At 51.9% G+C, this 66,791-nt stretch overlaps 6 protein-coding genes across 11 annotated transcripts in view; 2 read left to right on the plus strand and 4 right to left on the minus strand.

Annotated features, from left to right (window-relative positions):
* Window positions 1-328: 328 nt before the first annotated feature.
* Window positions 329-10,631, minus strand: LOC118077297 (uncharacterized). Of its 2 annotated transcripts, XM_035100890.3 has the most exons (7): window positions 10,289-10,631; window positions 10,108-10,197; window positions 7,146-7,235; window positions 5,986-6,330; window positions 5,166-5,341; window positions 3,410-3,489; window positions 329-1,264 (listed from the first exon to the last, which is right to left on the minus strand). In XM_035100890.3, the coding sequence occupies exons 1-7, from the start codon at window positions 10,602-10,604 to the stop codon at window positions 1,135-1,137; spliced, it is 1,227 nt and encodes a 408-aa protein (XP_034956781.2). In that variant the 5' UTR covers window positions 10,605-10,631; the 3' UTR covers window positions 329-1,134. The 2 variants fall into 2 exon arrangements, with proteins under 2 accessions (XP_034956781.2, XP_088508740.1); XM_088652614.1 differs by lacking the exon at window positions 7,146-7,235 and having other exon boundaries at window positions 10,289-10,491.
* Window positions 10,632-12,939: 2,308 nt separating this feature from the next.
* On the minus strand, window positions 12,940-20,715 carry LOC118077237 (B-cell differentiation antigen CD72-like). Of its 3 annotated transcripts, none has more exons than XM_088652875.1 (6): window positions 20,484-20,715; window positions 19,915-20,004; window positions 19,022-19,324; window positions 16,577-16,746; window positions 15,289-15,359; window positions 12,940-14,563 (listed from the first exon to the last, which is right to left on the minus strand). In XM_088652875.1, the coding sequence occupies exons 1-6, from the start codon at window positions 20,551-20,553 to the stop codon at window positions 14,443-14,445; spliced, it is 825 nt and encodes a 274-aa protein (XP_088509001.1). In that variant the 5' UTR covers window positions 20,554-20,715; the 3' UTR covers window positions 12,940-14,442. The 3 variants fall into 3 exon arrangements, with proteins under 3 accessions (XP_088509001.1, XP_034956637.1, XP_088509000.1); XM_035100746.3 differs by having other exon boundaries at window positions 20,325-20,715; XM_088652874.1 differs by lacking the exon at window positions 19,915-20,004 and having other exon boundaries at window positions 20,325-20,715.
* A 3,805-nt stretch (window positions 20,716-24,520) lies between these two features.
* LOC118077307 (uncharacterized) lies at window positions 24,521-36,538 on the plus strand. Of its 3 annotated transcripts, none has more exons than XM_035100907.2 (5): window positions 24,521-24,667; window positions 25,864-26,235; window positions 33,974-34,123; window positions 35,374-35,523; window positions 36,014-36,538. In XM_035100907.2, exons 2-5 carry the CDS (start codon window positions 25,890-25,892, stop codon window positions 36,355-36,357), a joined length of 990 nt encoding a protein of 329 aa, XP_034956798.2. In that variant the 5' UTR covers window positions 24,521-24,667; window positions 25,864-25,889; the 3' UTR covers window positions 36,358-36,538. The 3 variants fall into 3 exon arrangements, with proteins under 3 accessions (XP_034956798.2, XP_088509220.1, XP_088509221.1); XM_088653094.1 differs by having other exon boundaries at window positions 24,535-24,667; window positions 33,974-34,127; XM_088653095.1 differs by lacking the exon at window positions 33,974-34,123 and having other exon boundaries at window positions 24,535-24,667.
* On the minus strand, window positions 36,498-39,240 carry LOC118077255 (beta-1,3-galactosyltransferase 5-like). The gene has a single exon (XM_035100793.3). It carries the CDS (start codon window positions 39,238-39,240, stop codon window positions 38,209-38,211), a length of 1,032 nt encoding a protein of 343 aa, XP_034956684.2. The 3' UTR covers window positions 36,498-38,208.
* A 2,059-nt stretch (window positions 39,241-41,299) lies between these two features.
* On the plus strand, window positions 41,300-52,470 carry LRPAP1 (LDL receptor related protein associated protein 1). The gene is made up of 8 exons (XM_060280427.2): window positions 41,300-41,474; window positions 42,516-42,660; window positions 45,246-45,370; window positions 47,123-47,243; window positions 48,240-48,404; window positions 49,548-49,630; window positions 50,922-51,098; window positions 51,546-52,470. Exons 1-8 carry the CDS (start codon window positions 41,313-41,315, stop codon window positions 51,609-51,611), a joined length of 1,044 nt encoding a protein of 347 aa, XP_060136410.1. The 5' UTR covers window positions 41,300-41,312; the 3' UTR covers window positions 51,612-52,470.
* A 9,956-nt stretch (window positions 52,471-62,426) lies between these two features.
* Window positions 62,427-66,791, minus strand: part of TMEM8B (transmembrane protein 8B) — a 20,595-nt gene continuing 16,230 nt past the window's right edge. Inside the window, exons 11-13 of the mRNA XM_088653096.1 lie at window positions 66,040-66,186; window positions 64,261-64,377; window positions 62,427-62,771 (exon numbers count right to left, since the gene is read on the minus strand). Of these exons, the coding sequence (XP_088509222.1) occupies window positions 62,427-62,771; window positions 64,261-64,377; window positions 66,040-66,186 (609 nt within the window). The remainder of the gene's footprint in view (window positions 62,772-64,260; window positions 64,378-66,039; window positions 66,187-66,791) is intronic.

The raw sequence follows: 66,791 nt of genomic DNA on the forward strand, positions 1-66,791 counted from the left end.
GAATGTCCCGGTCCTCAAACACTCTGCATTTCAATCGGGAGAAAGCCGCACTTGCAGAGCTCAGGCGATGCTGGATTTCGGCATCAGTGTTGGCCCTTGTGGAAAGATAACTGCCCAGGTAGGAGAAGTGATTGACACTTTCCAACTTTACACCATTGAGTTGGATTTGTGCCGCTGCAGAGGGGTTGTTTTGGTCATTCGGGGCTATTCTTTTGAAATTGTAAATACCTTAGTTCCTGAATTCCATTCACCAATTTTATACCCACTGATATACAGAAGATGCTCTGTTGACAGGTCCCCTCTGCTTAACAGATATTTGCCAGACTGGTTTTGCAGACCCCTCCTTTCAAGCAGTTTATTTATTTACAGGATTTACACTGAAATAGAACAATCTGGAAAGTCATTCCCCTCTCCCCAATATACTTCCTGCTTTTGCAGAGAAAGATTTGAGGTCCTTTAAGAGAGTCAGCATGGCTCCGGGATTGCTCTCCTGCACCATTTCAGAATACAGTGGTACCTCTGGTTATGAACGCTTCAGGTTATGAACTCCGCTAACCCTGAAGTAGCTGCTCCTGGTTGCAAATTTCCCCCCAGGATGCAAACAGAAATTGTGTGGCAGGAGACCCCATTAGCGAAAGCGCGGCTCAGGATAAGAACGGTTTCAGCTTAAGAATGGATCTCCGAATGTCTCAACAAGCAAGATTGATGTGTAACAATGGAAAAATTATGAGACACTGCATTACCTTTGTAAACCAAGAAAATCCTCAATAATAATAAAAAAGCAAAATGAAGAAGAAGAAGAAGAAGAAGAAGAAGAAGAAGAAGAAGAAGAAGAAGAAGAAGAAGAAGAAGAAGAAGAAGAAGAATAGATGTCAAGAACAAATTAAGTTCGTAACCAGAGGTACCACTGTATGGTTTCTATGTGTGCCCACATTGTGTATTGATAAACATTGATTTTATTGTTTTGACAATTAGAGGGGAGTGTGCTTTGGTTGTTCTCATGTCATACGCTAGTGGTGATGGCAGGGGGGCGGGCGGGTTCATTGCTGGAAAAAGCCATGCTGGATCCTTCAGAGAAGGCCTTGCCTGTCGGGGGTCTTTGCACATAATTTGGCCCTACTGAGCTCACAATGGTTATGGATATCGAGCTTTCTTCTCACAGATAAATCTTTTTACATCCGAACAGCCACACTGTTCCAGGGCTCCTTGGCTCATTCGAATGCAGTAGCCTCCTCTATAATCACAAGTCCCAAAATTTTCAGTTCTAGAAAGACAAAGACGACTGTCAAGGCAAAAAGCCCAAACCCCTCCTCACCATTCATCATTATCTCAGGTTACAGGTAGGTAGCCGTGTTGGTCTGGGTCGAAGTAAAATAAAAAATTCCTTCAGTAGCACCTTAAAGACCAACTAAGTTTTTATTTTGGTATGAGCTTTCGTGTGCATGCACACTTCTTCAGATACATTGAAATAGGAGTCCCCAGGCGCTTATGTGGAGAAGGGGTGGGGAGGGGGAGGGGAGGGGGGATCACTCAGAAGGGTGGTGGAAGTGGGTGATTGACTGACTGATAGCTGTTGATGACTGAAAACGACTGCAAATGGTTTTGCATGAAAAAGCAAGGGTTGAGATGGCTGAAGATCTCAAAGTAGCTGTCTTACTACAAAAGAATTTCAGAAATAGACTGGAAAGAGAAGTTGCTGAATTACAACTTATCACCAAGCTCAAAACCATGGAGGGACCTGGTTTGAACAGAGACATAGGATTCTTATCTCATTATACATGATAAAGCGGTCTTCAGCCATCTCAACCCTTGCTTTTTCATGCAAAACCATTTGCAGTCGTTTTCAGTCATCAACAGCTATCAGTCAGTCAATCACCCACTTCCACCACCCTTCTGAGTGATCCCCCCACCCCTTCTCTACATAAGTGCCTGGGGACTCCTATTTCAGTGTATCTGAAGAAGTGTGCATGCACACGAAAGCTCATACCAAAATAAAAACTTAGTTGGTCTTTAAGGTGCTACTGAAGGAATTTTTTATCGTTATCTCAGTTCTCCCAGCCACCCCAACGTGAGTCTCTGTGGGGCTGCCCACATTTGCACCAGCCACAATTTTGCAGAATCCGAATGGTCAGTGGTGGTTATAACAACCAGACATGGGCAGTTTAGGAGGAGCCTGATTGGGGGCTGCAAAATATCTTCTGGGAGGCGAATTCAGATCAGTCCAGAGCAGCAAAGTATTGCTCTGCAAAGGTTTCAGCTCCCCCCATCCCTGTCCATTGCCCCTGCTGACTACAGCGGATGGTAGGAGCTGCAGTCCAGCAGCCTTTGCAGGGACCCACATGGTCTGTGCCAGGTTTGGACGTGACATCATGTGACATCATGAAGCAGGAATGGGGCAGGTAAAAACCTGGCTCATCTAAAAGAGGGTTTGCTGCACAGATATTTGAAAGGGGATTCTGAAGATGCGTGCAGCCAAAAAAGGACATCCTGTGACATCACTGTGACATCAGGAGACAGCGGTGGGTACTGGTCAAACCTAGCCTGTGAGCAGGTGGGGAGAGAATGATCCAGTCCATCAGCCTGATCCAGTACACCCACCCAGATGAATCCAGACTAGACAGCAATACACTGCTAGGCTGTTGGTTTGGAGTGAGGTTTGCAGTCAACTTTGGGTGGGGTTGAAAAGGCAGCCCCTTCCCATCATGCATCTCTGGCCCTCAGGCCCAGGGCTCTCCTCGAGCCCCACCCAATCCCCGAGCTTTTCTGCCTGGCTGGACTATGCCTCTTGCTTGCCTGGATGTACAGAGAAGTCTGGCTTTTGCATGGCTTGATGCTGCCTCTTGTACTACAAAGGGAAGTGTCATAGCTGTGACTCTGGCCATGCCCATCCCCATTGGCACATGGCCCCCAAGAAGGTTCCCCATGGGGGAAATAACCCTCAGGCTGCAAAAGCTTCCCCACTTCTGCTGCTCAGTGTGGCTCTCCCCAAAATTGATCTCGGGGAGCAGAGCTTGAAATGAGCAGTTTGTGACAGTGAAGAAATGTTCCTGCTACTGTTAGCCTTAAGCAACCAGCGGTTGGGCTCTCCATGGTCTCATCCAGACTTCCCTTTGGCCCCACACTTTCTAGAGTCTGCACCTTCCCAGTCCATGTCCGAGTGCTTTTCTTTTTTGCCCTGCCGCTTTCCCCAGGAAAATCGGATCTTTACCCGTGAATCACAGCAAATGTCAATTTGGGTTTTCCACAGAATTGTTTTCATTGGTAAAGAGCGGGTTTTCTTGAAGATAAGTCCTATAAGAAGGGGAAATGCTGCAGATTCCAGGGGTGGCTGTAGGAGGAACTCTGCTCTGCTCAGCCCAAGCAAATCTAATTTAATGGGTAGCAAAGGGACCGTCTCTCTTCCACTTACCCTTCAAAGTCAGTACCATCAACCCATTTCCAAGATGTTGGTTGCAAGAATTTTTGAAGTCCAATCCAATATTGATAACTCTAAGAAAAAGAATAAAATGTTAATAGAGAAGACTTCCTTCCCAATGAGACTTTCCTTTCTCACTTTTTAAGAGGCTCATATATAAAACCAATACAGTTAATAAGAGTCTACAGGAAACTAGAGAGTAGCAGGAAAATTACCTTTTTCTCTAGCTGGCTATGGGGCAACTAGATACTCCAAAATCAGATGCCCTGGTTGGCTTCCGGCCTATGGGCACCCCAGCACACACCTTGCTCAGGTGCAGAGTGGTCTGGAGGGAGACCCATGTCCAGAATGCAGAAGGTATGGATTGAGGACTAATTCTGTAAATTAAAATTTAAAACCTTCTATCCCACATGTGTGGGCAAAATAAAAAAAGGAAACAGGATGTGAAGCCCTTTTAGCAGAATAAAACACTGATATGTTTTTGCAGCTTATTGAAGTTTAGGAATAAGGCAGTTATACATTTCTATCCCCTTTTATTTTTGGGTCTGCTGACATTCCCCTTGCTCACCTCTGTTTCAGAGACTGAATTACATGTTTTTAGTAATCTTTTTTAAAAAGATGTTTACTTACATTTCAGTGCAGGCAGCATTTACAGCAAATATAGTATGCTGATAAATACTTCTAAGTTACAGTAAGGCGCAGGTCAATTCTGTATCCAGGGCAGCTGTCTTATCAGCTCCATCTGGTACACAGGCTGAGACCCTACCTGCCTGCGGACTGCCTCGCCAGAGTGGTGCATGCTCTAGTTATCTCTCGCTTGGATTACTGCAATGCGCTCTATGTGGGGCTACCTTTGAAGGTGACCCGGAAACTACAACTAATCCAGAATGCGGCAGCTAGACTGGTGACTGGGAGACCACATAACACCGGTCTTGAAAGGTCTACATTGGCTCCCAGTACGTTTCCGAGCACAATTCAAAGTGTTGGTGCTGACCTTTAAAGCCCAAACGGCCTCAGTCCAGTATACCTGAAGGAGCGTCTCCACCCCCATCATTCTGCCCGGACACTGAGGTCCAGCGCCGAGGGCCTTCTGGCGGTTCCCTCACTGCGAGAAGCAAAGCTACAGGGAACCAGGCAGAGGGCCTTCTCGGTAGTGGCACCCGCCCTGTGGAACACCCTCCCATCAGAGGTCAGAGAGATAAACAACTACAGTACCTGACATTTAGAAGATACCTAAAGGCAGCCTTGTTTAGGGAAGTTTTTAATCTGTGATATTTGATGTATTTTAATGTTCGTTGGAAGCCGCCCAGAGTGGCAGGGGAAGCCCGGCCAGATGGGCGGGGTTAAATAATATATTATTATTATTATTATTATTATTATTATTATTATAAAATAAAAGTTGGTGGTCTTGGCTTGGAGGCAGGGTGGAAAGAGACTCTCATCACGGACAGAAGGAAGTATAAAGGACAGTCTCATTTGTTACAGAGCTCCCACCCAGAGGAGCCAAAGAAGTGGCCACACACCTAGGAAGTTCCTTAACTCTTTGTGTACTAGTCCTGTGTTTTTTAAGCAAAATATTCATTGTTGTTTTGGCTGCAAAACCCTCACAGAATGTGCCCTGGTACCCCTTCCAGTTAGTGGGAGGGGGTTGCATCTCCTGGTGGATATCTCTTCATGCTCTGTTAGACTCGACTTGACTCCCCAGCACCAATCCTTAAAGTCGGAGGCATTTGCACCCCGAAGTTATTACCTTATCAATGAATGTGGCACCCCATAGCTGTTCTGCAGTCCAGGGCTTTAAAACAAGCAGCTGAGATGATTTCTTTTTGCAGGCTTCCTGGCTGTTCCACCAACTCTTCATTTCTGATGGAGGTGAAATCCACAGGCATTTCCACCCGAAGGGATTCCATCCATGGGAAGAGCAGTCTGGAGAAGGCAAGGGAAGGTGTTCAGCTGAAAGCTACCTGGTCTCAGGCCGGCTTAGGGTGGGACCCTCTCCAGTGGGACCCAGATCTGTCTCCCGTCAATGGGCTGAGAGTCTATGAGAGGGAGAGTGGGTGACGTGGATCATGGTGCCCACACCAAAAAGAAGCAAGTCACAGGCTGGATGGGGGAGGGACACTTTCCACGTGTATTTCCAGACAGAAGCAGGGCTTTGGCTAGTGGCCAAGGAGTGTCAGGGCCCCTGCCAGGGAGTCTGTCTTGGGTGCGTCTGTGGGGGCCATCATAGACATAGTACTGCCCGCATAGGAATGCAGTGGAGAGGCTGGAGCAGGGGGCCAAGGCGTTCGAGATCCAAGGTACAACTGAAATGGTGTACAGTACATTAAATAATATTAATTCTATTGTGAACACTTTAATTTACAGTATGGAAATCTAATTCAGTATGTCAAAGTACTCTTGCAGCCCATGTGCTCGGAGAGGTTGGGCCGCCCTGCCCTGCATGATCCCAATCCTCTTTCACCACCTGAGAGGCAGGTGATAGAATACGGTGCGCAGGGAGCCCAGCCAGCCCAGCCAGCCTCTTGATCTGAATGCAAGAGACATACCCTTCTGTTGGCAAGTTATACCTAGCTCTAGTTTTTTCCTCAACTCCTCCAACTGCTGCTGAAGGCTCTCCTTCTCCTCCTGTAGCCTTGCATTGTCCTGTTGATGCTGCTCTTTCTCCTGTTCCAGCTCTTCCTTCTCCTGCTGCGTAAGCATCAGGCTCTCGTTGGCTTGCCTCAGCTTCTCCTGGGTCCTGTTCCCAGCAGCCCAGCAGCTCCAGAGGGTCTTGTTGGTGGAGTGGAGCTCCTCCTTGGCCTCTTCCAGCTGGACCTGGGCCTGGGCCAGGCTGCCCTCCTTGGAGCCAATTCTCCGTGCCAGGGCGCTGCCATCTTCATTCGCCTGCTGCAGTTGCCGTGAGACCTGCCAGTCTGCAGAGCACAAGCAGGGGCGACATGAGAGAGGGACCTTCAGGTGCCAGGCAGGCAGCATGGCAGAGGGGAGCCAGGCACTATTGCGGGTGCCCAAAGGCAGGCTGCTCAGAGATATACGAATAGGGGGTATAGCATGGGCGTAGGCAGGGGGGCAGTTGCCCCCCTAGAAGCAGGGCCGCTGGCCAGCCTGCCCCGCTGCCCGCCACTGCCCGGTGCCGTCTCCCTTCTCCCTGGCTGGCTGTGGGGCGGGTGGAGGGAAAGCCCTAGAGCCGCGCAAAGCATTTGGCTGGCTTTCCCTCCACCTGCCCCGGCGATCGCGGAGGGGAAGGAGGGGATCGGAGTAGCCCGATTTCGGGCTGATACTGGTGCCCCCTTCGCCCCTGCCGGTCGAGGAGGGGGAGGAGTAGCCTGATTTCGGGCTGATCCTGGCGCCCCCTCACCCCTGAACAACCATGTCTTGCCTTGCCCCCCCTCCCCCTAGTTTTCATCCTGGGTAAGCTCACAGGAGACGGTGAGGTACTCTCCCGATGTGAGGCTCCAGCTCCCCTTGAACCCGACCACTGACCATGCAGGTTGGGGCTGGTGGGAACTGGAGTTGAACACTACGTACCTGGAGGGCACCAGGCAGACCCTCTCTGAGCCCAGGCTCCAGGGTAAGCTCTGCATCAAATGCCTGTGACATTTATTATATTTTATTTATTAAATTTATATGCTGCCCTTAACCAAAAGATCTCAGGGTGGTTCACAGACATTTTTCCCCTCCCCCATTTATCAGGTCAATGGACTTGGGCAGGGGGGCACCCCCTACTCACATCGGACCCCCAGTCCTATGGCGGTGGTGAGAAGGAAAAGGCAGGCGGCTACCAGTGCCAGGATGGAGTACCAGGTCCGACGGTCCAACTCTGGAAGAGAAACCCACTGGGGTCAGTTTGCGGTTCTTGTGGGATGGGCTCAACCCTCCAAGGAAGCCTGATCCTAGAGGGAGGGCAGTGTGTCAGGGCCCAGCATGCTTTGCTGCATTCATGGCCAATTCCATGCATAGGCAATTGTGGGGGAAGGAGCAGGCTCCTTGGGGGTCCCCTCTCCTCTCCCTCGGCAGGGCCCCCCTCTCATGCAGAGCCCCAAGATGAGGAGAGAGACTGTCCCAAGTCAGACTGGTGGAATGGCTGCGGAAACCCCAAGATTCCCCCAGATTTATATTCTGCATAGTTGAAAAGGTTCCACTGATAATTTGAGTAAAAAGGTCATGAAATTAAAGCCTCTTTGGGAGCCCTTCTTAAATATGAAAATCTGGAGGTACATAATCTCAGGATGAAAACCATTCTAAACACAGAAAAACCAACGATGGGCCCCCTGTTCATGATCCCAGAACAGTTTGGAGGTGCCTGTTGTCTCCTTTCCGGAAGGCCCTGAACCCTAAAGGCTCCAGAGAAGCGGACACGGAGCAACGGATTCAAACTACAAGAAAGAAAATTCCACCTAAACATTAGGAAGAATTTCCTGACAGTAAGAGCTGTTCGGCAGTGGAATTTGCTGCCAAGGAGTGTGGTGGAGTCTCCTTCTTTGGAGGTCTTTAAGCACAGGCTTGACAGCCATCTGTCAGGAATGCTTTGATGGTGTTTCCTGCTTGGCAGGGGGTTGGACTGGATGGCCCTTGTGGTCTCTTCCAACTCTATGATTCTATGATTCTATGACTCTCCTTAAAACAGGCTAGAATTTCCCCAGCCCTCGAACTGCCTGGTTTGTTGGTGATCGTTATGCAATAAAGGGCTGTAAGTTTTCCTTACTGAGTGCCAACCCGCTTTCAAAAAGGAGAAACCAGGACACACTGAAAGTTGTTGAACTTTTTTTTAGGAAGACCCCGAACTTGTTGAGTTCTACTTTTAACTACGGATCGCTATGGCAACTGTCATTTTGATTGCCCCTACCGCAGCATATGTAGGCTATAGAAGCTATGACCTATTGCTACTGCAATAACAATGCTCTTAACTTTCCACAAGTTTTCTGCTTCCCTTCTAAGTCACATGACTGCCCCCTTTAACTCTAAACTGAGGCTTTGTCCTTCTATCTCTGAACCGAGGGAGTGGGGCCACCCAGTTGCCCTCTGGCATGGAGCTCAGCCCCGTTTCCTTTGTTCTCTTAATAGCTGCTCACCCAGGCGATCCCCTCGGCACAGGAAGCCAGCCTGGCTTATAGTTTAACAGCTGCCTACATCCTTCCTTCCACAAACTCATAACAATACTAAGCAGCAAAAACTGCTTAAGGAGGGCCCCAATCCAACGGGGGGGGGGGGAGAAAGCAAATACTGTATATAATTAGTTGGACAGTTTTATGAGCTTCCTGGGTAGGAAGGGTCACTAGTGCTTTGCACAGCGCCTGCCGAATAGGAGTGGGAAGGAAACGGAGCTCAGGGTCCTTTCAGAAGTAAGGGACCTTTCAGAGAAGCCCCCTGACCACAAGGAAAAGTGGAGGGTGTTCCTGGTAGATCCCAAGGTGGCCAGGATCCACTGGGGAGAGGCATCAGCGGGGGGGGGGGGGGAGAACTGAGCCCAGGCAACTAGATGCTTGGTGGCGCCTGATGTTGGGGGTCAGTAATCTCCCTTCTCAGGTCATGGGGAATGTGGGGTTATGCTCAGAAGACCCTGAGAAGATTCCCCTGCTGGAATCCAGCAGGTAGCGAGGAGGGACCGACTGGGAAATGGCCTTCAGGTGGGAGTTAAGGGACAGACCTTGAGGGCAGGTCGAAACCCTTTCCTTACAGTATATGTTCAAAATGCCTGCTGGCTCCAGCAGTTCTCCTTTTACTCCGGAGGAGAATCCAGGTGGGTTAGGACCTGGCCAGCACTCAAATGATGTGAAGGTACTTTCAAAAATGTACAAATTACTACTAGAATGGTTGACAAAAGATGAAGAAGTTAAGGCAGTGAGGATACACTCAAGAGATTTTGGATATAATATCCAATTTTCATCATGGGAAAAGTTATGGAAAGAGGATTTAAAATTTGCTGCTTGCTGCATGTTGAAGGAAAACGATATGAAAATGACGTACTGTTGGTATTTAACACTGTGTAAAATTGCTAAAATGTATAGAACTAGGTAGTTCAAATTTCTGCTGGAATTGTGAAGGGAAAGAGGGTACCTTCTACCACATGTGGTGGTCCTGTGCAGGGATAAAAAAGCTTCCTGGTATATAATGATATATAATAAGTTAAAGGAAATGTTTAAGAAAACTTTAGTTAAAAAACCAGAACCTTTTTGGTTGGTTGTCTTCTACCAAAAGAAGACAAAAGGCTTTTCATGTACGCAAGGACGGCAGCGAGAATGCTTCTAGCCCAAGAGATGGAAGGAGGGTTGAGGTGCCAACTAGAGAAGAATGACAGACCAAGTTGATGGAATATGTAGAGATGGCAAGATGAATGGGAAAGATCAGAAACCAGGAAGATTAAGTACAGTATTCCTAAAAGACTGGAATAATTTTAACATACTGTACTTAAAAGACCACTGTAAACAGTTAAAATCATTGGCAGGGATGCAATGACACTTAGAATGTGAAACGAACTTTGGAAACTATGAATATGCAACAGATCCAGTAGATAACAGCAAAAGATGCAGAAAAAGAAAAAAAGAAAACATTTTCTTTGGAAATGGAGGGAGGAGAGGAAGTCTAAAGGTTCAAAAGAACCTTTTTATTTTATGTTTTGAAATCATTAAAGTTATAATGCATAAATTTATGTAAAACCAAAATATATAGAAAAGGACCTGGCCGGCACTCACCTTTCCTGCCCTCTGTGGCGGTGGGATTCCTCTCCTCCTGGCAGGGGGGGCCCTGGACGTTCTCATAGGTCAGCTCTCCCTCGCTGGGGTCTGGAAGAGGAGACGAGGGGTGAGGCATGGAGGGGGGGGACCCTGGTGAGGGGATCTGGTGAGGGGATCTGGTCCAGTTGGCTCTATGTACCTTTCCCCTGGCTCTTCTCCAGAGGGGTCCTCACGAACCGCAGGTCAGCGTAGGTCACATCCTGTGACATCCTGGGGTGGGTGGGGTCCCGTCGCACCTGGACTCGTGGCAACGGGAGAGGCTGGGCTGGTTGGGAGCTCCTGTGCTCTCTGGAGAGAAAAAGAGGAAAGTGGTGGTAAATGAAAGAAAGTGAAATGAGAGAGACTTCCTGCAGTGCATGAAAATAAAAGTTCTGCCTGCCTCCCCCCCCCCCCCCCGCAATCCCCTCAAGGGACCCAGGCCAGCTGCATGGCCCCCTCGGGGCACAGCAGAGCATCCGAGCATTGCTTCCTCTTTCCCCTTTGCACCTTCCCGGAATCGTGTCGCAGGCGGAGGGAAGGGGCTTCCCCTGCAGGGCGTGTTGCCCGTCAGCAGAACTTGGATACCCCCTCTGCTGCCCCCCCCCTGCGGATCCAGGCCCTCTCTGCTCCCGGCCCACCCTGTTGCTGCCGGCCCTACCACGGCAGCGGCAGCAGCCTTGCCCTGGGTTGGCAGGTTTCCAGCTGCAGGGGCAAGTGGGGGTTAGGTTGCCTCCCCCCCCCATCAAATGGCTTCACCCTTATTCATGGACGGAGAGGCCTTGGCCTAGGGAGGGACGGTGGTGGCACAGCCTCAACATGGTAGTGGGTGATGGGGTAGATAGAAGTGAATTAGACTGAGGCCCAGAGATGAATCATAGAATCATAGACTTGTAGGCTTGGAAGGGAACCCAATGATCATCTAGTCTGACCCCCAGCAACGCAGGCACCACAGCTAAAGAATCCCCGACAGATGGCCACCCAGTTTCTGTTTAAACCCCTCCTTTCCTGTCATTGGAACCCCTTGCTTCGGGTCCCACCCTCCGGGGAAGCAGGAAACAAGCTTGTTCCCTCTTCCATGTGGCAGTTCTTGAGATATTTCTAGACGGCTCTCGTGTCTCCTCTCAGTCTCCTGTTTTCCAGGCTAAGCAGACCGAGCTCCTTCAACCATTCCTCATCAGGCTTGGTTTCCAGACCCTTGATCCTCTTGGCTGCCCTCCTCTGCACACCTTCCAGCTTGTCCATATTCTCCTTAAACTGGGATGCCCAGGACCAGGGCCGTCTTAAGCGCCCCTGGCGCCGTGGAGCGACGGATCCCTCCGGCGCCCCCCCCCGTTTCCCAGCGCGGTGGGCGGGCGGGCGCAGTGCGCAGCACAGCTGCCACATGCGCTGCTGCGCGGCGGGTGGGCAGGCACAGCACGGTTGCCGTGGGCGCAGCTGCGCGTCGAACCGGCGGACCGGCCGGGCAGCGGGTGAGCGCAGCTCGCGGCGCCCTCCTGGCGGGCGCAGCTCGTGGCGCCCTCCTGGCGGGCCGGCGCCGTGGTGCCCTGCACCACCGGGGGTCTACCTAGAGCCGGCCCTGCCCAGGACTGCAGGCAGGCTCTAACCAAGGGACTGTTGCTTGCTTGGATCAGGGCACAAGACTTCTGGGGATGCAGCCTAGGAGAGCATTAGCCTCCCCCCCCTGCTGCTGCTGCTTCATCATACTGTTGAGGTGTTAGGGAAGGGGCAGTACCTCTGGTGGGGGACACATCCTGCTCCTTCCGGGGTACTTTGTCCACCTTTGGTCCCCACCTTGCACTCTGCTCTCACCTGTGGCTCCTAGAAGCTGGCAGGAGGGAACAGTGGCTACACCCCAGGAATGGCTTCGACTAGCCAGCTAAACAAGGGGAGGGGAGCTGATGGGTCTCAAAGCCATGGGGAGAGAGGGACTTACCCTGCATGTGAGGACAGGCTCTGGCAGACGGAGCGGACGAGAGCAAGAGGGGGTCCAAGGGTCAAGAAGGCCGTTTCTGCCTGTGCTGAAGAGGGAAGTGGGGGAAGATGGGGCTGACCCAGCTGAGAAGGGACCCCATCTAGGAGGAGGAAAACTCTGATTCTAAACCTCTGCTGCCTTGCGGGAGAAGGAAAGGCTCAGGCGTATACCCTACTACACAGAGCCAGACTGGAGTCCCTAAGGTGGTTGGGTGGTGCCGGGTGATGCCTTGTACGCCTCCTTCCGGCAACGCCTGCAGCCGAGCGGGTGCCCAGCGTCTTGCTCTGCCTTCCTCTGGACCATGCCAGTGAGGGCGAGAGAGAAGTCTTCTTGTCTGGGCAGCCCAGGACCCCCAGACCCACCACCCAGGCTTGGGCCCCAGAGAGGTCCCTTGGCTGCTGCTAATGCAGCGGTTTGGCTTCACCCCCAGCGGCACACTCCATTGTCTCTCCAGACAGGCAGGCACCAACCATAATCACACCGGTGACTCAGACCAAGCTTGGGGCCTGCGAACACACCTCCATCCTCATGTGGTTTCTAGGCAGGGCACCAGTGGAAGTGGAGATGAGCCCTTGAAATACAGTAGGAGGCGTAAATCAGTCATGTTCATCAATTTCAATGGGTGCTACCATCCTATTATGGGTCAGTGTTGCATGAAGCATGTACTGCCCTGGACTTCCAGCAAATGAATGTCACTGGGGAGGCCCAAGGTCTGATTGTGTGTGTGTGTGTGTGTGTGTGTGTGTGAGAGAGAGAGAGAGAGAGAGAGGGTGTGTGTGTGTGGGGGGGGGGGGGTTATAGCATTTGTCCAAGGAGAGTGACCAGCCATGAGCTCACACTCACTTCCAATCTTATGTTTATTATTACTATTATTAGCATTGGTTTTATTAACAAGATTATAATCTTCATAATTGTTATACGGTTGCCTGAAAGTAACATTTTCCTGAGTGGTCTTACAAAGCAAAAAGCAGCAACAACAAACCAGAATACAAGTTCAGAAATACAAAATGCAATAATTTGAAGAATGAAATGAAACAAAAAGAACAAGACTTTCCTGAGAGTAGAGAGAGAGAGACTAAAGCCATTTGCAGCTCACCATAAACCACCCTTTTCTTTCGTGTGTTCCAAATCCAATAAATGGATTTGGTAGTGGCCCTCTGAGGGACCCAGGTGGCGCTGTGGTTAAACCACTGAGCCTAGGGCTTGCTGATCAGAAGGTCGGCGGTTCGAATCCCTGTGATGGGGTGAGCTCCCGTTGCTTGGTCCCAGCTCCTGCCAACCTAGCAGTTCGAAAGCACGTCAAAGTGCAAGTAGATAAATAGGAACCGCTATAGCGGGAAGGTAAACGGCGTTTCCATGTGCTGCTCTGATTTGCCAGAAGCGGCTTTGTCATGCTGGCCACATGACCTGGAAGCTATACGCCGGCTCCCTCGGCCAATAATGCGAGATGAGCGCGCAACCCCAGAGTCGGTCACGACTGGACCTAATGGTCAGGGGTCCCTTTACCTTTACCTTTAGTGGCCCTCTAGAGCAGGGGTTCCCATACTTACTGCGCTTTGGGCCGGTGCCCGAAGCGCCGATCACGCGGTGGGCCGGAGGGTGGGGGAGCGCACGCCCATATGCTTGCACCTCCGCTATTTCTGGTGCACTTCTGGGTCGCAGGAGCACTGGAAATAGCTTGTGCGCATGCGCACTGGCCTCCTCCGACCCAAAACTGTGCCAGACTGAATTGTGTATTGTCTTAAGAAACTCACACGACTCTGCAACTAGTTTTCTGCTGTGTAAAGGGGACTGTACTCTGCTAAGTAAAGGAACACGCTAGCGCAAGTTAGGAAGGACATTAATAAACAATATATCCTCTCCTGCCACCCTGAACATTCCCACAGAGAGAAGGAACACCCTGGTGAATCTGCAGCAGCACAACTGGATGCCTTCCTCTGCCTCAGCTGCAACAACACATGTCTCTTCGCTATCGGTCTATGCAGCCACAGCAGGCGCTGCAATCACCCAGGAGTTTGACTTCACCCTAAAGGCAAAAGGCGGACTCCTCCATGATCTCCTGAGACAGATGGATGCCAGCACAGTTGGGAACTGTAGCTCTGTGCAGAGAGTCTCTCCACCCTCTTAACAAACTATGGTTCCCAGGATTCTTGGATAGGGCAACCATGGCTGTTACAAGTAGCACAAGACAGACATTCAGTGTAAGTAGTAGAAAAGTTAGGCGTGGTGGCCGGGAGGGGGCTCATTGCTGGAAGAAGCCATGCTGGCTCCTCCAGAGAAGGCCTTGCCTGTCGGGGGTCTTTGCACGTACTTTGGCCCTACTGAGCTCACACTGGCTGTGGCTATTGAGCGTTCTTCTCGCAGATGTATCTGGCTTTTGTTGAACAGCCACACCATTGCAGGGCTCTGTTGCTCATTTGAACGCAGTTGCCCCTAGATCGACATGTCCCAATATTTTCAGTTCTAGAAAGACAAAGATGACAGTCAAGGCAAGAAGCCCCAATCCCTCCTCACCATTCAGCGTTATCTGAGCTTCTCCCACCAACCTTGTCCATCATCCATGCTGACTGAGGATGATGGGAGTACAGCCAAAAAAGGTCACCATGACATCAGCAGATGGGGGCGGGCACCGGTCAGATTTGGCCTGATCCGATCCATCAGCCAGATCCACTCTCAAACACGCTGCCCGATTTACATGATAGATCAGGGCAAAGCGGGCAAATCGAGGCCAGCATCCTGGTCCCACAGTGGCCAATCAGATGCCTCCAATGGGAAGCTCCAAAGCAGGATTCAAGCACAACAGCAACGCTCCCCTCCTGTGGTTTCCAGCCCCTGGCATTCAGAAGCATTGCTGCCTCCGACCGTGGAGGCCGAGCAGAGCCTTCTGGGACATTTTGACTTATTTTGTATCTGAATTATTGCTTTGCTCCCAAATTATTCTCCTGGAAAGGTTTTGTTTTGAATAGGTTGGGCACACTTTTGGGGGAAAAATAAGACTTTCCAGAAAACCTCAAAAATGGCTCAGTTTCTCCTGGGATAAATATTGTTTGGCACCAGGGATGAGCCCTAACAGAAGGGAAACGGCTGCAGGCTGCGGATTCCGGGGGTGAGGGCTGGTGAGAGGAACTCTGCTCTGTTCAGCCCAAGCAAATCTGACTTGATGGGTAGCAAATCGCTCTTCCACTTACCCTTCATAGTTCGTACCATCAACCCATTTCTTGTACCATTTCCCCTCAAGTCCAATCCAGTATTGAGTTCTCTAGGAGAAAGAATAAAATGTTAACAGGGAAAGACCTCCTTCCGAATGGATCTTTCCTTCCTCCCTTTTTAAGAGGCTCATATATATAGAACCAATACAGCTTCTGGGACCCGTCCCAGAAACTCCCACAACAACCCTTCCCTGTATTGTTGTAATATTCAATTGGGAGCCACCCAGAGTGGCTGGGGAGACTCAGCCAGATGGGTGGGGTATAAATAAATTGTTGTTGTTGTTGTTGTTGCTGTTGCTGCTGCTGCTGTTGTTGTTGTTGTTATTATTATTATTATTATTATTATTATTATTATTATTATTCCCAGCTCTTTGTCTGGGACTGGAGAGCTGGCTGATCTTATCTCCAGCCAAGGTATACTGTTGCATCTCTGAGCGGTATACTGTTGCATCTCTGAGCGGTGCGAGATCCCAAGGGTTCCAGGCGCTCACCCAGGCTTTGTGTTTCCTTTTGGAAATGAGGCACAGAGGAGACTAGGGTGTCTTTATGATATATGGTTTATTTTCAGTGCACATTTACGCAACCTGAGCCTGTGATGGAGGGGTTCACAGCATCCATACCCCCAAAGGGTCTTGTTTCTCACCACAGCTGCCTTGGATTCCACCGTGCTCGGCTTCTCTGACTTTCTATCCAGATTCCCCCCCCTTTGCTTTTTTAATGACTCATCACCTCTTCTTCATTCTCTTAGTAGCCCAGCACCCCAGGCGAGGCTTAAAACCAACCTAGGGTTTAAGCCTTGCTGGTTCCAGGGCTTCAGGAGGCTTGATTAAATTCTAACACTTCCTGGATCCAGGAATTTAGAAGAGTCTGACATTCCCTGGTCAGTCTACAAAGTCTCCCAAAAAATATACCTTCCCTTCCCCCAGAAGTTCAGAAGTATGAAATCTACACCCTCCTGGGCTTCTTGTGGCTTGAGAACGTACAAAATTCAGTCCAGAATGGTCCGTTCCCCAAGGCCCACTGGACGTTATGTATCTTGACCAGAAATGCTCACAGTTCCTTCATCAGGAGCAGATCCTGTGAACATTCTCCTTTTCAAAGTGACCCACTGTATCCCCACCAGTTCTATGGTGTTTCTTTTGCAAGAGCACTGAGAAATCAAGGGGTTCTATCCTTCCCTTTGCTCTCTTTCCTGGTGGATATTCTTCATGATCTGTAATGGTTAGTCTCCTTAAAGTCTGAGGCATTTGCACCCCAAAGTTGTTACCTTATCAATGAATGTGGCACCCCATAGCTGTTTTGCACTCCAGGGCTTTAAAACAAGCAGCTGAGATGATTCCCTTTTGCAGGCTGCCCAGCTATCACCCCAACTCTTTGTGTTGTTTGAAATCCACAGGCATTTCCACCTGAAGAGATTCCATCCATGGGGACAACAGCCTAAGGAAGACAAGAGAAGGTCAAGGGAAGGCGTTCAGCTGAAAGCCACGTGGTCTCAGGCCAGCTTAGGGTGGGACCCACTCCAGTGGGACCCAGATCTGTCCCCAGCCCATGGGCTGAGAGTCTAGGAGGGAGAGAGGGTGTATGTTGCCAATCCAGAGGCAAGGACTTTCTGAAAAGCATCTCTGTTGGGCCCAGTTCAGTCCGCGTGGCAGACCGTGTCAGCCGCTGAGCAGAGACAGAGAGGATGGAGCTGAGTGCAGGCAGATGCACACAAGGAAAGTTGCCCACTTCAAACATTCTTTCCACCTGTGGATGGCGTGAATCACGGTATCCACACAGGATGGGCTATGGGGACAGATAAGATAAGATATCTTTATTGTCATTGTCCCCTTGCGGGAACAACGAAATTACTCGGTTGCTACATCCACAGGTAAAAAGGTAAAGGCAAAGGACCCCTGGATGGTTACGGTAGGTCCAGCCAAAGGCAACTAAGCGTTGCTGTGATTATCTTGCTTTTCAGGCCCTTCCTACGTGGGGCTACCTTTGAAGGTGACTTGGAAACTACAACTAATCCAGAATGCAGCAGCTAGACTGGTGACTAGAAGTGGCCACCGAGACCACATAACACCGGTCCTGAAAGACCTACATTGGCTCCCAGTACGTTTCCGAGCACAATTCAAAGTGTTGGTGCTGACCTTTAAAGCCCTAAACGGCCTCGGTCCGGTATACCTGAAGGAGCGTCTCCACCCCCATTGTTCTGCCCGGACACTGAGGTCCAACTCCGAGGGCCTTCGGGAGGTTCCCTCATTGCGAGAAGCCACGTTGCAGGCAGAGGGCCTTCTTGGTGGTGGCGCCCGCCCTGTGGAACGCTCTCCCAACAGATGTCAAAGAGGAAAACAACTACCAGACTTTTAGAAGACATCTGAACAGGGAGGCTTTTTAATGTTTAATAGATTACTGTGTTTTATTTTTCTGTTGGAAGCCACCCAGAGTGGCTGGGGAAACCCAGCCAGATGGGCGGGGTATAAATAATAAATTATTATTATTATTATTATTATTATTATTATTATTATTATTATTATTCCTTTAACTCGGAGGAAGCATTGGGACTTGCATTCTTCTGTACATAATGGAGTTGCAGTCAAAGCCTATAGAGAGGAGCCTGATTCTCCTCATGTGCTAGTGAGATTTTTTTTAACCCTGCCCTTCTTGGAAGGAACTCAAGGCTGTGCCATGAGGGCACAGCCCTGGGCACAGCCAAGGTGGGGAAGCTTCTCCCCTAGATCAAGTAAAACAATAGAAATACTTAACTAGCAGACCAATCAGGTCGGTTCCGCCCACTAACAAAAGCCCTGCCTATGCCCACGTCCCTGCAGCTCTCTTTACTCTGAATCGGGCTTAGAATCATAGAATCATAGAATCATAGAATCATAGAGTTGGAAGAGACCACAAGGGCCATCCAGTCCAACCCCCTGCCAAGCAGGAAACACCATCAAAGCATTCCTGACAGATGGCTGTCAAGCCTCTGCTTAAAGACCTCCAAAGAAGGAGACTCCACCACACTCCTTGGCAGCAAATTCCACTGCCGAACAGCTCTTACTGTCAGGAAGTTCTTCCTAATGTTTAGGTGGAATTTTCTTTCTTGTAGTTTGAATCCGTTGCTCCGTGTCCGCTTCTCTGGAGCAGCAGAAAACAACCTTTCTCCCTCCTTTATATGACATCCTTTTATATATTTGAACATGGTTATCATATCACCCCTTAACCTTCTCTTCTCCAGGCTAAACATACCCAGCTCCCTAAGCCGTTCCTCATAAGGCATCGTTTCCAGGCCTTTGACCATTTTGGTTGCCCTCTTCTGGACACGTTCCAGCTTGTCAGTATCCTTCTTGAACTGTGGTGCCCAGAACTGGACACAGTACTCCAGGTGAGGTCTGACCAGAGCAGAATACAGTGGTACTATTACTTCCCTTGATCTAGATGCTATACTCCTATTGATGCAGCTTTATCGTGTTCAACAGAGCAAGTGTGCAAAGGATTGCAGCTGGAATTTAGGAAAGGCATGGATGGCAAATTCATCTACTATCATTAAAGGAAAAATGGATGGAGAAGGATGATGAAAGTAAAATGTAGGCCAGACTTTGAGCTCTTGCCAAACGGGGCACTTATGAGCTTCTCAGCCAAGTCCACCACTGCAGGGGCAGGTGATGCGATAGGACACAAGGGGTGCCCTGCCAGCCTTGCTACCCTCCTGAGCAGAGTGCAATGGACATACCAATCTCTTGGCAAGATTTGGCTTCCTCCAAACTCTTCATGGTCTGGTCCAGCTGCTGCTGCAGCTTCTCCTTCTCCTGCTGCGTGAGCATCAGGCTCTCATTGGCTTGCCTCAGCTTCTCCTGGGTCCTGTTCCCAGCAGCCCAGCAGCTCCGGAGGGTCTCGTTGGTGGAGTGGAGCTCCTCCTTGGCCTCTTCCAGCTGGACCTGGGCCTGGGCCAGGCTGCCCTCCTTGGAGCCAATTCTCCGTGCCAGGGCGCTGCCATCTTCATTCGCCTGCTGCAGCTGCCGTGAGACCTGCCAGTCTGCAGAGCACAAGCGGGGGCGACATGAGAGAGGGACCTTCAGGTGCCAGGCAGGCAGCGTGGCAGAGAGGAGCCAGCCTCTGTTGGATGGGGGCACACACAGGCTGGCTCGGCCCAACGGAACTGCTGCTCAGAGATATGCAAACCCAAGCCATGCATGTCTTATGTATTATACAAACGTTTCCTACATCAGGGGCTGATGATGAGGTGTGCTCCTGATGTTGTGGGGCTCCAGCTCCCCTTGACCCTGACCACTGGCCATGCTGATGGGAATTGGAGTCAATAATAATAATAATAATAATAATAATAATAATAATAATAATATTTTATTTACACCCCTAAACAGGGCTGCCTTCAGATGTCTTCCTAAAGTCAGAAAGTTGTTTATTTCCTTGACCTCTGATGGGAGGGCGTTCCACAGGGAGGGCACCACCACCAAGAAGGTCCTCTGCCTGGAGGGTGCCAGGCTGTCTGTCTCTGAGCCCAGGCTCCAGGGAAAGCTCTGCATCAAATGCCTGCAACATCCAAAGGTTCTTCCCCCCCCCCATTTGTCAGCTCAATGGGCTTGGGCAGGGGCACCCGCTACTCACATTGGACCCCCAGTCCTATGGCGGTGGTGAGAAGGCAGAGGCAGGCGGCCAACAATGCCAGATTGGCGTACCAAGTCCGACGGTCTGACTCTGGAAGAGAAACTCGCTGGGGTTAGTGTGCGGTTCCTGTGGGATGGGGTCAACTCTCAAAGGAAGCCTGATCCTAGAGGGAGGGCTGAGTGGAGATAGGGAACAGCCCCCAATTCCCTGTTAGGGCCCCAGCTTCTTTGCTGCATTCGTGGCCGAGCAGCAGGCGCCTTTCCCCCTGTGGGTGGCCCCTCCTCTGCAGAGAAAAGTAATGGGCCCAAATGCCCCCATATCCTCCTCCTCCTCCTCCTCCTCCTCCTCCTCCTCCTCCTCCTCATTGCAGGTGGAGGATCCAGGTGGGTTAGGACCTGGCCGACACTCACCTTTCCTGCCCTCTGTGGCGGTGGGAGTCCTCTCCTCCTGGCCAGGGGGGCCCTGGACGTTCTCATAGGTCAGCTCTCCCTCGCTGGGGTCTGGAAGAGGAGCCGAGGGGTGAGGCACGGAGGGGGGCATCTGGATCTGGTCCAGTTGGTTCCACGTACCTTTCTCCTGGCTTCTCTCCGGAGGGGTCCTCACGAAGCGCAGGTCAGCATAGGTTACACCCTGTGACATCCTGGGGTGGGTGGGGAGGCCCTGCTGGCCCTGAAATGATGGCAAAGGGTGAGGGAGATGCCTGGCTGGCTGGCTGAGAGCTCCTGCGCTGGCTGAAAAAAGATGAAGTTGATGGCAAGCGAGAAACCTGATAGGGTCCCTCAACCAACCACAAGTACTAGACTTCCTACAGCACATGGTGTCTCTTTGGCATGCAAAGTCAAAGTCTCACCTCTCCCTCCCTTCCTCCCTCCCTCCCTCCCTCTTCCTGCAAGCCCTTCAAGCGACCCAAGGCAGATGCATTGCAGAGAATGTGAGGCTGGCTTCCTCTTTCTCAGCTGTTTCCTTCCCCAACTTGGTTGAACTTGTGGGTGCTTTTGTACAGAACAAGATTTCAGACATTGGGCATCTCTCAGGGATGCTTTAGGTGCAATTCCTACATGGCTCTTGGGGTCCCTTCCAATTCTGCAATTCTATGAGTCCCAGGAGGAGGAGGAGGAGGAGGAGGAGGAGGAGGAGGAGGAGGAGGAGGATTTCTTCTTTATACCCCGCCCATCCAACTGGGTTTCCCCAGCCACTCTGGGCAGCTCCCATCAAAAGATTAAAAATACATTAAAACATCAGTCATTAAAAACTTCCCTAAACAGGGCTTCCTTCAGATGTCTTCTAAATGTCAGATAGTTGTTTATTTCTTTGACATCTGATGGGAGGGCGTTCCACAGGGAGGGCACCACTATGATAGTTGTTGTTGTTTATTCGTTTAGTCGTGTCCGACTCTTCATGACCCCATGGACCATAGCACGCCTTGCACTCCTGTCTTGCACTGCCTCCCACAGCTTGGTCAAACTCACGTTGGTAGCTTCGAGAACACTGCTATATAGTATTATTATTAATTCAACTTATTAGTTGTTAAAGGAACTTATAAAATTAAATGCAACAAGCATGATTTTTTTAAAAAATAACCGATATGATTTTGAAACCATGCCTGCATTCCATCCCCCCATCGAAGGCTTGGCCACTTATGGAATGGATGCCCCCCCCCCACATATAGCCCCCTGCAAGCCCTAGGGAAGGGAAATGTTGTTAGCTCCCTCCTGGGGTGTTTGTTTGCCTTTCCTTTTTCAGTTACAGGTGGGTAGCCATGTTGGTCTGAGTCGAAGCAAAATAAAAAAATTCCTTCAGTAGCACCTTAAAGACCAACTAAGTTTTTATTTTGGTATGAGCTTTCGTGTGCACGCACACTTCGTCAGATACTTCAGATTCTTTTTTATTTTCCTTTTTCACTTTCTCTCATTCCTACCCCCCCCCTTTCAACACGGAGCCCAAGGCAATGCAGATGTGGCTCCCAGGCAGGTGCTGCCATAAACAAATCTGAAAATAAGAAGAGCCTGATGCTGGATCAGGCCAACACCCCATCCTGCCCCCACAGTGGCCAAACAGATGCCTCTTATGGGAAACCCACAAGCAGGATTTGGGCACAAGAGCATTTCCCCTTCCTATGGCTTCCAGCAACTGGGATTTCGAAGCGCTGCTGCCCCCAGCTGTGACCATTGCGGCTACGTAGGGGCCATGGGCAGAGCCCTCTCCCCCTCCATGGATTTAGCCCAATTTGGTAGCCATCTCTGCCTCCTGGGGGTTCCATAGTTTAACTGCGCTGCGTGAAGACGGCCTTTCTTTTGTCTGTCCTGAATCTTCCAACGTTCAGCTTCATTGGAGGTCCATCAAGTCTGGTGCCAGAGCTTCGGTTCAGAAAGGTGGTTGCCTCTTTTGCCTTCAGACACCCCCCCCCCCATGATCAAAACATCCCACACCCCCACCTGCAGGGGAAGATAGGGGGATGCCAATGGGTGGAGTGATTCTGATTGCAACAACTGCTGGGCGGATCCTCCCCTGCCCCCAACTTTGCATCTTTGGAAACAGGAAGTTTGCTAGAGGGCTCCTTTTTCACATGCATTGAGGGCGCTTCCTCCAGAATTCGGCTGGGCCTGACGCTCTGCAACCTTTGCTAGCTGCACTTTCACTGAGTGTGCCAGCTGTGATATTGTAAGTCGGGGGAGGGGGCAGAGGTCGAATTGTGCTATGGATGAACACCTGATTTGTGGGTGCCCATAAGGGGTGCTCTGGGACCCAGTTCACTTGTGGGGTGTTGCAGTGCAAGGAGGGTGTCACTATTTAGCTGGAATCGCACTGGCTCGACAAGAGGAATTGCTGGAAGGAAGGCGGGGGCTGGCACCTGGCAGACCTGGTTCTGGGGGCCTGTGTCTCTGGCCTGTGTCTCTGGCGCGCTCCTCAGGTGTGCGCCACTTAATGCACAGCTTCTGCGTTGAGACGGGATTCAGCTGGAACCAAACCCCCAGACGTGGTGACTGTGACAGGGCCCCTGCTAAAGAACCCTCCCCACTGATTCCAGGCCCAAGAACAGGAGCGACAAGATCCCAAAGGGGTTTCGCCAGTCCCAGTGTTCTGAACCGCAGACCCAAAGGAGGACTCATGGCTGGTTGGGTGCAGGGATACCAAAGAAGGATGTCGAAACATTGGAGTGATCAGTTCTAGTGCTTTAGTCAATACAGCTTGTGCAGAGTTACAGCAAATCACCCGGGTCTCCCAGGCTATACAGACGCAGGACGGACACAGAAGCCAGCAGGCGGCTTATCCACACCCAAGTCAATGTGCATGTATTCTTTAGACCAGGCATCCCCAAACTTCGGCCCTCCAGATGTTTTGGACTACAATTCCCATCTTCCCTGACCACTGGTCCTGCTAGCTAGGGATCATGGGAGTTGTAGGCCAAAACATCTGGAGGGCCGCAGTTTGGGGATGCCTGCTTTAGACACAAAGCAGCAGACATCGCTTTGGCCAGGACTTCCCATTGTTTCACCTGACCAGATGAGGGCATACGGTAGGTGCCAAATACCCCAATCCTACAGGTAGCTCCTCTTTCTGGACTCAGAGCCCAGCACCCCAAGCTCACAGAAAAGGCAAAGCCAGCTAATAATGATTAATAATAATATTTCTACCCTGCCCATCTGGCTGGGTTTCCCCAGCCACTCTGGGCGGCTCCCCACAGAATATTAAAAACAAAGAATAGCAAAGCAAATAAATATAAATATAGATGAGCTCATTGCTGCAACCACTACCAGTTAGTTGTGGGGCTATCTTGACTACCAAGATGGTGTTTGCAGAGCTTCTGGAACAGTCTGCCTTGGGTTCAACACACCTGCAGCCTTGTCAGAGCTGGTGCCAGGTGAGCTGCAGGGAGCCGAAAAGGCCCTCTCCCTTCTTGCCACCCAACAGCCTAAGGCGCTGAAGGATGAGTCTGCAGCTGGATCAGGCCAGTGGCCCCTCTAGTCCAGCCTCCTGTTCTGTCCACCCAGTGGCCAGTCAAATGCCCCCAAGGGAAGCCCACAAGCAGCACCCGAGGGCAAGATCGCCGGCCCTCCCCTTTGGTTTCCAGCTGTCTCTGGCCCGGGAGGCAGAGCAGAGCACGGCCATTGTGGCTCGCAGCCCAAGACAGCCTCCTCCTCCTCCAGGGATGCCCCAGTCCAGGTCGGTGGCCACCGTTGCCTCCCACGGGAGCAGAGAAGGACCCTCTCCAAGCTTCCTTCGAAGGGGGGCGGCACAGGCAGGGCTGCCTCCGGGGGCGGCCTCGGGGAGGTCCAGGTAGGTTGGCATGGGAGGAAAAGGGGGGCTTCTTCACTCAGGGTTGGGGTCCAGCCAGAAGCCGAGGAGTGGCTGGAGCGGGCGGAGGGTTGGGGTCCAGGGTGGGCGTGTGTGTTGCGCAGTTGGGAGAGGAGGGAGACTTCCGTGGGTGGCCCTGGCAGGGGGTCCCCTGGCTGCACCCCGAAGGGGTCCCCCCGGCCGGACTTCCCCCTGCAAAGGGTCCAGTCGCGCGTGCTTGCTGGCAGAGGCGCGGCTGCGGGTGCAGCCCCCCGACAGGCCGGGCGGGGTCGTTGCTGCTGCTGCTGCTGCTGCTGCTGCTGCCGGCGCCGCCGCGCGCGCCCTGGTCCTGCGCAGCCTCGCCCGGCCCGGCCATGCGGAGCCCCGAGCCAGCCTCGTCGCCGCGGGCGAGGGACCGGGCGCGGCCGGGCATCCGCAGAGCAGTCGCTGGCCAGCCGGACCCCGAGCGGAGCGGCAGGTAAGGCGAGCCGGAGCCGGGAATCGGGAATCGGGAGAGGCGGCCGAGGGGCGGGCGGGCACGCTGGCGCTCCCTTCCCCGCCGGACGCGCGCCTGCCTGCCTGCCTGCCTGCCTGCCTGCCTTGCGCTTGGCCGGGAAGCTCAGCTGCTGCAGCCCCGACGGGGAAGGAGGATGGGCGGGCGAGGGGAGCCCGGGAGGGAGCCGCCCGTGGTCCTGCTGCTGCCCCGGCGGCGGCGCCACGCTCGCTTGCACAAGACAGGGGGGCCTCTGAGCTTGTGCAGAGCGGCGCTCGCCCGCCCGCCCTCTGGAAAAACAAAGGGCTGCAGGAAGCGGCCTGGGGCCTTCAGTCCCTTCGGGGGCCAATAAGTGGGGCAAGGAGGCCTGGCCGGGGGCCGGGGGGGGCAGGAAAGGTGGCCCTAGACTGCCGCTCGCCAAGCCTAGCCTAGAGAGAGTCGCAGGGGAAAATCTCCTCCGCAATTGCAGGCGCCGCTCTCCATGGACTGCGATTCCCCCGCGCACCTAGGCAGGGCTTATTGCTCTGCTCGCGGGAACAGAGGAAGCCGCCTCCCTCCTGGTCCATCCAGCTCAGAAGGAGGCCTTCTGCATGCCAGGCAGCTGCCCTTCCCTCCAGACGCACGGGGGGGGGGGCATACGAGGCTGCCCGCCTTGTGCTGAGTAGTCAGAGCGCTGGGCCGTGCAGCTGAGCATTCTTGACCCTGGCTGGCAGAGGCAGGCTCTCTCCCAGCCAGCAGACCCTCCGCATCCATGCCAGGCAAGGGCTCCCCCTCTGAGCTGGGGCCCTACGTGGGAAATGGCCATAGGGCCAGTCACCCCGGGGGGAGGCTGTCACCCCGGGGGGGGGGGGAGGCAAGTGAGCAGGATCTGCTGCTGGGAAACTGGGAGTTGTGAGGTGGGGGAGGGGAGAGGGAGGCAGGCAGGCAGGCTGCCAGAGGAGGGAGCTGTCTGGGGTCAAGGGGCACCCGAGGGCCAAGGCAGGAGGTCTTGTAGCTGACTGGGGTCTCATCCTTGTCTGCATGAGGGAGCCTGATGGCAGCAGCAAAGGGGGGGCCAGGTTCAACCCCCCCAGCAGAGCCCCCTGCTTTCCAGCTGACCCTAGGACTCCCCCCTCAATATCTGGCTCGTTCCTGGTGCCCGCCCTGGTCCTGTGAGCCTCTTCCTTCCGTCTTCCCTGCAGGTGCCCGCCCCAGGGAGCCGCCCTGAATGATGCCCAGGGGCCATGCCTGGACCCAGCGGGAGATTGCCTGCCTCCTGGAGTTCATCGGAGGCTGCCGGCAGGTGACGCTGCTGATGGCCTCCACCTCGCGCCCCAACGAGGCCCTCTGGCGAGAAATCTCCCGCCGGCTGGCCCTGGCCGGCTACAGCCGCAACGTGGCCCAGTGCCGCTCCAAGTGGAAGGCCCTCAAGCAGGCCTTCTACTCCGAGTGGGAGACCCGGAGGCAGCAGGGAGGGGGGCCACCCGCCTCACGGGCACCCCCCCACTACAAGACCATGAAGAGGATCTGGGAGGCTGCGGGGCGACCTGTCTTCGGAGAGAGGCGCCTGCCAGGTAAGGGAGCCTCCTCTACCCCCTGCCCCTGGGGGGGGGCTTCAGGTGAGCCCTGGTCTTCTCTGCACCCCCCCCCCCCAGGATTTGGGGGACGTGAACAGGTACTGTGGCAAAAAGAGGCAGGTGGTGGAAGAGGAGGGCAGTTTCTGATGGGAGAGGGGGAGGGAGCAGCGTCAGAGGCAAATCCCCCCGCCTCCCTATTCTTGCCCCCCGGGGTACTTTTCAGACAGGAACAGGAAGGAACACACCCTTCTAGTTTGAGCAGGTGCCGTCACTGGTACAGGTTTGAACATTTTATCCACAAGAATTGTGGGATGCAAAGGGTTAAGTGCAGTCAAGTCACAACAATCCCTAGATAGTCCACTTGGAGGACTGAGGAGGAGGATATGACTAAGCGTAGTTTCCTCTTCCTTCACATGCAAATGAGTTGAGGAAGTGGCAGATAAATCCTGAAGGAAACAGCCATTTTCCCTCTCTTGGACCAGACCTCTTGGACTACACACATCTTAGTGAGTCTCTCCCTCAAGGCCTCCAGCCTAGAGAGAGAGATGAGATGGAGTCTCACTTCTTATAAGTGAACTTCACAATGTATATATTACCTTTTAACTAAGCAAGTCTACCTCTTGAGTGTGCTGTACCTCGAGATGCTTGTAAGTAAACATCTTTTATACTTTTAAGAGCATTGTGTTGTGTCTTTTCTTTTAAGAGGGAAAAAGGGGAAATACCAGGAAAATACACTTTATTTTAGTGGCTTAAATCAAGCCTGCGCAAACGTTCTTCTGCTGTGTATTTTGCAAAAGGGGAATGTTTTACTCTGCTAAAGTTTTGTGCTTGCTAGCGCAAGCGGGGATAGGATATATTAAACAATATCTCCTCATCCACATTCCTGAACATTCCCACAAAGGGTTATTGCGGCCCAGAGTTGCGTATTTTGTGTATTTTTGAAGGATTGATTTGGATTGTGATTTTGAACTCTGTAGGATTTTTCCAGTTAGGATTTCCTGGTTGAGCACATGGTCTCTTTGTTCTGCAGTGTGCTTGGGGGATTAACTACCCCTCCCCTCCCTCAGAGTTTACAGCACTGAGAAAGCTCAGAGGTAGTGAAGATATTTTTGAGATTTTGAATTTGATTTTTGAAAGATTTTTGAATTTTGGAAATTTTTGAAGTTTTAAGATGGCAAGCTCCAGTTTTGATAGTGAGGCAAGACCAAGTTTTATGCTGCTGGATGACAATAATTTTGTGCAGTGGAAGCAGCGCGTTTTAGTTTATCTTGCTGCTAGGCGTGTTCTGCAGGCCATTAAGGAAGAAAAGCCTACAGGAACCGATGCAGAAGCTTTAGCTAAGATAGAAGCTTGGAGTATTAAAAATGATGAAGCCAAGCACATAATTTTGAGCAGTTTGAGGAATGAGCATCTATCAATGATAAATTTTGAAGATGATGCATCTAAGATCCTAGAGGACATTGAACGCATTTATGCACAATCTACAGAGAGTTCCTATAGATACTTGTTGGATAAGTTACTCAAGTTGAAGATGAATTCTAGAGAAGAGTTTACAGAGCATTTTAAGAATTTTTCTGAGATTGTTCAAAGAATTGCCCTTACTCCCAGAGCCTTTGATGATGTGACTAAAGTAACGTTTATGCTTGCATCATTGGGACCTACGTTTGCTCCATTTAAAAGTATAATGGATCACACAAAGGATTTAACTTTTAATGAGCTTATCAACCATTTAAGAGAGGAATGCAGAGATAGCCTTGATTCTCAAGAAAGGAATCCAAGGAGGAAGGATAGCAGCTATGCATCCAAGCATTTTGGAAAGTCCAGACAGACATCTAGAGAAATAATTTGTTTTAAATGCAATGGGAAAAAACCACATAGCAAGGAACTGCAAGAGTCAAAATGGGGATAAAGTTGAATCCCACCCCTCAAAACCACAAGGTGTTAAGAAGGGGAGTCATGAGCAAACCATGTTGATGCAGGAGAGGAGTTTAGCTGTCCAGGATTGTGAAAATAAGCGCAATAAGTGGATTCTTGACAGTGGAGCGAGTTCTCATTTCTGTTATGAAAAGGAGTATTTTAATGAGATTAATGGGGATGAAACCTCTGAAATTGAGATTGCTGATGGCAACATTGTAAAGGCAATTGGTTCAGGAACTGTGAATTTGAAATTCAACGTAGATCATGAAACAATTAATACTAAGATAACTGAAGTTAAGTTTGCACCAAAGCTTAATTGCAACTTACTCAGCGTGTCCAGTTTGGACAGGAAAGGTTTTAAAATTACATTTGAAAAAGGACAATGTATTGTGACTAAGCATGATGAAGTTTATGTTCAAGGCACACTAAAGGATGGTGTATATGAGCTTAATGTTTCAGAGAACCAGCAGAACCAGTCTGCAAAGGTGGCGCAACCAAGTCAAAAGGATGAAGGAAGTCTGGAACTCTGGCACAAGAGACTTGGACACAGAGACACCAACGTTATTCTGGAACTACAGAAAGGTGATCTTGTGAGAGGTCTGCAGGTAAAGCAAAGCAACACAAATACACCAACATCAAAATGTATAACTTGTGTTAGTGAGAAAGCAACTAAACCTTCTTTCCCACGTTGTGCAGAGAAGAGAAGCACTAAAGTATTGGACATTGTCCATACAGATCTATGTGGACCAATGAATGTGTCTTCTCTAGGAGGTAATAAATATATTTTGATATTTTTGGACGATTTCTCGAGATTCTGCGTAGCCTACTTTATCAAGGAGAAGAGTGAGACAGTGGAATTGTTCAGGGACTATCTTAACATGGTCAAGAACAAGTTCCAGCGAGCCCCTTCCATTTTAATGTCCGATAATGGTGGGGAATTTTGTTCACATGAGATGCAGGCCGTCATGGCTAGAGAAGGCATATCACACGTGACCACAGTTGCCTACACACCCCAACAAAACTCAATTGCAGAGAGGAAATTTAGATCCATTTTGGAAATGACAAGGTGCATGCTAAAGGAAGCTAACTTGTCACACAGGCTGTGGGGTGAAGCGGCTCGTTGCTCAGTCTATCTTCAGAACAGACTGCCCACAAAAGGCGCAGAGCGCACACCATTTGAACTTTGGCATGGAAAAGCCCCAAATTTGTCACATATACGTGTATTTGGAAGTTTGTGCTACTATCATGTGCCCAAGGAGCACAGACACAAACTTGATTCCAGAGCGAAGGCAGGGATCCTAGTTGGGTACGCTTCTGGAGGAAAAGGATATAGAGTCTTGGATCCGCAAACTGGCAAGACAAGTTCGCAGCATGTAATTTACTTCGATGAGCAAGGCAAAGTTGATACAAAGGACACTGCCATTGATTGTTCCAAGGAGCCACAGGATGAGGAATTTGTGATTTTTCCTTTTGAACCAATACAAAGTACTAATCCAACTTCTAGTGTCGTAGCACCCCCTATAGGTGACACCCGAGAAGACGTGGAGGTCCAGGCCCCTGGCAGCACCAGAGACGAAGATGATGACGAGCAGCTGTATGGGGATATGCCACTGCTGGAGGAGGATGAGGAAGCTGATGCGGTCGAAAGACCAGAGGTCAGACGCTCATCCAGAACCAACAGAGGTGTTCCACCATTACGGCTGTCCTACCTTACAAGGTCGGCGTCTCCACAGGAACCTTCCAAATGGGAAGAGATAGAGAGGATGCCACCAGATGAAGCCAGTCTCTGGAGGAAAGCTGCTCAGGAGGAGATAGATGCACTTCATCGGAACAGGACCTGGACACTCACAGAACTACCTCCTGGTAAGGAAGCAATTGGAAGTAAATGGGTGTTCAAGGTTAAAAAGGGTTCAGAAGGGGAGGTGCAACGCTACAAAGCTAGGCTTGTGGCACAAGGTTTTTCCCAGAAGTATGGAGAGGATTACGATCAAGTGTTTGCACCGACAGTTCGATACAGCAGTGTCAGACTACTTTTAAGTATTGCAGCATCTAAGCAAATGTCAGTTTACCATATTGACATTGCGACAGCCTTTCTTCACGGCGAAATTTCTGAGCAGATTTATATGAAGCAGCCCAAAGGTTTCATTAAACCAAATGAGGCACATCTAGTGTGCAAGCTGCAGAAAGGACTTTATGGTTTGAAGCAAGCAGCGAGGGCTTGGAACCAGAAACTCCATGAGATGCTGGTGCAGCTTGGGTACAAGCAAGGGACTGCTGATAAGTGCTTGTACACCAAACAAAGGAATGGACAGTTTTCGTACATTTTAGCCTTTGTTGACGACCTTTTAATTTCTACGTCAAATGAGAAAGACTATAAAGACATAGTCAAACACCTCAACAGGGAAGTAGAGGTCAAGGAACTTGGAAAAGTGAAATACTACTTGGGAATTCAAGTTGAGAGAGAAGAGGATGGATCGTTCTTACTCAGCCAAAGGCAAAAGATAACTGAACTGATTGAAAGCATGCAGATGCAGGACGCACACCCAGTTGCGACACCGATGGCCACAGACTTCTTGAAGAATCAACAAGGTTCGAAGTTGCTGCCAAACAACACGCAATACAGGTCAGCGGTCGGCAAACTTTTGTATTTGGTTACCACATGCAGACCTGACCTGGCAAGTGCAGTGGGGATCCTAAGTAGGAAAGTAAGTTGTCCCACTGAGCATGATTGGGCTGGAGTTAAGAGGGTTGTTCGTTATCTAAAGGGAACCATGGACTGTAAATTAAAACTGCCAGCTGTCAGAGACCCTAAACTGCTTGGGTACACTGATGCGGATTGGGCTGGGGACAATAAGGATTATAAATCCACAAGTGGCTATGTTTTTATGTATGGGGACGGAGCTATTGCATGGGGCAGCTATAAACAGAAATGTGTAGCTTTATCGTCCACAGAATCTGAGTACATTGCGGCTTCGGAAGCTTGCAGAGAGATCCCCTGGCTGGATCAGCTCCTGAAGGACTTTGGCGTGCCAAGAACGGGACCTGTCAGCTTGATGGAGGACAATCAGAGCAGTATGAAGCTGACACAAAGTGAAAAGTTCCTTGCACGCACCAAACACATTGGGGTCAGGTACCACTACATACGCCAGGTGATCGAGGATGGACTTGTTGAAATGTGTTACTGCAACACTGACCAGATGACTGCAGATGTCCTAACAAAGCCCCTGCCAAGAGAGAAGTTCCAGGATCTTCGTGGCAAGCTGGGACTCTTGGGTGGTTGATTAAAGTTATTTATGTATGTTTTTGTGTATGTTGTGAATTGCCTGAGAAGGGGTTTGTGGGATGCAAAGGGTTAAGTGCAGTCAAGTCACAACAATCCCTAGATAGTCCACTTGGAGGACTGAGGAGGAGGATATGACTAAGCGTAGTTTCCTCTTCCTTCACATGCAAATGAGTTGAGGAAGTGGCAGATAAATCCTGAAGGAAACAGCCATTTTCCCTCTCTTGGACCAGACCTCTTGGACTACACACATCTTAGTGAGTCTCTCCCTCAAGGCCTCCAGCCTAGAGAGAGAGATGAGATGGAGTCTCACTTCTTATAAGTGAACTTCACAATGTATATATTACCTTTTAACTAAGCAAGTCTACCTCTTGAGTGTGCTGTACCTCGAGATGCTTGTAAGTAAACATCTTTTATACTTTTAAGAGCATTGTGTTGTGTCTTTTCTTTTAAGAGGGAAAAAGGGGAAATACCAGGAAAATACACTTTATTTTAGTGGCTTAAATCAAGCCTGCGCAAACGTTCTTCTGCTGTGTATTTTGCAAAAGGGGAATGTTTTACTCTGCTAAAGTTTTGTGCTTGCTAGCGCAAGCGGGGATAGGATATATTAAACAATATCTCCTCATCCACATTCCTGAACATTCCCACAAGAATGAGGACTAGACTCATTTTCTAAAGAGAGAGAGAAAGACCAGAAATGGCCTGGATTGGCAGAAGAGGAGGGGGCTGTGGGGCCCCAGCCTCAAGCCTTGACAATTTCTCTACTTACTGGACCCATCTTAAGGTAACTGGGAATGCCAGTGCCTGGGTCCTGGGGAATGGCTTGGCAACACAGGGGTGCACATGGGGTGGGGGGGGGCGTGCCCAGGCCTGATGCTTTTTTAAAAATGGGGATCGAGAGGAGCTGAGAGAGAGAGAGAGAGAGAGAGAGAGAGAGGAGCAGAAGAAAAGGTTAGAATGGATCTGCAGCTGCGACCTGCGTCTGTCTCTGGAAGCTGTGGTGGGATGATTGGCAAGGCAGATCCATTCCAGCCTTTTTCTTCCGCTTGCATCTATCTCTGCCTTGTGGTTCTTCCTCCATCCAAGCACCACTTGCCACCTGGGGTGGAGAGAGAGATCAGTGGGGATGAGGGGCTGCTTTGGTGGCATGCAAGCAAGGAGGAGGAGGGGGCTATTCTGCCCTCAGCCCCCCAAATCTGCCCTGCTTCTGCTTAGCTTGGCATGGGCCTTTTTCTCTCCTGTTTGGCCTCATTGCAGCTCTTTTGCCTCTTTGCTTCTTCCTTGCACTTTTTTTTGTTGGCTTGTCATTCCCCCCTTCCTTCGTTGAAATATGTATTTTTTTAAAATCCCGGAGTGCCCATCCAAATCAAAGGTGCTACTTGCACCTGTGCTTGTCAACTGCTGTCTTGCATGGTTACCTGGTTTTCTCCTATTGTGTTGGACTACAGCTCCCATCAGCTCCGGGCAGCAGAGCTTCGCTGCCACCAGCATCCTATGGCCGTGCCTGATGGGAGTTGTAGTCCAAACCATAAGGAGGACATAGTCAGGAGTCAATGGCTGCCCTATGAGATTTGCCTTACCAGTAGAGATGTGACGGCCCGAAAAAAACCTTTAAAAAATTGGAAAAAACCTGGGTTTTTCCCCTGAAGCCTTTTTTGTCCCCCCCCCCCAAAAAAAATGGAAAAATAAAAAATAGATTATGGAATGTTTTATTTTAACATGATGAATAAAATATGTTAAGATAAGGGGTTCAAATATTTTATAACTCATTTCTTTAAAAATATGTATGGTATCGGATTCTTCTAATTTCTGTGAGGACAAGCAAGTCCTAGGTTACAAACTGAACTCTCCAATGCAAGAACAAGATACATTTCTTCCTTTAGGAGATGCTGTTGTCACCAGAAAAGAAAAAGGTTTCAGTTTTGTTTTTGCATGCGTGTGGTATGCATTGGTTCTGGCCTCAAAGCACTGGAAGAAAATCTAGAGCAACAAAAGGGCCTTCAAGTATATGTGTTGTTGTGGCAATCAGAGAAGTGTTATGAAAGAAAAAAAGAAATGAAAATATTTTAAACATTAAATGCTGTAAAACAGTCTTTAAAAAGTGAAATAAACTAATTTTAAGCATATAGTAGTAGCTAAAGTGGTTGACAGACCACACACATCAGTGTGAGGAAATGCATAAGGTCTCATGGGCAAAACATGGGAGGTGGAGGAAGCATGTTGCATAGCAAACAGTGATGAAGGACAAGTTAAATTCAGTTCCTGTTTGGATACACTATATTTTTAATATGCTAGCTGTGATAATTTTATGCCCATTAAAATTATCCATAGTTATATTTTATGTTTCTAAAGTAACAGAATGACTTTCAATCTGGAAAAGAAAAAAGAAGTGCTAATGTAGCAATTTTTTTCAATTTTTCCAAAAATTTCCATTTCCCCCCGAAAAAAACTGGGGGGGGGGGGGGAAACAGGTTTTTTCCGAGCTTCAAAATTTCCAGAAATTTTACACCTCTACTTACGAGTCCATTTTCCTTTCAGATCTAGGGAAGCTGCCTTCCCACAAGGACAGGGGCGACCCAGAGGCCAAGCCACCTCCATCCTTGCCACAAGGGACGGCAGGCAGCAAAACCCAGGATCTGTGTGGTGGGAGACGGTTGACTTGCTCAGCTTCTGCGTGTCAGGCTTCTGGTAGGTGTGTAGCTGAAAGCACGGAGGGGGAGGAGAAGACACCAAGGTGTGGGCTTCTCCCAAGGCAGCAGAATCTGCTCCTCTGTTGGAGAGGCTTTAAAAGAGGATGAGACAAACTCATGAAGGAGGAGAGGGCGATCAGTGGCTACTAAGCCGTGACGGCTCTGCTCTGCCTCCAAGGTCAGAGGCTGCAATGCTTCTGAATACTGTCTCTGGAATACCCTTGGTTCTCAGACTTAATCCATTCCGGAAGTCCGTTCCAAAACCAAGTTGCGCTTCCCCATACAAAGTAATGAAAAATTGATTTATCCGTTCCAGACTTTTAAAAACAATCCCCCAAAGAGCAATTTAACATGCATTTTACTACCTAACGAGACCGTTGATCCATAAAATGAAAGCAATAAACAATGTACTGCAGTCACACAATTAATCAATCAGCAGCTGAACTGGGTTTCACACAGTCACACACACACACACACAGTCACAAAACCGCAAAGTAAAGAGCAAAAACAGACAGCGTAACACCCAAAACGGAAGTGTGGCACTCAATCAGAAGCGTAACACTCAAAATGGAGCACGTTCGATTTCTGAAAAAAGTTCGCAAACTGGAACCCTTACTTCTGGGTTTGCAGTGTTTGGGTTCCAAGTTGTTTGAGAACCAAGGTATTTGAGAACCAAGGTGTTTGAGAACCAAGGTACCACTGTCCCATTTGCTGGAAGGGAGAGTTGCTGCTATGCTCAGGTGCTGATTCTGGGTTTCCCAGTGGGGCAGCTGGCTGCTGGACTAGGTGGGCCACTGGCCTGATCCAGCAGGCTCTTCTTATGCTCTTAAGGCAGGGGTCCCCAGACTACGGCCCCCGGGCCGGATGCGACCCAATTGGCCTCCCAATCCGGCCCGCAACGACCCCCGCTGCCGCCGCCCGCTCTTGCGGCGCGCTCTGCGGCGGCACACTTCCAGATGTGAAAAAATCGCCGAAAATCGTTTCTGCGCATGCGTATGGGCCTCTCCCGACCCAGAAGAGGTCATTTCTGGTGCACTTCCGGGCCAGGAGAGGTGCACTTCCGGGTCGGGGGAGGCCCATACGCATGCGCACAATTTTCGGCGATTTTTCCGGCCTGGAAGCGCGCCAGCGCGCCAGTAAATGGGTGTGTGCATGCGCACTCCCCTGCCCTCCGGCCCGAAGGCGGGTAAGTTTGGGGACCCCTGTCTTAAGGAGTTGAATCACAAGCCCTTTTGCCGAATCTTGCAGATTCCCCCTCTGCCTGCAAGGGCTCCTCGAGGCCCTTGCCAGGCAGCCCGGACCGGCCAGCCTGCGCTGCAGAGAAGGACTCGCCCGAGACTGCGGGAGAGGAACAGGTGGCAGCGGACGATGGGCAGCCCTCTGGGCCAGACAGTCAAGGTGAGCGTCCCTTCCTTGGATTGAGTACTCCAAACACAGGGGGGGGGGGGTTGAAAGCACCCCAACACCACTGAACAACTCATAACCTTTTTGTGTTCGTCTTCTGCAACTCAACATTCTCCCAATATCCCTCGACCGTGGCAAGGGGTGATTTGACATGGGGCATTTCAGCCCCATCTAGGGAAAAGTTTATGTTGTCATTTTTACAGATCTTGGGGTCCTATTGGAGGGAATGAGAAAAATGAAGTAGTCATGTACACAAACTGCCTGGGGCCCAAGTGACCCCGCAGATGCTCAGCTCAGAACCTCTGAGGATGCATTCATGACAAGGCCATTTGCTCGCCTTCCCTGGTGTGCATTTACAAAGGCATAGGACCCCCCAGGCTTACAAATCTGCTTCTGAAATCTACAGAAAATGTGTCCGTTCTCTCCGGTGTTTTTGGAGAGGTCCCCCTTGGGTGATGCAGCTGCCTCTTCTCTCCCCTCGCAGAGCCCAGCATCGTCAGCCTCCTGCAGAGCATGCAGCAGATCCTGGTGCAGATCCTGCGCACGTCGCGGCAGCAGCAGCTCCTCCTGGAAAGCCTGGCCAGCGACACAGTCTCCCACCTGCACGTCATCTCGGACAACCTGGTGCAGGTGGGCGAGACTCTGCACGAGCTGCTGCTCCACAGCCACGCGCCCTCGGCCGATCCGTACGGCATCCGCACCCCTCTCCACGGAGGCCCTTCCCAGCCTTGTTCCCCAGGGGCCCCACCTGCCTCTCCCCTTCTCAAGGAAGAAGCTTGGCTGCTACCTGCCGCCGGCTTCCTCCCTCACGGCTTGGCTCCACCTTGAGCCACCTTCCTCCCTCTCCCAAGTTTTTGAGACTCCATCAGAGTTGGGCAAGGGCAATACGAGGGACTCTATTTGCCCCTCTGTGCCGAGGGCGGGCAATTTCCAAGGTCAGTGTTTGTATCCTTAGAGAAAAGCCTCCAGACTTTTGCAAAATTTTATTTTTTCAATAAAATGTAAAAACGAGGAAATGTATTGTGCCTCTTTCCTGTGCAGGAACATCAGAGCGGTGTTCAGAAATGGAGGGCTTAGAATGTCCTGGCATGTTTGGGAGGGACATGCTAGTCTACTCTTCTCCCTGACACCCTAGCTTTCAGTGTGCAGGGATTGATTGATTGATTCATTGATTGGCTGGTTGGTTGCTTTTACTTCAGTTTTATGAAGTAGGCTTCTTCCTCATGAGAAGCAGGTCCGCTTCTGAACAGAAGCTGATTGCTGCAAGATTATCCGCCTTGAAGGAGATAAAAGGCAGATAGCTTCCCCCAAAGGAGGAAGCAACCCCCTCTGTCCACCAGAACTCATGACTCTGAGTCTTTTTGATGGCAGTGAAGGGCCAAGGGCTGTGTGCGCTTGCCCTCCAGTCCCCCAGCGTGGGGAGGGGAATATCTTGCCCCATTCATTTCCAGCTTGCAGCACCAACAAGCTGAGCTTACTGTTCCAGGATTGGGGGGGGGGGGTTCCTCCTCCCCTTCCACCCAAAAAGCACCACTTTACAGATTAGAAACCACAGCTGAGCTATAAAAGGAGCTGAGATGAGTTTCTAGTTGAAATTAGTAATCCCAATGAGTAATATTAGGATGAGTTGTTGATTAGGGTTAGGGTTAGGATGTCTTGTTAATGCCTGTTCGTAGAAACTCAAAATTGTAGTTTGGGAAAGGACTCAAAGCCTCATTTAGTTCAACCTCTGCAATGCAAGAATTGCAGCTAAAATGCAGGAATCGCAGCTATTCAGTGCCTCGCAGCCCCACTCTCACATGCCTGGAGATGAATTTTAACAAGGAGAAATGTAAAATACTACACTTGGGCAGAAAAAATGAAAGGCACAAATACAGGATGGGAGACACCTGGCTTGAGAGCAGTACATGTGAAAAGGATCTAGGAGTCTTGGTAGACCACAAACTTGTCATGAGTCAACAGTGTGATGCAGCAGCTAAAAAAGCCAATGCAATTCTGGGCTGCATCAATAGGAGTATAGCATCTAGATCTAGGGAAGTAATAGTACCACTGTATTCTGCTCTAGTCAGGCCCTTGTGGTCTCTTCCAACTCTATGATTCTATGGAGTTAGGCTGTCCTGAAATAGGTCTGGGAGGGGGCCCTGGGTGGCTCCTGGCAAAACAGCCCCCCCCCCACTCCCTGAAGTGCCACCATCCATGTGAGGGGAGGGCGTTTTGCCCGGTTGGTGCAGAGTTTCCTGCAGGCTTCGCAGTCCTCATCCCGGCTGCTGGAACAGGCACAAAACCCCCAGTGCTGGATCACATCCTCCAGGTATGGGACGCTCCAGGTTCAAGTCCAGTGACGACGCCCTCCCTCTGCCTGGGATGTTGGAGAGCTGCTGCCAGTCAGAGTGGGCCGTGTTGGGTCAGATGGGCCAAGGGCGCCTGGCGCTCTTGAAGGTGGAGCCTTGTTTCCTCCTGGGGCTCCCTTTTTTGCCAAGAGGCTCTTGGCACATCCAGGCTCTGCTGGACCTACAGAATATTGTTTGTTTCCGCCAAAAATGCCAGCAGGACTTGCTTTCTCTAGCAGGAAGTCAGTGTTGGGGGAAGAGCCTGAGGAGGACAGTGCGAGGCTCTTGCTGAGATCCGCACTCGGAGCAGGAGGAGGGCAAGGCTCCACCCCACACTCCCTTCTCCCTCTCACCACCTGGTGACCTCCGGCCTGTCTCTGCAGGCGTGCCGGGCTTCCCGCATTCTCCGTGTGGCCAGCTCCTGCTCCGGCACACTCAGGCTGTGGATCACCATCAGATAGCGGAAGTTGCACACTCGCCACCTGGCGTTCTGCTTGGCAAAGCGGGCGCTGGACTTCGGCTGCAGCCCAGCCTGCTGAGCCAAGATGCCCACATAGGCGTCTTCCACTGGGATGGGGGGGACACACTCTGCCGCCCGCAGGACCCTTGCGGCTGCGTCCCGGGACAAGACGTAGCCAATGCCGCTGGCGTAGGGCGGGTATTCTTCCGGGGGATAGGCTTCCCTTGGCACATACCACTTGCTGGAGGGATGCCGGATGACTTTCCGCTTCTCCCGGGCAAAGACGGAGCCTGCATAGAGGCCGGTCCGGAGGGGGTTTTGCCTGGCCAGGAACTCCGGCAGCCGCTCGGTGTTGACAAAGCAGTCGTCGTCCGTCTTGAGGAGGTAGCTGGGCTGGCAGCGGCCGAGGGCCCACCGGACGCCATGCAGGACCTTCAAGGTGAGGTTGCGGTAGGTGTCCAGGTAACTCCCAAGCAGGATATCCCCAAAGTCCTCCTGCTCTCGCTGGATCTGCCGGGAGGCCCCCTCACCTGCGCTGCGGCCTATCAAGAACACAACCTGCCACGGGTAAGGCTGGGGCTTCTCTCGGGCAGCCCAGGTCCTCCGGATCACCTGCCGGGATTCCGCGTTTCCTGGGGCAGACGTCACAAGGATTAAGAGCACCTGGCCAGGCTCACAGTGTGGCTCCAAGGCAGCTTCTGAAAACAGAGGCCCAAAGTCCACTCCCTGGCAGGCTGCATTTCCGGCTCCCGAGTGGGTCCTCTGGGGGGGCTCCTGCCAGGCAGCAGAGAAAGGGCTGGAGGCCCACCGCAGCGTCTGGGCACCATCTGCCAGGAGCAGGAGGCACCAGACTGGGATGGAGGAGAGGAGGAGACACAGGCAGGCCAGACCCTTTGAGCCCCAGGGGCGCCTTGGGGCCATGGGGAGCCGTACATGGCAGTCCTGGCAGCCTCTGGTCACATCCTGCCGCTTGAGGCAAGGAGACGCAGCTGGGCAGGCAGGAGTGCTGGCCTTTGCTCTCGCCTGTCGGGCCAAAGGGCAGCTGCGAGAGGGAGACGGAGGGGAGGAGACCTGCAGGGGCCGAGGCCAAGCGCCACCCTGCCTCTGACTATGGCAGCCAGGGCCAAAGGGGGATTGGAGCGCCACAGGCAGGGCGAGGGGGGGGCTCTCCAGAATGCCACCTGCAGGCCCTTCATTTCGGCTGCCCAGATGGAGGGCAAACAGGAAGGGCGCTCTGTGGGGGAACCAGGGAGCAGGACCCGGGGACTCTGCTGCCTCTGGCAGATCCGTGGTGGTTATCTATCCTCCCGGCCTTGGCCTGTCCTGCTCCTCTTGCATTTCCTAAGCAAAAGAAAAAAGGCAAATCTCATGAGTGTGCACAGGGAGGAGGGATATGGCTTTGCACAGCGCCTAGTCAAACTATGGAACTCCCTCCTGCAGGAGGGTGGCTTGGAAAGAGGACGGGACAAATTTCTGGAGGAGAAAAGGGAATTCCAGAATTCTTCTGGAAACCCCAGGAGGGAAGGGGGTTGCTCTTGTGCTCGAATCCTGCCTCCGGATTTCCCCATGACTGCATCTCTGCTTGGCCCCTGTGAGAACAGGGTGCTGTACCCGATGGGCCCCCTTTGCCTTGATCCAGAGGGCTCTTCTTACCAGGGCCGGATTGAGGCTGGATGAGGCCATCAGCTCCTGAAGGTATTGGGGCCCTTTCTATGTCCAGCTGTCCTTTGTCAACAACACTGTTTTTTGTGTCGAATATATGCTATGGTAATTGATGGACCTAAGATGTATCTAAAGCCATTCATACATCCCAGAATACGTATTTTATCAGAGTAATTGCTGAACTGAAATACAATTGAGAAGAAGTATATTAATATATCTCATATTTTGGAAATGTACATCCAGTTTTTTCCCTTTTAATTTTTTTGGGGGCCCCCCAAGAGAGTTGAGCCCTAAGCTAGAGCTTGTTTAGCTTAGACGTTGCCCCACGACACCCACAAGAAGGGCCCCCTTCATGCCTGGGGGCCACTTCCTTCCCACCAGACCAAGTTCAGAGGACAGACCCGGCTGTTGGCGGCCCCTGACCTTTGGCTCCCACAGCCTGGGAGGGGAGGGGGCTCTGGGGCTGGGCTCCTGCCTGGGGGCTTCCCCCTGGGGGCACCTGATTGGCCCCTTGGCCCTGACCCAGCAGCTCCCCTTGAGCCTCCAGCTGCAGAGGCAGTCTATCTCGACGCCCAGGGGGGCGGGGCTTGGAGTTCTTACGAGGGAGGGCAGGTGGGCGGGGCCTTTCGGCGGGGGGCGCGTTTGCTCCTCCCCCCGCGCACCTGGTTGCCCCGGCAACGAAAAGGTGGGGCCGCCCACTCGCTTCCGAAGGTAGAGAGAGGCCCGTGGCTGGGCTGGCGCTTTCATCGAGGTCCGGGTCTTTGGCCAATAGCTGCCGCGAGGCTCTTGCGAGAGACCAATCGGGAAGAGGAGAGGGAGGGGCGCTTCGCGGGGATTCCACCCAATCGGAAAGCGGCAGGGAGCAGAGATAAGAATTTTAGAGGTGCAACAGCGCCGGCTACTTGTGAGGCAGTCTCCCTCAAATGTTCACGTTGGAAGAGAGAAAATGAAAGCGGCTGGTCGGGGAGAGGCTACATCCGCGGCCCCTCAAGACTCTCCGGGCGGGAGGCAGACAAGAGGAAGACGCCCCACGCTAAGGCTGCGCGCAGGAAGGAGGCGTCGGCAACAGCTCTCTCTATACTTTTCCTATCTCTATGGGTGACGGCTGGGAAGGGCGGTCCTTTCCTCTCCCCCCCCTCCTTCCCCTTCTTAACCAATCAGCAGGCCGGCCGTGGCCGGCTGTTCGGACGGCCAATCGGGACGGGCGAGAGAAGGCGCGCGCGTCTTTGCTCGTCACGCGAGCGCGTGGTGCATTCCGGGAGGCGTAGTTCTTGCCTCGGCGTCCCTCCGCTCCCCCTTCGGCGCGTCTTCCTTCCCCGTCTGTCTCGGCGATGCTGCTCCGGGCGCGGCTCCTCCGGGCGCTGCTGGCGGCGCTGGCCGTGCAGGCGGCGGCGGGAGGCAAGTACTCGCGGGAGGCCAACGAGGAGAAGGCGGCGGCGGCGGCGGAATTCCGCGTGGTCAAGCTGAGCCAGGTGTGGGCGAAGGCGCAGCGGGTAAGTCGGAAAGGGACCCCCGGGGGTCATCCAGCTCAACCCCCGCCAGGCAGGCATCGGGAAGGAGGAGAGCCCGCCGCCCCCGACGTCACGGGATCCCCCCTAGGCCCAGAGCGTCGGAAAGGATCCCCCCAAGAACCATCTAGTCCAGCCCCTGGAAATGCAGGGGTCCCACCTCTCCTGGGAAACCTCCAAGGAATGGGAGGCCAGCGCCTTCCCACCGTCGAAGGGGGGCGTTGCTTGTGTCTTTCGGGTTGTTGGCCGTTTGGAAGCCGCTCTGGGGTTCATCGGAACGGAAAGCGGCACAGGAATGCAAAATAAATCCAATTTCGTACTCAGAAAGTTACTCCTAACGTGGAGTCGGAGCCTCCAGTCCATTCTCGTAACGAACCATCCCTCCCCACCCCTTCGGAGCAGCGGCCCCTGCTGGCCTCCCTCGGGCCAAAGACCCCCGACGGGGAAGGAGTCGCCCCCCCGCCTGCTGGGAAGGGTGCCGGTAAAGGGGGGGGGGGTCCGGCCACGTCTCCTGGATCCAGGCGGCTGAGGCTGGACGGGTCTGGCGCCCCGCTCAATGGCGGATCGCTGGGCAGCAGGGTTAATCTTTAGCCTGGACGGCGCCCGGAGGGGTTAATCTTCAGCCGCCCCACCAGCTGGTGGTCTCTCCAAGGTGCCGGACTCTGGCCTGGGGGGTGAGGAGGCGCATTACAAGGGGGCGGGAATCCAGTCTGAACAGGCGAGCAATGAGTGGGGTCCCTGCATCTTCCTCGTCCATTTAGGGCAGGTCCGGTTGTGGGGTGATTTTGGCCAAAGGGCTTGTCAATGGGAGGGGGGCAAGGGGGGAGGCAGCCTCAAGGCAGCCTGGCCCCTTCCTCCATCTCCCTGTTTCCCCTCCCCACTGCCCCAGAAAGGACTCTTGTTCATGCTGTTTCTGACCCAAAGAATGGAGGATGCTCTTCATGGAGTAGAATTTGATTCTCAGGGCAACTGATTTAGACCCCCCTCTCCCCCCCCCACCTCCCCCAATACCTTCTGTTTTTGCAGCTCCACCTCTCTGCTGTTAAATTGGCAGAGCTACACAGCGATCTAAAAATTCAGGAGAAGGATGAGCTGAGCTGGAAGAAACTGAAGGCCGAAGGGCTGGATGAAGATGGAGAAAAGGAGGCCAAGCTCAGGCGCAATCTAAATGGTAAGGAATTGCTCCGTTCTGTAGACCCGCCTTTGGGTCACTAAAATAAACCCCAATAAATAGGAAAAGCAGGTCATTTCCCACCCCCACCCCCTTCCCATTAGAAGTCTGCATGCCTTGGCTGTCTAATGCTTTCTAACAGGCTGTGGTGCAGTGATAATTGAGAACTTTGTTGGCTACAAACTCATTGATGCATCTGGTGTCAAGAGATCTAAGAGGCTGTGGGAGTAGCTTTCGTTCATCTGGGTTCTTTGCATGGAAGCCCCCCTCTGTGTTTTGCAATTTAAGTGGCTCCGTGTTCTGCAAAAATTCCTGAGCAAGCATTGGCTCTTGTGGAGCTGGCTGCAAGCTGTGGGCTGCTTCAAGTTCAGCTCTTGCCTGAGCTTCCTTTCTGCTAGGTTTTCCCAGGTGGGGGCAAATGTCCCGTGGTCTGTCTTGCTGGCTGCATCTGGGCACAATGAACTGGCTTCTCAGGCTGCTAGGGGGGCCCATTTGCCTGGGGAGACCTGTTTTGGTGTCTCCACCTGCCGTTACATGGAAGATACTGTTATAAGCAAAAATCTGCCCTTATTCCCTTATGGGGTACACAAGAGCCCTTATTGGGTTCTCCATCGGTCGGAGAATATAAGAGAGGCCAACCGGAGAATTTTGAGAAGCAAAGCCTTTATTTTTGCTGTTGCAACAGGGTCCTTCCCCTCACGCAGGAGAACAAGGAAGGAACCCCAAACAAAGGTGTCCTGCCCTTAAATAGAAATTTGAAGTTCACCCCCCAGAAGCATCACCCATACGTCACAGAAGGGGTGTAGCCCAAGACCGCCCTCCCTAGATTCATCGTAGGTACATCATGAAAGGGGAGGTCTGGTGGCAGAAATCTGAGCATCCTGGACCCTGCCCCCCAAACCTAATCAACAAAAAATAGAATCATAGAATCATAGAATCATAGAGTTGGAAGAGACCACAAGGGCCATCCAGTCCAACCCCCTGCCAAGCAGGAAACACCATCAAAGCATTCCTGACAGATGGCTGTCAAGCCTCTGCTTAAAGACCTCCAAAGAAGGAGACTCCACCACACTCCTTGGCAGCAAATTCCACTGCCGAACAGCTCTTACTGTCAGGAAGTTCTTCCTAATGTTTAGGTGGAATTTCCTTTCTTGTAGTTTGAATCCGTTGCTCCGTGTCCGCTTCTAGAGATATTTACATTTCCCTGTTTCCCAGCCAAATTAATCAGACCCTTTTGTCTGGCACTCAGGTATCAGGATGCCAGGGATTATCACTTTAATTCCTGAGACAATGAGGTGGTTCCCCCCACCCCCCTTCTTCCTTGCAGAGGAACACCTGGTCAGAGAGAGAGAGTCAAAATGGTGTCAGCTAGGCCTGTCTTCCTGTGCTGCTTCTGACATGTGCCTGTACATTCATGTACATGTTTTATGAACAATTATTATATATATATATATGACCTTAAAATTCTTACAACAATGCAAGAGCAGGATGAGAAGCAGGACAGTGTTCTGGGTATAAATATCCTCCACTTTCAAGCATCCCCCTTTGTCCCTCAATATGTTTTGACCTTTCCTAAGCAGGAAGACACCTTCAGGACCCCATAACAGTTGATGCTTGGTGGAAATATGGTCCTAAGCCTCCCCTCTTGGTCCTGGGCAAGCATGCGTTGCTTTGCTGAGTCAGACCGAAGTCCCTTTAATCCAGGATTCCATAATGGGACATTAGATGCCTGTGGGGGCAATGGACTGCCCCTTGGAAAATGACTAGCGGGTCCACTAATTTTGGCTTTGCCCACCCTGGTAAAGTGAACAAACAGGCCCGGCAGATAAGGTCCCTTAGCATTTTTTTGGTCTTGCTTCTGACATACGAAAAAATTGGTGTTGGCCTTTAAAGTCCCAACTCCCCACCAAGGGACCCGGTACACCCCCCCCCCCAAGTTCATTATCAGTCGGAGAAGAATGAATGGAGGCAGGAGCAAGGAAGAAAGCAAGGCAGACCTTTATTTTTCTGTTGCAACAGAGTCCCTCCCCCCCAGAACTTGCAAGGAGGTGAGGACCCAGAACAAAGGTGTGTAGCAACTTTTAAAGGCTTTATAAATTGCCCAGCCCATTAGCCCAAAGAACAGCCCAAAGCGCCATGCACCACAAAAAATGGGTTGCACATGTAACTCGGGCCAAGCTCAGAGCTCAGGTTTCTGCAACACATTTGCAAGTCTGTCACTCAGAGATTTGAACTCAGAGATTTGAACCATACCAGATCCTTGTTTTTCCTGGCTTGCCAGAGCATCTATTGAAATGTTGCATACACAGGTTCAGAATCTGTTGACATAAGATTGGGCCCCATTCCTAACAAGATGATCTTTATCTATTAACAGGACTACAGACTTGCAAATGTAAAGACTGCAGTCTGTGGAGGAATGATTTTAGCACAAACTTCACCTCCTTCTGTCTCACATTTTCCCAGAAAACATTTCTTAAATTGTTGAAGGGTGAAGGATCAGGGGTTGTTGTTTTTTTTTAGGAAGAGGGGTGCCTGCTATGGGTGTGTTCCTTAAAATCCATGCAGCCCTTCTGTTGCCCCTCCAGTGATTCTGGCCAAGTATGGAATGGATGGGAAGAAAGACACGCTGCTGGGAGTCACAAACTACGTCAAAGACAGCCTGGAGAACGATGTGCTTGATGATCCCCGGCTGGAGAAGCTCTGGAACAAGGTCTGTCTTTGAATGTGCTTTCTTTGGCCAGGTGGGGGGTGGTTCTGTTGTGTCCACAATGTCAGCAGGTGTGTGGATCCAGCCCCTGATTTGCTAGTCCAAGAGGAATGCCAGCACAGGGAGAAACAAGCAGCAGTTCGGCTGTAGTGATAGATAGATAGGTAGATAGATAGATAGACAGATAGATATCAAGGGGAACCATCAGTTTTTGGAGCATTCTGCCCTCCCCTAATTCTGCCCTGTTGACACCTCCCAGCCTAAGTCTTTCAAGGGAAATTCATCTCTGACAGATAGTGGCCTTGGGAGGCTCTGCGTCCTTTAAGAAGGGGAGTGGGTCCGTTGAAGGAGCACCCCTTATTTTCTGGTGACCGTTCCACTTCACACATCTTTTTGCTAGCTGGAAGAAGCTTCTTGGCCCTGACGGCTGTGCCGTGTCTCCGCTGCCAGAAGCCCTATGTCCCTGTTATAAGAAAAACTGCTCCCTTTTCCTTACGGGGTATTCCGGAGCCCGTACAGAGTCCTTAAGTGGGTTCCCTATCAGTAGGAGGAAATAACAGAGGCCAGCCAAAGAATACTGAGAAGCAAAGCAGCCAGGAAGCCTGATCTTTATTAAACTGTTGCAACGCAGGAGGGAGGAGAGAACCCAGAACAAAGGTGTGTAAGCTCCTGTATAGACTTCGAAATTGCCTCCCCTGTAGCTCAAGATCACCCCCCCACACATCATCCATACATCACAGAAAGAGGTGGTCCCCAGCAGAAATTGGAGTGTGTTGCTTCTCTCCTGTCTGCCAGGATACCTGATAAGGCCTTATCTGATTGTCTTTTCTGGGTATCCTGGCCATTCCTTGGAGATGGTCAATACTGAATCTCTTACCCATATTTATAGTGTTCTCAGCTTAACAGATATTTGCCAGACTGTATTTGCAGGGAGGTGTAATCCCCTACAATCCAAAGACCATTGGAAAGCTTTTCCCATTTCCTTCCTCCTTGCGGAGGAATATTTGAGGTCCATTTGGGAGAGTCAAAATAGCTTCAGGATTGCTCTCCTGTACTATTTCAGACATGTGGTTTATATACTTATGTATGTGTTTGCCTTGTACATTTATGAACATTTATTATATATATATAAGTCCTTAGAATTCCCATAACACCCCTTAATTTGGGTTGCTGGAAATCCCCTTTGGCCTGATCCTGCAGGCTCCTCCTGTAGTATTACGCCTGGTCTCTCCAAGGGAGGGGTGAGGGGGCATCGTTCCTCCTGCCCTTCTCTTTGGTCCCCAATTCTTCTGCTTCTTGTACCGAGAGCTGCTTCCCTTGAGTCAGGAACCGTGGAAATTCTCGCTTTTAGGAACAGCAGTTGTGATTTTCTGCACTGACTGGGAGGGTTGGACTAAATGACTTTTCAGGTCCCTCCCAACCAGTGGCAACTTTCTGTCCGCAAAGGTGAGAGAGGAAACATTTCCCCTCCATGACGTTCTCTCACCCCAATCAGTTGTGTTCTTCTTGCTGTTGGGTGTTCTGGGGAACTGAAGGCATCTGGCCTGCAATGGCCTCACCCAGAATCAGGTGCCTCAAAACAGGATTTCCAGGGAGAGAAAATTTGTAGGACAAAAGAGCAGGACTCAAAGAAAATTTGTGTGCCCCACGTTGCAATCCAACACCTTCCAAAACAGGATATTCCACAAAATGCTGTTGGCAAAGAGTGGGGTTACCCTCTTGCTACTACTGGTCTTTCTTGGGTCTCTCTTCAAGGCCAAAACTTCAGGGAAGTTCACCGACGAAGAGCTGGACAAGCTGTGGAGGGAGTTCAGGCACCACAAAGAGAAGGTCCGAGACTACAACCTCCTGCTGGAGACCGTCAGTCGGACGGAAGGTATTTGCACCCCTCCTGCCACCCCCTTTTTCCTAAATTATTTTTATTAATTTTTTATTAATACTCCAATTGATAGAATATCATCTCTTGCCACATCATAATACAAATAATAAAGCCAATTATACATTCCAAATTATATATTTCAAAAAGACTTCCCGTGTTCTCGCTGGTCAAGAGAAATTTTTTTATTTCTTGTTCCTGCTTTTTCTCTCTTGTTTATTCCCAATATCATACCAGTAGTTCCGATCTTAATCCTTTATCTTAACAGCCACTGGTGTGAGACTTTCACCTCCTGCCAACCCCTTGACCCCCTTCGGTAATCCCACCCCTCACTTTGGGACAGGGTGGATTTGATTTAAATCACGATTTAAATCACTAGTCAGTAAGACTTGATTTAAATCATTTTTTTACAGAAAGACTCATTCTTGCATATTTACAACCAGATGAATGTTTCATTTTTGGAATAATAAATTTTCAGAGTAGTTTTTACAGTTTTATTGAAAATGACTGATTTGGTTATATTATTAGAAATACATAGACAGAATTATGAAATTATTATGAGGTTTAATAAATTTGGACAACTTTTCTGCTGTACTTCATTGGAAGGAGAAAAATAATCATTTCCTTCATAACAATTTATTTAACTAAAATGGTAACATTATAGCATATGTCTCCATGTTTGTTAACTAATGTGGTTAAACAATTTTTTAAAAAAACAACATACACCTGAGACTGAGTTTTAGCACACATGAAAAACTTAAAACAAATCCTTATTTCCTGGTGAATAGCCTTTGGACTATAATGTAACTTAAACAGAAAATCTTTAGAAAGATTTTTCCTCCAAAAGCATTTTATTTTAAAGATCCGATTTAAATTTTTAATTAATTTTTTAAAAGCCCCATTGATTTTCACCCCCCCTGCTTTGGGAGGCTTCTCCCACCCGCGGCTTCCTCCAGCTGATGCCATTTTCCGTTTTGCTCCTCCCGCCCCTCCCAGACATCCACAAGAACATGATTGCCGGCCTGGAAGAGGAGGAGGTTCCCCGCAAGCACGACCTGCTGCACCAGAAGCACTCTGAGCTCAAGGAGAAGCTGCACAGCATCAACCAGGGCTTTGAGCGGCTGCGCAGGGTCACCCACCAGGGCTATGACGACTCCAGCGGTAGGTCTCTCCCCCCCCCCACTGCTTGCACCTGTGGGTTATATGGCTGGGGCGCTGGTGGGTCTTGGCCAGGGGTCAGCAAACTTTTTCAGCAGGGAGCCGGTCCACTGTCCCTCAGACCCTGTGGGGGAGCCAGACTATATTTTGGAAAACATAATAATAATAATAATAATAATAATTAATAGTAATTTTATTTATACCCCGCCCTTCCCAGTCAAGACCGGGCTCATGGCGGCTAACAACAAAATATCAACGCAAATATAAAAGAAACAATTCAGCTAAAATGCAGATTAATACAATGTTAAAATTCAATTTTAAAATTAAAAATCTACAAGTAAGATAAAACCATTAGAAGATAAAACCTTAGGGGAGGGTAGCCCCGGGGTCAGGCTGCATCAGTCCAAAGGCCAAGCAGAACAGCTGTGTCTTGCAGGCCCACGAAAAGATGACAAATCCCGAATTCCTATGCCCCACAAATAACCCAGAGATGCATTTTAAATAAAAGGACACATTCTTCTCATGTAAAAACACGCTGATTCCCGGACCGTCTGTTGGCCGGATTGAGAAGGTGATTGGGTCGGATCTGGCCCCCGGGCCTTAGTTTGCCTACCCATAGTCTTGGCCAATCCCTCAGCGTTGCCTTCACAAATTCCACAAGTGTCCTCTTGCCTTCGAGAAAGATGTGCTTTGGACCCCACCCCACCCCCAGCTCCTTCCCTGGCAGCCCGGTGTGATTCCTCTGCTGGCGCCTGTGGAGAGTGGCATTTGGGCTGGGAAGGAGGCAGCAGGGAGGGGGTTGTCAAGGCAACGGGGTAGGGAAGCCGATGATGTGCCTGGATGCTGTGGCAGGAAGTCCCAGGAGGGGGGCTTGCAGGGCAGGGGGCTGTGGGGTTGCTGTCTTGCTTGGGGGCACCTGGGTGCCCACTGTAGGAGCCAGCATGCTGGACCATATGGCCCCCCTTGGGCCTGATCCTGAGATTTTCTCTCTCACTCTTTGAACAATTGAAATAAGATGTGCCGAACTCCAGGAGGAGATACTTTCTCTTTTTGTGCGCAAGCATTTCCTTGAGTGCAGTCGAGCCTTTTTGCAATCCAGCTGCTGCTGTTCGAGTTTCCACCCAGAAATCTCCTTTGTCCCTCCAGAATTTGAGGAGCCCCGAGTGATTGACTTGTGGGATCTGGCTAAATCCACCAATTTCACCGAGAAAGAGCTTGAGTCGCTTCGGGTATGTTGGCTTCAACCTCTCTGATTTGGGGGCTTTTGGGGCTTAATTCTGACCGTCCTCTTGGCCGAGACACAAATGCCACAGGGTTAGCTTCTTGCTTTAACCTTTGGAGGGAGCAGGGGGCTTCCGTTGGGCGCCTTGCGCTGCGTTGATCAGAAACGTGTCTGGCATCTGGAAGAGCTGAGTTTGGAAGGGGCCCCCGAGGGATTTGTAACAAATGCTTCTGTCTGAAAAATGCCTCTTGTTCCTTGCAGAAGAGATGGTCCTGGCGCTCTCCGTCCCTCCTTGCTTCTCTCTGGGCGGCTGAGGGTGCAAAGGATCGTGTGTGTGTGTTTGGGGGGCTGCTGTGACATGTGGGGTGTGATCCGTGAGAGGCAGTCAAGTGTGCATGCACACTTCGTGTATCTGACGAAGTGTGCATGCACATGAAAGCTCATACCAAAATAAAAACTTAGTTGGTCTTTAAGGTGCTACTGAAGGATTTTTTTTATTTGTATTATTGTAATTGAAATGCTAGAGAAGACACGCAAGGGAATGTTTGGTCCAGCCAGTCAAAACTTCCTGTTCCTCCTGGCTGGAGCATCTTTTGCATGTGATAGAAGGTGGGCATGAACCAATCTGTCCAGGTAACAAAAGGATGAGTCACGCAGCACCCTTCCCATCTTTTTGACTCCCTTCTTCGTTTGACCAGCTTCTAGCTAGGATTGCTCTGCTAGCTCTCAGCTAGCAGAAGCCCTGGGATTATTCCCCCATATGGGGTAGATCCACATGCACATATTTGTAACCAAGTCTGCCTTCAGGGATCCAGCTATGTACTGATGTAAGTAAATTTCTTCTATTGACTGTGAATAAGACTGTGGCATCTTTATTCTTTTAAGAGGGATTCAGGGGAACTTAACCAGGAACATACAGTTCCATCTGAGACAGACTGAATTGTATAATAGTGAGAGGCTCACACGAGCCTGCAACCAGCTATCTGCTCTACGTGAGAAGGGGAATGTAACTCTGCTAACTAAAGGAACTTGCTAGTGCAAGCTAGGAAGGATTTTAATAAACAATATAGCCTTTCCTGCCACCCTGAACATTCCCACATGACATGGGTGCGCTCTCTTTCCTTGGTTCTCTGGGTAGTTGAGGGTTCAAAGGATTGTGTGTGTGTGTTTGGGGGGGTTGCTGTGACATGGGTGCTGAGGGCATGGGACACCGCTGTGCCCACCTGCGAATTTATCATAAACCCCTTCGAGATCTTTCAGGTACTTATCGAAGGAAATGATATCTCCTGCTTTCCTAGGAAGAGCTCAAACACTTTGAAGCGAAGGTGGAGAAGCACCACCATTACCAGAAGCAGCTGGAGATTTCGCACCAGAAGATGAGGCACATCGAAGGGATGGGAGACGAGGAGCATCTCAGCCGCAACAAGGAGAAGACGGCCATGCTGGAGGAGAAGACCAAGGAGCTGGGCTACAAGGTGCACAGGGGAGCCTCCTGGGGGGGGGAAGAGGGGGTCCAGGAGCCCCCGTTCTTCACCTCCCCTTGCACATTCATCTTGGGGTGCTCTGTGGTCTCAAGGAGCCAGCCTTGTTTTAGGGGAGACAGCGCTGTAGACGGAAGGGGTGTGTGCCTTGTCCACAAATGCGCTGGTCCCAAGGCAGTGTCCTTCCAGCACCCCAAGATCCTAAGAACTGCTCCCCCCAATCCCTCCGACATCTCTGACTGGAAACCAGCTCCTGGGGGTGGGGCTGCCCTCGCTGCTCTTCCTCAGACCCCCTTCCAGAATGGCTTTGGCCTCGCACTGCTTGCACGTCTCCAGGCAGGATTCCTTGGGGCAGCCCTTTTCAAAGTAGCGGGAAGAAGCAGCTCTTTGCTGAGATGCAGCCGTTCCGTTGCGCTGAAATGCACCTGTGTCTTTTCTCAGGTCAAGAAACACCTTCAGGACTTGTCCACCAGAATTTCCAGAGGCCTTCAGCACAATGAACTTTGAAACCTCCTTGTCCTCATAGGATCCTTGTACATTGATCAAAATCAGTATATCCCGAGGTTTATATAATTACCTAAAATCCCGATGCAAATTGTCTTTGGTACAGCCGCCTCCTCCTCCTCCTCGTTTCTCTCCTAATCATTCCGATAACTCTGGGCCCGCAGGCCTCAAAGCAGAGCAGAAGGCTTTGAAGTGAGAGAGAGGGGGGGGTGGAAGGAAAGGGAAGGTTCACTTGACTGCTAGGAAGCGTCTTGGCAGGTGGGGAGATTGCTAAAGATTTTCATGCACGGTGTTAATTTCTCCTCCTGAATAAAGGAGCCTAGAGGAACTGGGATAAGGTGTGCCTTTGCTGTGGCACCTGCAAGGACCAAGCTGTTGTGTGTGTGCAAAGTGTGCGGTGCAAAAGGACCCCGGAGCGAACGGCCAAATAGGCAAAATCTCTTCTCCCCCCCCCTTCCTCATCCTCCTCTTTCCTATAGCCAGCAGAGGAGGAGAGGGGGCCTGTTGCTGCTGAGTCCTCCACCTGCGATTCTCCCCAAGTTGTCTTCTTCTCCCCCCCAGCCTCTGCCCCTCCTCACCTGCCGAGAGCGTTGGGCAGACCTTTCTCTCTGAGTGTGGGGCTGGCTGGCTCCTGGGGAAACCGCGGCTGCCTGTGGGGTGTTTTCCCTTGAGAGCATGTTGGGACCTGGGGGGAGTTCCTTGCTTAAGGACCCTGATGAGGGAGAAGAGAGGCTGCCAGGGAGGGGGGGAGGATTTGTAGGAAGGAAAGCGTTGCACTGCGAGAAATTACACTGAGTGGTTTGGGCACTGTTCTTTCATTCCGTGTTTCTGTTACGTTTTGGGAAATAAATGGTCCAACGAAGGTCTTGGTCTTGTAATGATTGCAGGAGCTGCGCTGTGCTGGAGTGCTTGCCGCTTTCTCTGGTGTTTTCCATCTCACAGTGGCTGGCAGGATGACACAGTGGGGGAAAACAGGAAGGTGACTGGGGGGAGGGAAGGTAAAGGGACCCCTGACCATTAGGTCCAGTCGTGACCGACTCTGGGGTTGCGCGCTCATCTCGCATTATTGGCCGAGGGAGCCGGCGTACAGCTTCCAGGTCATGTGGCCAGCATGACAAAGCTGCTTCTGACGAACCAGAGCAGCGCATGGAAACACCGTTTACCTTCCCGCTGTAGCGGTACCTATTTATCTACTTACATTTTGACGTGCTTTCGAACTGCTGGGTTGGCAGGAGCTGGGACCGAGCAACGGGAGCTCACCCCGTCACAGGGATTCGAACCACCGACCTTCTGATCAGCAAGCCCTAGGCTCTGTGGTTTAACCCACACCACTGATTAATTTGTTTTAGCATCTATGTGGTTTTGATTGCCATATTTTTCTGTGTATAAGACGCCCCCCCATGTATAAGATGCCCCCAATTTTGGGGGACTAAATTTAAAGAAAATGAGGGGAAATGGCCCAAAGTTGTTGAGCTCTTTTTAGGGGGAATTGCACGTGTGCCATCACCCCAGCAGGGCCGTTGCTGGGGGTTGGCAAAGTGCGCAGCCACTCCCCCCATGCCACTGCGGATGGGAAACACTCACCTAGAGTGCACGCCTCCCGCAGCAGCATGGGGGGAGTTGTGCCCCCCCCCCGACGCCACTATCCGTGTATAGTACGACCCCAGTTTTTTGACATGCTTTTTGAGTCAAAAAACCGCGGAAAAATACGGTAGTTGCTCACTGCTGTGAATACACAGAAGGGTATGAAATGGCCACACTCTTGCTGGTTCAAGAGAAGCACATTTCTCTCCCAGCGCAAGGACATTTCACTCTGTCTCCATCACTTGAATAGCAAAGTAGGGAGGGGGGAGCAGAGAAAGGCAGGGACAACAGCAGACCCAGCTCCCCGGGGCCTTTTTTTTTTCCTAGGCTAGCTGCCTTGCAGTGAATGGGAGCTGCTTGACAGTCCCCTCCTTTTGCTTCGTGAGTCAGCCCTGCTTCACGCCTCTGCAGGTGGAGGTGTTGTGGAAGGCAGAAAAAGGAAGCAGGCGAGAGGACACCCTGGGGCACAACCTTCTTGCCGGCTGCTCCTCTGGGCTTCAGTTCTGTTTAGCGTTCTTCAATAATTGAAAACCACCTCCACCTTTCCCTCTTAAGCCTGGCTTCTGGCAGGCTTGCTGCTGTTCCTGCGCTGCATTACAAAGTCAGGATTTGTGTGTGCTGCGTTGAGCAATTGCGGCCAGGCTGGCTCTGAGCCACACGTGTTTTCTTCTCTGCCGTCCTCTTGGCTTGGCCATTATATTTCCCCCCAGTTTAATATATTAATTGTATTTATTTAGGCTATATTTTTAGCCGGATGTTCCATCGTATTGATTTCCAAAGCAGAACACAATTGAATTCCAATAATACAAATGTAATAACAAAGTTAGTTGAATTGCTTGGCCATTTCTGAGTGGGAAGCAGGTTGCCCTGAAGATGCTGAGCTCTGCAGTCTCCCCTGCCCCCCCCCGCATCTCTGCTTGGTGATTGGCGCATCCCTTGGCACGGCACGGAGAGGGTTGGGTGCTTCTCTCAGATCACGCCCTGCTGAGGCCTGCGATGGGCAGGTGATCTTGAGGGAGGAAAGGAGGTTTTATGGTGAAGAGGACCAGCCAGCTCTATGAGAGTGAACTCCAGCTGCCGGGTGGAAAAGGGGGGGGGGGAGGTGGTGCCCCTGGGATTCCCACCCCATCTCCATTTGGAGGACTTTCCTGTCTAGTCTATTTATCCACCTGCCAATCGGTTTAGGACCCCTCTTGCATTTTTATTGCACCTGCAAATTGGCATCACCCTGCGAATGATCATTTGCATTTTCCTCACCAGAAGTGCGTCTTCTTTTTGGTTTGGTTTCTCAAAGGCCCCCAAGCTTGTTCAGACTACCCCCCTCCGACTAGAGCAGGTAACCCCAAACTTCGGCCCTCCAGATGTTTTGGACTACAATTCCCATCATCCCTGACTACTGGTCCTGTTAGCTAGGGATCATGGGAGTTGTAGGCCAAAGCATCTGGAGGGCCACAGTTTGGGGATGCCTGGACTAGAGTCTGGGCCCAGGAGGGAGGCATTGCCTTGGCTTCTCCAGCTGCTCCTCCCTTTCCACAAAGGAGATGCCTTGGGTGAGCGGACCCTGTGCCCTCGTGCCAGGAGAAGAGGAGAAGGGTTTGCTCTGTCTTCAGAAAGCAGCTGCAGGTGGAAGCTGGAGGTGGCAGGGGCCCAGTGGCAGAGGTAGCTTCATGGGCGCCCAGAGTGGCAGACATGCACTGCACCCCGGGGGGGGGGGGGAATCCTGCACTTGCAGCCGCAGAGGGGGCAGCACGATCCTCTGCGGTGGCACGATGGCAGCGGCTTGCGCTGCCACGCCCAGGGGTGATAGGGAGAGTCCTCCGGGGGTGCCTTTTTGTAACCTCCCTCAGAGATGGCACCGTCCCCCCTTCCTCCGCCCGTGCTGGGGCCGCCCTTGATTCAAAGTGATAAGATGCACTTGAGTCCAGAATCCGAGCCTTTCTGAAATATGGGCTTGGGGGTGAGAAACATCACCTGCAAAGATTCACTGCCTCCTCAGGGGGCCTTGGTGGAAAGGGCTGCTTCTGGGATCCCCACCTGCTCAGTCCTCTCCTCTCTGCATTTGGCACAGTCCTGGTTTTCCTGGGTGTGAGCTTCATCCCTGCAGAGGAGGAGGAGGAGGAGGCGGCAGTGGTCAAGGCCGGGTTGTGGGAGCTGCTGGCACCGGCCTCCGAGTCCAAGCTGCCTGGGCCCTTGGCAGGATGCGCAGAACATCTTTAATCACACTCTCTGTGCATTTGCAGCCCTGCAATGACTGCCCAGGGAGCCTCTGGATTCTGGACTGCCATTTAATTCTCTCCTCCTGATTTACGGTCCATGGGCTTCCTGGCGGACTGTTTGCTGGACTGCCAGGAGGAGCTCGCTTGGTTGCAGCGATGGATTGCCCCCCCCCTTCGCTGGGTGGTGTATGCGTCTGTTAGTATGTGTGTGTGAGAGAGAGATGATCTACTGTGCCACAGGGAAGACTGAATTTGCTGCCAGTGCAGGGCCCCAAGAGGTGGAGAGAGAGGCTTGCTGCCGTCGGCACCAGTGCAGCTCCATCTTTCCAAGGAGGAAAAGCATAGACACCATCCGGCCTGTGGGATAATTCTGCCAAAATTTATTTACTAAAATACAGTACTTGTATACTGCTGTGTCAAACCCCAAAGCAGTTTACAGCAATAAAAACATGAAACAATAAACCCATTAAAATGTTAAGCACAGGCTTCAACTCGCCAATTAACCATTAGCCACTTGGGGCCACTTTCCCTCCGAGATCGCCTAACCCCCTTTGTTGCATTTGTAAGAATTTGGCCTTTTAGTATTGACACCAGGCGAGTCCACTTCCTGTACTCTTTTTGGCACCTTCTGTTGTCTGGGGTGGAAGAGCAGTCATTGCAGCAGCCACTTCCAGGGACCTGGTGAGGGCAGAGAGAGAGAGAGAGAGAGAGAGAGAGAGAGAGAGAGAGAGAGAGAGAGAGAAGCTGGGTCTCTGCCACAGCACAGCTGTTTTCTTTCTTTGGTAGAGCAGAGACAAAAGTCCTCCCAGGTGCTGGCTGGGCCCACCATCTCCAATACTGACATAAAGGTAAAGGGACCCCTGACCATTAGGTCCAGTCGTGACCGACTCTGGGGTTGCGCGCTCATCTCGCATTATTGGCCGAGGGAGCTGGCGTATAGCTTCCAGGTCATGTGGCCAGCATGACAAAGCCGCTTCTGGCAAACCAGAGCAGCACACGGAAACGCCGTTTACCTTCCCGCTGTAGCGGTTCCTATTTATCTACTTGCATTTTGATGTGCTTTCGAACTGCTAGGTTGGCAGGAGCTGGGACCAAGCAACAGGAGCTCACCCCGTCACAGGGATTCGAACCGCCGACCTTCTGATCAGCAAGCCCTAGGCTCAGTGGTTTAACCACAGCGCCACCTGGGTCCAGGTGGGTCCAGGTTTAACCACAGCGCCACCTGGGTCCAGATTATACTGACATAATCTGTGCAAAATGTACCTTGTGCACAGCACCAACCGAACTGCATTCAAATATAAAACAAGCACATTGTTTTCTATTTCTTCTGTTCTTCCTCTTCACCGTCTGCCTGAAAGCGAACATCCTGTTTTTAGCTTGCCGAGAGAATGTCAGGTTTGGTGGGGTAATCTCCCCTGAAACCCTTCTACCTAAACTTGCGTCCATTAAATTCTTTGGTCCCTTTCATACATACCCAAAGCAAAGCCTTTAAGCTGGCTGGTGTTGGAGAGGGAAGTGGCTTCTGTTATCTGCTCAGGGGAGCACACTAAAGTTAGGAAGAAAGTGTGAGGAGGAAGCCGTGGGACTAGGTCAGGCACCCCCAAACTTCAGCCCTCCAGATGTTTCCCATCTTCCCCGACTACTGGTCCTGTTAGCTAGGGATCATGGGAGTTGTAGGCGAAAACATCTGGAGGGCCGCAGTTTGGGGGTGCCTGGACTAGGTAAAGGCAGAAGACCCCCTGGATGGTTGAGTCCAGTCAAAGGCGACTATGGGGTTGCAGCGCTCGTCTCGCTTTCAGGCCAAGGGAGCCGGCATTTGTCCACAGACAGCTTTCCGGGTCATGTAGCCAGTGGGACTAAACTTCTACTGGTGCACAGAGGCCTGTGGTGAGTGCCTGAGCGCATGGAAACGCCATTTACCTTCCCACCGCAGCGGTACCTATTTACCTACTTGCACCGGCATGCTTTCAAACTGCTGCGGTAGGTTGGCAGGTGCTGGGACACAGCAACAGGAGCTCACCCCGCCTTGGGAATTCGAACCACCGACCTTCCAATCAGCAAGCCCAAGAGGCTCAGTGGTTTAGAGCCCAGCGCCACCCGCGTCCCTGCCTGGATCTGGTTCCCGTCAGGAGGGCACACCCTGCCCACTGGAACAGGCACAAACCTCCTGCTTCCCAGAGCACCGCTGTATGTGGTTGCTCTCCCACCAGCCGAGGAATTTCTCCCTCCGCTTAAATCCTACTCCTCCCCCTTGACCATTTCGTGGGGTGCAGGGGTGAGGGGGGCTTCTTCCCCAATTGCAGGGCGGTCTTCCTTTCCGCTGCTGCTGCACCTGCTGAATTAATACCTCCTTCCCCCTCCTCCCCTGAGCCCAACGTGGATTTCGGTTTCCTTGTGCACATCTCAAATGCCGGGTATAATCACTTGATCAATTGATAGGTAACTTGATGGCTCCATTTTAATACAGTGGGTGCCCCTGATTACTTTGGCAACAGATTTATTTTAAATACAAAAATCAAAATACAAGTAGCTTATAAAAACTGCAGTTGACAGGCGGCTCCGCGGGAAAGGAGCTGTTTGAGGTGCATGAGAGAGAAAGGGGAATGCCCTCTTCCCGGAGGAGAAATAACCAGGCAGGAGGCAGGAGGCCGAGTTCTCCTTGAGAATGGTCTCTCTCTCCTTGCGTGGAAAGGGGGTGCACTTGGATGCAGAAATCAGCTGGAACCCATTGGATTTAACTAACATTAAATTAGATTTCTTGAACTGGCAAGTGGCCCTTCTGCCTGCTCTGCGCTTGGATCACAACCTCCTTCCTGACCTGAAGCAGCGCAGCTGCTCCTCCCAGAAGGAATAAATGTGGGCCTTTCTGTTGCCAGGTGGCACCTGGAATCCTGCAAATATTTGGCTTGTGAAATGTCTTGCTCAGACTGGAAAAAGATGTTTCTGAAGTTAATCGGTGGAGAATTCTCCAGCAGATGTTAAGAAGCTCTGCCTTCCTTCCTAGTCTTATTTAAAGGGCGAGTCCTACTCCCCTTCCCCCGACATTTTGGACCCCAGGGGTCAGCTGTGCTCGTAGGGGCTGATGGGTATTGTAGTTGAAAACATCTGGAAGGCACCAGGTTGGAAGAGGCTGGCCCAGCATGTCAGGATCAAGCCCTGACCTGCATTCCTGCCTTTGCCCCTTCCCTCAATCAATTTCCCTTCTAGCCCAGACAGGCGCCAAATAACCCCCACCACGTGAATTGATATGGCTGAAAGGACAGAGGGATTGCATTTACTTTTTATGGGAAGGAGGGGGGGGGCTGATCTGCTTGCTGGTCCCCTCTGTCTGTGGTTCCCTTGCCCTCTGTGCAGGATGCCAGCCTTCATCGCACTCCCCCCCCCCTTGACAAAGGGACCACCTCATGCTTCGCTCCAGCATGATCTTCCTGTACCAGAAGAAGCCCTTGTTGTGCCAAGGGAGCCATTCTGAAGGAAGGGGCTCCTCCTTCCAGTTTGCAGGTGGGGAAGAGGCAGCAGCTCCAAGGGACGTTACCCTAGCCCCCTCCCCCCTGGAAGGGCAACCCACACAGTGGGTGGGGGGCAGGGGGCTGCTGCTGCTGCCTTGCGTGAGATGCCAACTTGCTGGGGGGCTGGAGCAGCCCTGATCAGCAGACGAAGGGGCTCTCTTTGCCTGCTCCCATGCTGCCCCTCTCCCCCACCCATGCCGAGGAGGACCAGAGAGTCTCCTGTGCCAACCAGTGGGCAAAGGGCAGGTCCAGTACCACCTGCTGTGCCCCCAAGGAAAGAGGCTTGATGATTTTAACGCCTGCCTTTCTGCTGCTGTGGAGACATTTTACCCCAACAGACCACGTTTTTGCATTTCATTGGCTGTTTTGTTCTAGTGGTTTATTTGGGGATTGGGTGGAATACAAATCTAGCTCTAAAATAAAAAATAAACACCCGCTCCGTGCTTGGGAAGTAGTGTGGGTGTGGGCTCTGCGCTGAGCTCTGACATGACCCCCCCCCCTCAGTGGGGCTGCCAAGGGAAGGGGGCGAGGGGGTGGCAGCCTCCCCCAGCTGCCTCTTTGGCTTGCCCAGTCCAGCATCCTGACCAGGAGAACAACTGCCTGCTTCACTGCCTCTCAGGGAGGTCAGAACAGCCTCTGGGCTATGAGCCCTTTTGCACCCAGCGCTTGGGGCAGCTGCCTCTCTGCCCTCCATGCCTGGCACAACCAGGCTTGCTTGGGGGAAGGGTCGTGACTCGGTGAGTAGAGGGTGTGCCTTGCACTCAGAGTGTCCCAGGTTCCATTCCAAACATCTACAGGAGAGGCTACAACTCTCCCCTTGTGTGAAATCTTGGAGAGCTGTTGCTGCCAGTCAGAGCAGGCAAGACTGAGCCTGATGCACCAGAGGCCTGACTCAGTAGAAGGCAGCTTCAGTCTTTCTGCATTCAACCTATTTTCTCTCTCTTGCTTCTTGCCTCCTCCTTGGCAGGTGCCACTAGCCTCTTTGCTAGAACTAGAGATAACCTGGGGCGCAGAGTGGCCCTCAGGGGCCTCTATCCCCACTTGCAGGCAGCTGCTACTCTCCACACCCGTGGGGGAGAATCTGCAGCCCAAATTGCAATGGGGGAAGATGTTTCTTTGCCCTCCTCCAGAGAGAAAATCTCCATTTTCAACTGGATATCTGTAACATTTCAGGATTATTGCCTGCCTGATTTTTACCACTGTACCTGTTGGGCCCTGGCAAGACTTTTGATGCGAGTAAACCTTGCATTTTTCTTGTTTACTAGACAATCTGAGAGCGATGTCTTTCTTAGTGGGAAACATAATGGGAGAAAATAATCCAAGTCGACCTACGAATCCTTAGAGATCAGAATTGTTCTTGAAAGTTATGCAACCTTTGTCCTTATAGCGACTAGAGAGAAGGATGGGGATTTTTAACCCTGCTGAAATGGATATTTGCAAGAGGAAGTATAATTGCGAAAAAAAAAATCCTCTCCACTCATCTCAACCCATCCAACCCCCTGCTGCTTTTACCCTCTCCAAGCAGCTGCTGTCCTTTTTGCCTGGAGGTTGTTGGACCCTATAGCTCCCCTGGCATTGCTCCTAAAGGAGGAGGCCGGCTGGGTGGAGCTGGCCTGAATGGTCCACCTAGCATCCATCTGCAGCAATGCCCAGAGGTGGGGAAGGCCAACCTGGAAAGGCATGGAAGGGTGGCTGCCCTCCTCTCTCCTTTGCCCCCCAGGATCTTGGAGGCAGACTTCCTGTGACTGGGGGGGGGCGCTTGGGGCCTTTCAGCACAGGGGCAGGCAGGGAACATCTCCAGCCCTTCAGCTCCCTGGCTTTACCCCTGACTGCTGGCCTTGCTGGCTGTTGGAAATCAGAGCCCATCAATGCCTAGAGGGACACCGGGGGGGAGGGGGGGTTGTCTCCTGCACTCCCACCAGATGGGCACTTTCCAAGGCATATACGGTAGGCAGGATGTGTGGGTGAGAGTGTTGCATGTAAGTAGCTCACTGTGTAGCCAAAGGCACCTTGGAGAAGGAAGGTGGAAGCCTTTGTGACATGCTTGGCAAAGAAGAGTGGCCAGCAGAAGGCAAGCGGGGGGGGGGCACACACACACACACTCCTGTTTGAGTCACACTCCTATGACTACCTAGATCTACCCCCCCACAAGCCTACAAGACCCCCAGAGGTGGATGCTGTGTGGGCAACCCTGGGGGGGTCTGTTTCCAAGGATCCCCTGCGGCTACTCCTCTTCCTCTCCCCCCCCCCTGCCAGGCTTTCCTCCCTCTCTCCTTTCTCATGCTAAAACCAAGAATGAACTCCCCCCTGAAGGCTCCTCTGGGCACAGTCTGGGTCTTTCTGAAGGCCGCCAGGCTGAGGTGGAGAGGAGGCAAGACCCTGTTCCACCTGGTGAGCCCAGGGAGGCGTGGCTGGGCAGCAGGTGGACAAGGGCCTTGAGCAAGCTGGACGGTAGCACCCTGGCCCTCCAACTGAGCCAGCTCTGACTGGCGCATTTCCAGGCACACAGGCACTGCCCAGCCGTGAGAAGGTGAAGAGGGCAAACCGAGTCAGCTGGGGGAAAGACACAAGAAACACCCTCTAAGCAAGCGGTGGCCCTATGCCAGGCTGGCTCTCAGGGGCAGCAAGTGTGGTGCCCTCCAGCCAAGGATGAGGGGAGAAGGGCACCTGGAAGCAGGGGGAGGCTGTCCTGTTTTGCCACCTGAGGCGGCAGGGGAATGTGCCGCCCTCTGCTCCCCATGCCCTGCCCTGCCCTGCCCACCCAACCATGTTGAGAGGAGGAGGGCCTTCTGCAAAGCCTTGCTGCTTGTCTGCTTCCCCCCCCCCCCCAGGGGTGTTCTGGCAGTGGTGGAAGCAGCAGCGTGGGCAGGGGGGCCGCCTCTGGCCCTTCTGCCACCCGAGGAGGCTGCTTCCCCTGCCTCCTGAGTGGGCCAGCTCTGTTCGGCAAGCACCCCTTGGGCCACCCCCAGACACAACAATGGCTGCTCTCTCCTTATTGTGGGACAATCAGTGCCCAAAGGACAGTGTTGGGCCCCCACCCACAGGCCCTGGAGCGTTCAGAAGCCCCAGAGGCAGCTTCCGCAAACCTTGCCCCACTCCTGTTGCTTTGCCCCCTGGAGTCCTGGTGCTGGGGAGCTCAGCGCACAGCTGCCACCCCCATTCTCTTGCCCTGCTCCTGTCCAGGATTCTAGGTCCATTGGCACCACTGGCATAGCAGGTGGTCTTTACAGCAGCCCTGGAGCCAACAAGGGGGCAACTCAGCTCTTTGTCATGGATCGTAGTGGCTCTGCAGCCGCAACTCCTCCTCCTCCTCCTTTCCTGCCATGGCCCTGCAGGCAGCCAGGTGGGCATCGCATGGAGGAACCTTGGAATGTTACTTGTCAGGTGGGTCTGGGCGCAAGCGTCCCGGCAGGTGGGCGTGTCTCTGGCCGTGGGGCCCTGGGAGAGGGACGCTTCCCCGCCTGCCCGCAGCCCCTGCCTGCCCCCCTCTCCAGGCAGAGCGGCCCCCATCAGCTGGTGCAGACACTGGTGACGGAGGCCCCCGCCCCGGGGTCCACCAGGCCCAGCTCCTCCTGCTCGTTGATGCAGAGCTGGTAGCCGCAGCCTTTCCGGCGAGGGAGGGGGCCGGCCAGGCCGGGGGAGTCGGGTTTGGCCTGGGGGGGCAGCAGGAAGCCCACGCTGCCGGCGATGAGCATGTGCCAGATGCTGTGGATGTAGAAGTAGTTCTCCTCCGTCTCCACAAAGGCGTAGAGCAGCACCGCCGAGGCCGCGATCAGCGCTCCGGGCAGCAGGTAGAAGGTCCAGCGCTGCCAGGTGGGAGGGTAGCAGTGTCTCCGGCGGATGCTACGGGCCGTCTGCGGAGGAAGGAGAGGGGCGTCAGGACCAGGCCACCCAAGTCCAGGTGGTCTGGGGAGAGGCAGGGCTCCCTCACACCCTCCACGTTGCGACCCTAGAATCATAGCGTTGGAAGGGGACCCCGGGGGTCATCCAGCCCAACCCCCTTGCAATGCAGGAATCAGAGCAGACGGCCACAAGACCCCGGCCTGAAAACCTCCATTTCCTTCCTTGAATTTGTGCCTCCCGTGGTGGGAAAGGGCTCCAGTGGTTCATGATGTGGGATGTGATCCGTGAGAGGCAGTCAAGTCCAACATTCCTTGAAATGCTAGAGAAGACACGCGAAGGAATATTTGGTCCAGCCAGTTGAAACTTCCTGTTCCTCCTGGCTGGAGCATCCTTCCTTTTGCATGTGATAGAAGTTGGGCATGACCTCACCTGTCCCGGTAACAAAAGGATGAGTCACGCAGCACCCTTATTCCTTTTGGACTTCCTTCTTTGTTTGACCAGCTTCTAGCTAGGACTGTGCTGCTATCTCTCAGCTAGCAGAAGCACTGGGATTATTCCCCCTTAGGGGGTAGATCCACATGTACGTATTTGTAACAAAGTCTGCCTTCAGGAATCCAACTGTGAACTGATGTGAGTAAACTTCTTTTATTGACTTCAGTGCTCTGCATGCGATAAATCCCAGGTTCAGTCCCTGCAGGCTGGGATGGGGAAGACTATGCTTCCTCCGTTCTTGGAGAGATGCTGCCGGCCAGAGCAGAGCATCGTGAGCTAGCTAGGAGAACAGTCTGGCTTGGTGTGATGCAGCTTCTTGTCCAGAGTGGTATAAACATTACAGAGCTGGGTGGACCATTGACCTCCTTGGCATAAGGCCGCATTCTGCCTTCCTCATTCAACCCAAGGCAAGGCACCTGCAGTTCCCAGGCACTGATCAGGCCCAGAACAGATGAGCTTTTGAAGGCTGTGACTTTGGGCCACCCTCTGGGGTAACGCCAAGTTGCTATTCTGACCTTTGCACAACAGTCCTTAATGGGGCATTAGCAGTTCCTCCCTTTGTGCAATGCCCCCGCCAAGGGTCAAAGGGGCCCGTAACCCTTTGACCCTAACCCTAACCCTCCCAAAGATGGCAGCCTTAGCCATTTCATCACAGACTCTGCATGTTTGCTCAGTGGGTCCCCTGTGCTCATTGGGTCCTATTTCAGGATGAAATAGGTGAGAAGAGAAGCCCCGATCTTTTGAGAAGCTGTTGATCTGCTTCCACCCCACTTGGATCTGCATTGACTGATTGATGACATTTGTAAGTCACATGTTCTCTAGGTTGCATACAAATAAGTTCTCTATTCATGGAAACAAACCAGAGGCGGACAGGATTTCAGGGGCCATAACCCCAGATATGTAGGCCAGCTGCTCAGCACCTCTCTGACGCCAGAAGCCTTTGCCAAGTTGCCCTGCCTGCCCCCAACCCTTCTGGCAAGAGGGCGAGCAAGCCGTGTCCCTACTCACCCAGGCGACCGCCATGATCCCTAAGGCAAAGAGGCTGGGGCCCAGGAGGTTCCAGAGCCCATGTCGATCCAGTTGCAAAGCCATGGAGAGCAGCATGGCGCCCAGGAGGTACAGCACCTGCCCAGGGGAGAAAGTGGGGGGGGGGCTGTGTGAGTGGGGACGGATGAATGCTTTGGTGTGGATGCTGAAGATGCACAGGCAGTGAAAGGGTTAAAACCATTGGGGGGGGAGGAGCCAAGAGTTCTTCCAAAGATGTGGGGAGGAATGTCCTGAGCTGGATTCTTCCTCTGTGCCTGAGAAGCTGCTTTTTGCCCTGTCCGATTACAGTGGTACCTTGGTACTCAAACACCTTGGTTCTCAAACACCAAAAACCCGGAAGTAAGTGTTCCGGTTTTCTAACGTTTTTTGGAAGCAGGACGTCCAATGCGGCTGTCAGCTATTGATTCCGGGGTACTTGCGCCAATCGGAAGCTGCACCTTGGTTTTCAAACATTTTGGAAGTCAAATGGGATTCTGGAACATATTAAGTTTGGCACTTTTGTTTTTGGTACAGTATTTATTTTGCATTTTTGTTTTTGAGGCTTTTTCAGTTAAATTGATTTTGTGACTGTGCGGAACCCAGTTCAGCTACTGATTGACGGATTGCGTGACTGCGGAAATGGATAAAAGTCCCCCATCCAAACAATGACTATCATCAGTGCAGGTAAGGGAATTTTTTTTAAAAAATCATCTACGATACTGTCTTATTTATTTTATAGCACAGTACATTGATTATCGCTTTCATATTATGGATCAATGGTTTTGTGGCTCTTTGTGTGTGTGTGTGTGTGTGTGTGTGACTGTGTGGAACCCAGTTCAGCTGCTGATTGATTGATTGTGTGACTGCAGTACATTGTTTATTGCTTTTATTTTATGGATCAATGGTCTCATTAGACAGTAAAATTCATGTTCAATTGCTGTTTGGGGGATTGTTTTAATTCTGGAACAGATACAGTAAATCCATTTTCCATTACTTTCTATGGGAAAGAGTGCTTCGGTTTTGGAACGGACTTCCGGAATGGATTAAGTTTGAGAACCAAGGGACCACTGTAGTTGCCTGATTGCAATTCTGCTTGCGAAGCGACTTAATTTCTGTGCATGTGTAAAGCCCATCTCTCCTGCACCAACTTTGCCCAGGCTTTGCAGAAGCTCTCCCCAGGGACCCTACACTGAATCCCCCCCATATTGATGGGGCTGCTATGCCCTGCTGCTGCCAGCTGAGTGCCCGGGAGCCCTCCAAGTGCCTCCCTCCACACTGAGGATCTCCGCCGGGGATGCGTGGGGCAAAGCGTCCATTGCCAACTGGTGGGGGGGGGGGGGCGGGATGGTGGCCTGAGTTGGCCTGGCTGGACCGGCAAGACTGGGGGCGGGGGCCTTGCACATGTGATGTCATGAGTGTGCGAACCCCCCCCCCAATGTTAGGCACAACTCAGCGCACCTGGCTCTCCCCTACCAAGACCCTGGCTGCCTCCTCTCCTCTCCTGGTGAGGCTCCGCCCCTTCTTCCAAGGAAGCTCCACCCCCACCAGCCACATAAGTGCTCCCACTGCTCCTGCCACAAAGACCTGCGACTCTCTGTGGGCCTCCCTCATGGCACTGGCCTCGCAAGGAAGCTCTTCTTGCCAAACCTGCTGCAGATCATAGACTTGTAGAGTTGAAGGGACCCCCAAGCGTCATCTAGTCCAGCCCCCCACGATGCCGGAATCACAGCCAGTGACTCCCCACCCCTTCGGTCACCTCACCTGCTTAATGACCAGCTGGAGGCGGGCCATGGCAATGACGGTGACCCAGACAGACATGAGGGACCCCAGGAAGTCGCAGAACTGCAGCACGTCGTAGTCCATGATGCAGAAGACCACGATGCCCGGCTGGTCACAGGCGTGGTAGAACTGGAGGGGCGGAAGAGGGAAGGGCCACCGGAAGATGACTCTTGGCATGCAAAAGCTCCGCGGGACTTTCAGGTGCCGCCTGGCGTCTTTGCTGTTCTCCCTGGCGGGGTCTGAGCTGGCGCTGACTGAGCAGGAGGAGCAGAGGCGGCCCAGGGGGGGGGCAGTGTGGGAAGCGCAAGGGAAATGCCAGCTCCCCATGGGAGAGCGAGGAAAGGGGCTGGAAAGCGGCTGAACACAAAGCAAGGCCCACCGAGAACGCAGGAGTCCTCTTCTCTCGTTGCTTTGAAAATGAGGCGGAAGAGCTGAAAGGCGTCCCAGGGACAGGGCAGAACTAGCTGTTGGTGAGGTTGGCAATGCCAAGGCTGCCGGCCCAGGGAGGCACAACCCTCCTGCACTGCCTGAGCAGCAGAAGCAGCAGGCCCTGGCATTCCACTGGGAACTTGCCCCGCTCAAGCGAGAGGGCTATGGAGCCGTGAAGGTAGTTAAAACCAGGAATGGGGGGGGGCACTCCCCAGAAAACCCAAGTCCCCACCACAGCTTCTAACTAAGGCCAGGACAATGACCGTTGACACAGGCACCAGACATACACCACAGAAAATCAGTCC

The sequence above is a fragment of the Zootoca vivipara genome, chromosome 10 (genome assembly GCF_965207765.1).
Source record: "Zootoca vivipara chromosome 10, rZooViv2.hap1.1, whole genome shotgun sequence".
Classification (NCBI taxonomy): domain Eukaryota; kingdom Metazoa; phylum Chordata; class Lepidosauria; order Squamata; family Lacertidae; genus Zootoca; species Zootoca vivipara.

What these genes read in the sequence shown, in the direction of transcription:
- LOC118077297 (XM_035100890.3), bottom strand. Translation starts at nt 10,604, where the DNA reads ATGCTCTGCTGTGCCCCGAGGGGGCCATGCAGCTGGCCTGGGTCCCTT. An exon ending in CATAGGACTGGGGGTCCGAT is followed by an intron (nt 6,331 to 7,145) that starts GTGAGTAGGGGG and finishes TGTGCTCTGCAG; the next exon opens with ACTGGCAGGTCTCACGGCAA. An exon ending in GAGGAAAAAACTAGAGCTAG is followed by an intron (nt 5,342 to 5,985) that starts GTATAACTTGCC and finishes TGCCTTCTCCAG; the next exon opens with ACTGCTCTTCCCATGGATGG.
- LOC118077237 (XM_035100746.3), bottom strand. Translation starts at nt 20,553, where the DNA reads ATGTCACAGGGTGTAACCTATGCTGACCTGCGCTTCGTGAGGACCCCT. An exon ending in GTGCCACATTCATTGATAAG is followed by an intron (nt 15,360 to 16,576) that starts GTAACAACTTTG and finishes TCTTTCTCCTAG; the next exon opens with AGAACTCAATACTGGATTGG. An exon ending in GATGGTACGAACTATGAAGG is followed by an intron (nt 14,564 to 15,288) that starts GTAAGTGGAAGA and finishes TTGTCTTTCTAG; the next exon opens with AACTGAAAATATTGGGACAT.
- LOC118077307 (XM_088653094.1), top strand. Translation starts at nt 25,890, where the DNA reads ATGATGCCCAGGGGCCATGCCTGGACCCAGCGGGAGATTGCCTGCCTC. An exon ending in CGGAGAGAGGCGCCTGCCAG is followed by an intron (nt 26,236 to 33,973) that starts GTAAGGGAGCCT and finishes TTTTCCTTTCAG; the next exon opens with ATCTAGGGAAGCTGCCTTCC. An exon ending in CTCTGGGCCAGACAGTCAAG is followed by an intron (nt 35,524 to 36,013) that starts GTGAGCGTCCCT and finishes CTCCCCTCGCAG; the next exon opens with AGCCCAGCATCGTCAGCCTC.
- LOC118077255 (XM_035100793.3), bottom strand. Translation starts at nt 39,240, where the DNA reads ATGGCCCCAAGGCGCCCCTGGGGCTCAAAGGGTCTGGCCTGCCTGTGT.
- LRPAP1 (XM_060280427.2), top strand. Translation starts at nt 41,313, where the DNA reads ATGCTGCTCCGGGCGCGGCTCCTCCGGGCGCTGCTGGCGGCGCTGGCC. An exon ending in GACCGTCAGTCGGACGGAAG is followed by an intron (nt 47,244 to 48,239) that starts GTATTTGCACCC and finishes CGCCCCTCCCAG; the next exon opens with ACATCCACAAGAACATGATT. An exon ending in GGGCTATGACGACTCCAGCG is followed by an intron (nt 48,405 to 49,547) that starts GTAGGTCTCTCC and finishes TTGTCCCTCCAG; the next exon opens with AATTTGAGGAGCCCCGAGTG.